Below are 72,089 nucleotides of genomic sequence, written 5' to 3'. Positions count from 1 at the left end.
GTACCTAGCCACATGCATGGTCCCTAACAGGCACCAATGAACACTTATCAAGTGAGTAAGTGAATGAATGAACCATCTGGTTGGGGAAGTAAAGTATGCAACATAAAGGGTGGGCCATGAGGCATAATAAATGCTATGGAATTCAGCATAAGGAGAGAGCATATCCAGGCATGGGGATCAAGGAAGACTTGCAACATGAGCTGACGTCAGAGGATGGAGATTCAGGGAGCAAAAATATGGAGACCGGAAATGGCTGGTGCAGACACATTATATAAGCTAGACTAGACAAGGAATTTATGTGAGCAAATAGAAGAAAATGAATTGGGAAGAATCAATCATGGCCAGATTTTGCATGATTAAATGCAGAACTTCAATCCCTTAGCCAGTGGTGGCTCTCTGTCTCTCTCTCTTAAAAATTCAAAAACCATTCTCTGAATGCATTTTATTTGTGGGCTAAAATCAGGAAGAACAAAAAAGCTAAGTTCCTTTGGTAAAGAAAGATGTGGAGGACAGGGTTCACAATCATTGGCGTGGATGCCTTTAAGAACCCCCTAAAGAATAGCTAATGTCCCATAAACATCTGTTGAAAATCAGTGCTAAAGTAACAGGCCACATTTAGTATTAGTTCAATCATTTAACCAGCCCGTCAATCATTCACTATTGAGAGCTCTCTACCACTCCACATTCTGGAGAGTTCGGGATAAAGAGCAGACTGTGTCTACTGGTGGTGGGCCCAGCATGAGAGGCAATGATATGCTCCTGAGGTCCTGAGAGGCAGCCTCCTAAGGGTTTTGAGGTTTGTTCCAAAGGCAATTCATCCCTGATAGAGGAGAGAGTTCTGTAAAAACTGTGGACCTGGCTTACCAGGTCTTTCTCTGAACTCTTCTCTCCTCCATGACCGTGTGCCAGAGCCCTGAGCAGAGGACGCAAAATGAAATACTCCATCATTAAAAAATCTCGGAGATGCTGGGGGAGGGGCCATATGGCAAACCAGTGCAAGAGGGTATCCTTTCCCCTCAAAGTGGAACAAATTCTAAAAATGGAATATGAGAGTATGTCACCCATCCGAGGAGGGAAAGGTGAGGGTTGTTGCGGACAGAGGCAGGAGAACTTATCACCTCACTTGCGTCCTGTCTTAGAAGAGACAGACAGACTGACAAATTCAAAGTAGCCCAAGGATGTTGGGGTTAATGTAGAGCATGAAATTAGCCATGATACCTGGCTTGCTAAAATGTAACACAGAGGCTGCTGGGGGCAAAGGAGGGTTTTGGAGAAGGGCATAGACCTTTGGAATGCCGGGGTCCTCATGGCCACTCTGCCTTTGGAATGCCATGGGGAGTTGCCTTCCCTGAAGCTTTCTTAGCCCAAACAGCCACACTGTGATCTAAGAGAAGAATGCGTTGTCCCCTAGGCTATGTTTAGTAGGTGATGCAAATTAGCATATCTTATCTTTCCCATAAATCCTCCCAGTTTCAGTAAGACCCCTTGTCACACATCACGTCTTGAGAGACAGTGATAAAGGATTTGTGATTATCCTGAAGGACCAATAAAAGCAGGAGCAGAGAAGAGCAAAGGGTCTTCATCTCTGAGTGTTGACCCCCATGCCTTCTCCTCTCTTTTATGGCAAAGTTTGGAGTTATCTTTTCATCCATCTATACAGGGATTGCTGGCCATTCCCAGCACAAGGATTTTCCATTTTCACCCCCGACCTTCTCACTCTCAATGCCCTGGACTCTTTCTAGCCAGGGAGCTTCACATTACTCAGAAGGGCTTCTACTGGACAGTTTTCTAAAATAAAAGACTCTTCTCCTGGTGGTTAGTCCCCTCATCTCCTGTCTCTGTTCACTGTGTTTCCCCTACATCACAACAAATCAACAGATCTGGGCTCACCAGCACTCTCAGCTTTGACTCCTGTCCTTGTGTCCTAGTCTTTCTGTCAACCCTAGGCCAGAACCACTTGTAGGATGTGCCTCTCCACAGGCACATCCTACAAGCGCTGTGCAGCCAGACACCTTGGGAATCACACAATCACAGCACACATGGCTACAAACATCTAAGGTCCCAGCTTTCGTCCAACAGCCTTTCTGATTTTCTTCAGTAACTATCAAAAAAAAAAGTGGTCAACATCCCTCAGTCCTAAGCACCTCATTCTCAGCAGACAACCCTACAGAAACCCAGGTCATCAGGCATTTTTATCAGCCAGGTCTTGGTGTTGCAACTGCCTTGACAAAAACACAACCCCTCCATTATGAGTCTGAACACAGCTAAAATAGGAGCCCTGTTCAAGCCCAAAAATGACCAAAGAGCCCCCTCTCCTGGCTAGTATGAGTGGTGCCTTTTTTCTTACCAATTACATAAAATTTACCAATTGCATAAAATTGATGAATAAACCCAATCACAGCATTACCCCCACTTCCTTACAGCATCCAATCTAGAACAAAGAGCAAAGTCCCTAAACAGTCCACCAAAGAACCTAACACAGTCCCAAACCCTGTAATAAATCCTTTCTAACATTCCCTTTCTGAGAGGCTCCACGATTCCCCAGGGGAGTGCATTCTCCCTCCAAGGAGCAATCAACCTGATCTGTTCTTTGACAGGAGGGCGCTAACATAGTAATAGGAATTACTGTTATCACTATTGTTGCGTTCTGTGCTAAGTACTTTACATGTGTTATTCATTTAATCCTTTGATGACAGTGACAATTTTGCCCACTGCGGACCTGGAAACACTAAGACTGAACAGAATTTAAAAGCTATCTGCGTCACAGATCCAGCATGATGAGTGAAGGGACATAGGAATCAAGCTCTGGAGCTCATGCTCTTCATGATTTTAGAAATAATAAACCACAAAATTAGCAAAACTAGTTTCTTCCCCACATCGTCCCCTCGAGTCTCAGAACATGAGCTGTTTTTCTTTCAATGTCAACCCCTCCTTCTGTCTGTTCTTTGACCACCTCTTCTGTCTCCTTTAACACTTGGTTCCAACAAGTTTCAATTTCCGTCTAATTCTTCAACCATCCTTTTGCCACTAGGACAATTTCTCAGTCTAAAATCGGGCATAAGCCTTGCTCATTCTAAAAACAAAACATGATGACCTCTGATGGCCCCATAGTCCTTTCATCTTTCCCGTATTCAGCCCAAATTCTGGAAACCTAGCCTCTATTTTCAAGAATAACAGAATTTAAAATTATAAAATAGGCATGCACAAATGGAATTTGGGAGAGAGAGCTTTTCTACCTTGGAGGGGTAAGGATGGGTGGGAAGGATCAAAGAAGAGTTCAAGGAAGAAATGGTATCTGGGGTAAAGTATAAAACATGGTGGGGGGGAAGATTGCCCAGCCAGAGATAAAAGAAAAGGAGTTTTAGGGTAGATGAGTGTCCCCCCCGCTAAAATTCATATGTTGAAAACTAACCCCCAATGTGATGGTATTAAGAGGTAGGGCCTCTGGGTGGCAACTAGGTCTTGAAGGTAGAGCCCTCATTAATGGGATCATATGCCCTTATAAAAGAGACCCCAGAGAGCTCCCTTGCCCCATCACCATATGAGGACACAGCAAGAAAATGGCCATCTATGAACAAGAAGTAGGCTGTCACCAGACACTGCATCTGCTGGTGGCTTGATCTTAGATTTTCCAGCCTCTGGAGCTGCGAGAAATAAATTTCTGGGGTTTATAGTCCCAACCCCACTCCCCCAGTGTCTATGATATTTTTTCATAGTAGCCGAGTGGACTAAAACAGTAAGTAAACGTAAAATTACAGAGAGAGGAAAGTCTGGCACATATTTGGAGACCTGATGAGTGGACTCATTATCTGCTGTATTAGTCAGCTCAGGCCACCATAACAAAACCCCACAAACTGGGTGGCTTAAGACGCAGAAATGTATTTCTCAGAGTTCTGGAGGCTGGAAGTCCTAGATCAAGCTGTTGACAGGCTTAATTTCTCCCTGGGCTTCTCTGCTTAGCTTGGTCACGTGCTTGCTACGTCTTCACGTGGTCTTATCTCTGTGCGTCTGCATCCCTGGTGTCTCTTTGTGTGTACAAATTTCTCCTCTGGACACCAGTCAGATTGGATTTGGAACCATCTTAAAGACCAAAAGTAATGATTTCTTTAAAGACCTTATCTCTAAGTCTAATTACATTCTGATTGCATTCTGAAGTGGATTAGGATATCAACATATGAATTTTGGAGAGATACAATTCATCCCATAACATCTGGGATAACAGGGAGCAGGAAAGATTAGGCCAGAAATGTAGATTAAGACCAGCTCACAGATACCTTGGAACATAAGAATGGGAAATTTGGGCCTCCTCTTTAAACAGTGAACTATATGAATGCCTGACGTGAGATCACCTCTTTAGTCTGTTCAAAACTGAAGGTGACACCAGCTAACTTGATTCATTACTAATAAGTTATTTATATAGGTTATAATGTCAATTTTGCAGCAACTGACTTCCCTCAAGAGAGACTTATTTTCAGATATATATATTCATATTCTTCTATTTCCATCCTCATTCTCAAACCAATCTGAAAGACCTATAGATATTTATAAGATTTTCTGAAACAAAATGTTTACATTTAGCCAATGCTTAAAAAGTTCTTGTGATTAATTCTTGTAAGCGTTAGCTCAAATGCATAAGAAAGCCGCTGATTCTATTCTAAATATAGGCCACCTGCTTTTCCCAAGGGAGTCAGTAAAGTCTGAGTGGCTGAGAAAAGCGCCTTTGGGGAGGGAGGGCTCTGGCCTTCAGAAAGGCAGAGAAGCCGTCCCTGCTCTCATCCACAAAGGCAGTTCATGCAAGATCGTCTTTCCCATCACCCAAGTCAGCACTGAGTCCAACCTTGACCTGGCTCATTCTCAATGGAGCAAAGTCAAGGACACTTACTGACTGCCAGCTATACCACAGCCTTTGAGCTGGTTTTTCTTCATATGAAGTATCTCACTTCAGTCTCTGGTTATATTTCCATTGTAGAGATAAGGAAACAAACCCAGGAAGGTGAAATGACTTATCCAGAATAATAGAATGATGAGGTGAACACTGCCTCATCCCAAAGTGCACACTCTTTGCCACACACCATGTTAAGTGAGGGTTCTCGCCCATGATCATGTAGGTCAATCTATCATCAGCCGTTTTTGGAATCCTGCCCTCTGCCCTCTGCCCTCTGCCCTCTGCAGGAGGAGGACACCAGGCTGCAGTATTGGATTGCAGGCCACCATCAAGAATTTTTTGAGGGGGCACCTGGGTGGCTCAGTCGGTTGAGCGTCTGCCTTCGGGTCAGGTCGTGATCCCAGGGTCCTGGGATCAAGCCCCACGTCAGGCTCTCTGCTCAGCGGGGAGCCTGCTTCTCCCTTTCCCTCTGCCTGCTGCTCTACCTACACGTGCTCTCTCTCTCTCTGTCAAATAAATAAATAAAATCTTAAAAAAAAGAATCTTTTTGAGAACAAACATGGACATAAAATCTCTCACCTTGCACACATACAGCAATATATTAGGGTGAACCATATGAAATTATTTTTTGGAGATCAAAATTTGTCAAAATTGGCAATTTTATATGACTCAACCGACTTGGTTATTCATGGTGATAGCCCATGAGTTAATAACTTATAACAGCTACCCTACTTCCCGTTGGAGATTTTCTAGCCTAGAAAATAATTGTACATGTCCTTTTGCCTCAGGCTCACCTAGAAAACAAGTCTTCTTCTGCCTGGGGAAAAACACCCAGTGTCATCTTCCACTGCAGGAATATACACTCCTCTGGGAAAACAGGGAAAAACCACATCTAAATGGAGCAGAAATTCAGGTATGCCTCCTCAAATTGCTATTTCTGTAATTAAAGATGAGAATATGTCTGAGAAATACTTGCAAATAACAAAGTGCTTCAGATGATGAACAATACTAACCAATGAACCACATCACAAAAGATCCCAAGGGATTATTGCACGTTCGTTGTAAGTCCAAACCCGAAACATTACTGGTAACACACTGAAGGTGACAATAAATAAGAAGTATATCTGTGGCCACTTTTATTGAAGGGGCACTGGCTTCTTTGACCGACAGTATAAGTGATTAAAATCCAAATTTGGGGGCATATGTCAACTCCCCTAATACGTGTACGTCACTAAAATTGTAATGGGCCCATGAGAATACCCTGGGGACTGTTTTCACCTTTAAGATATTTTTGAGAAGTATTTGATAAATTTCCTCTAATTTTCCTAATAAGAACATCTTTTCAAGTACTGAGAGGGGGGTTTCAAGAAGAATTTTGCAATTCTGCTTAATTAATGGCATTTGCATCTTCTTCAACCGTGATTTCCATGGCTGTGCAGGCTGGACAAGGCTTTACTTTTGCAAAAGGGAAAAAATACAGAAAAACTGGGCTGATTCAGAGCCGTGGACACAACATGTTTATTAAGCTGAGCCATAATTTTATTCACGTGCCTGAATCCGTGAGAATTCATGACAGATGAGCCCTCAAAATATTCCCTGCATTTATTTTATTCCCCGTTAGTTTCCTAGGAGAAGGTGAATTAGAAGGCCTTTGTCTGTTGCAGGGATGCCCCGAACCATAATAAATTAATAAGAAAATTTACCTTGAATGTGCAAATCCTTTTTCAATTCTTAAATCCTTTAAATCAAAGTCATTGAAGCGGTGTCCACAAATAATATTAGCTGCCCACTAATTGAATGTTTATGATGTGTCAGCCTCATTATGTATCAGTTAACTTACTTAATCCTCCCAAACTCCCCCTATACTATTGTTAGTCCTATTTTATAGATGAGAAAACGGAGTCAAGGGGTGTTTGAATTCACAAAGTCCCACATCCAAGAAGTGGTTGAACAGGATATTAAAACAGGCATTCTGATCCCTGAATCCATGTTTTTAATTTCCAAAATACTGTCCTTCCTGGGAAACTGGCTGTTGTGGCAGCCACGTCCTCACCAAATAAGGAATATTATGACAGTTTGAGGACAACAAAACATAACTGCCCCCATTTATTCCAGTAAATCGCCACCACAAAAGAAACAAAGCAAGCAAACAAACAAAAAACCTCTGCCCGCAACATTGAGCAATCCTTCTTTTGAAATGTCCTCAAGCTGTTTGTATGCTTCCTGGGAGCCAACCAAGGAGCTGAAGACCAATTAGAAAGCCACCTCATTTCCAAAGTACCCATCCTAACAGAACACTTGTCAGAGACTCAGCATTTCATCTTTTTACTCTATGAAACTGACTCTCCTTTGCAACTTTAAACTCCTGCTGGAATGGAAGTGATAGCAGATGACTTTTCTTGCCACAAATTTATGTTAATTTAGTTTTAGACCTAATTTTGTCTTTGATAACTCAATACAAACCAGTGTGACCCTTTTGATTTATGGTTATGTTAAAATAACTAATACTCAAAGTATTTACAATTCTTAGACTCTCAACCCAATGAAATTACAATAAACTTTATTAAAACATAAAAAGAATCCATGTTACATTCTGATTAGGTATTACCATTAAAAGACATAATTGAATGTTGGATTCCTTGATAAATTGATTGTGTTGTTTTAAAATAATTAAAACTGGTTTCCAATTGAGGGATCTATAGAGAAAAAAAGAACTATCTCTCATTCACCTTACTGGTCTGAGTCCTCATAGATGGAAAAATGTCTCTACACTGCATCAAAATTAATGAGATCTGTCATTTGCCCCAGATATGCCAAGATAGTCCTAAGTTTAAACCATACCAAATCTGAGCATTGTTATATATTCCCACATAACCCTGATCTTTAAAGGACATAGAATAAAATGTTTACTCTTTATACTCCCCATTCGTAGCTTTTGAAACAATTTATCTGCCAAAAGATAAACACTGCCATCTGTTGATATGAGAGAATAAAGGCATGCAAGCCTATGCACTTTTAGAACACGGCATCATTTTCTACTTTTCATTAGTGATAGCATTAATTACTTCATTAAGATCTACTTCATTAAGGTCCTGGGGCACCTGGGTGGCTCCGTGGGTTGGGTGTCCAACTCTTGGTTTCAGCTCAGGTCATGATCTCAGGGTCCCCAGATGGAGCCCCGCGTTGAGGTCCCAGGTAGATGCAGAGTCTGCTCCAGATTCTTTCTCTGTCCCTCTCCCTCCCCCACTGCTCCTCCCCTAACTCTCTCTCTCTCTCTCTCTAAAATAAACAAATAAAATCTTAAAAAAAAAATCTTACAGTCCCATGAAAATAGTAGCAAAGGTAACTTTGTCCAAAGAGATGCATTCAACATTTCCCAAAAGGTGGAAAGAATAGCAGACCTGGTCTTCATTTATAGCTTCCAGACAACTTTTCTAGGATTTCCATCTCTTGCAGTCCCATAAACTCATTTTTTAAGTTCTAGGTAATGCAAACTGAAATTCTGAACTCAAAAGGGAATTTCGGAGTAGAGAGAAACTGATGCTTTTGCCTTAATGTGCAGAATTCAAGGAGCCTTGTGAAACACACACATACACATAGACACACACACACACACACACAAACCTTTATCAATTCCTCTCCATGTGTTAAGCCAATACCCATTCTGGGGCTTTCTTATAAAAACCAGCGTGTTTCAGGGAAGAAGAAAGTGGAGGACGTGTAGTAGAAAGGGGTAAAAGAATCGAAGTTATGCCAACTCCCTGGTGGAGTCTTCCAGAGGTTATAATGAACTGGTTTCAGAGGCCTGTAAAATTCCACTGGGTTCACCCTAAAAGAGCAGGGTACTCCTAAAAGTAGCATTCCCAAATGTAGACTACTCGCATATCACCAACCCAAAGTCAGAAAGTATCAAACCAGGAATTGTTATAAGAAAATATTTTGAAGGCTTCTAAGTCTTGTAATTTCAAAAGCATCAAATACCAACTGGATCCTCCCTTTCTGGGCCAGATTTTATGTTATAATAAGAAAGTGTTTTTCCTGTCATGTTTCAAACATTTCATCCTTCAGGTTTTATTTTTTTATTTCAAAGTGTACTCCTCCAAAATATAGTCTTAGTTCTAAAAAAAGAAAAATTTCCAAACTTTCATATACTCCTTTCCCACCAAAAACCTAATCAAGTTGTTTGTAACTAGCATGGTGTCTCAGAGACAATAAGTAATTAATTGTTGAAAGACATCATCCAACTATGAATTTTTCTAAAGAACTAATACAAATATCTTTATGGCTTACGTCTTTTTCTTCATGAGGTCAATGTTTGATTCCCCTTTAAATAATATGCCTCTAAAAGACAAAAAACACGTATATTATGCTGTGAAAACCAAGAAAATTGACCCCTTACCACTTGGAAAAGATTGTGAAAACAGATTGAACATTGGGAAGTTTTTATTGAGATGGAATTCACATAACATAAAATTAGCCATTTTAATGTGAACAATCGATTAGCATTTAGTAGATTTATAGTGTTGTACAATGACCACCTCTAATTCCAAAACGTTTTTAGCACCCCAAAATAAAACTTCACCCATTGAGTGACTCCTCCCCATTTCCCTCTACTGCCCATCTCTGGCAACTGCCAATCTACATTCTGTGTCTATGGATTTACCTATTCTGGATATTTCACATAAATGGGATTACCCAATATATGACCTTTTATGTCTGGATTCTTTTACTTAGCATAATGTTTTAAACATAGATTTACCTATATGGTAGCATGTATCAGTCCTTTATTCATTTTTACAGTTGAATAATATTCCATTGTAAAGATATATCAAACCTTGTTTATCCATGCAACCGTTGGTAGACGTTGAGTTGTTGTCAATAGCGCGGACAGGAACATGAGAGTCATGGGCTTAGGTGCCATTTTTCATAATCTAGGAGTGCAACTGTTGTGTCATATGGTAATTTTATGTTTAAATTTTGAGGAATCTCAATATTGATTTTTAAATCAAGAAAAACAACAACATAGAAGATGCAGCTTGCCAATAGCAGAGATGAATGAAATTAATTTACTTAGTTGGGATAAGGGATTTCACCAGAATGAGTTCAGCTGTGGAGAGGACACTTTGATATAGTAGAATCTCTACTCCCTTTAACCATATAGGTGGACCTGGCCCATATTTAAGAATGATAAACTCATTCTTTTTTTTTTTTTTTATAAACTCATTCTAATATGAAGGAAAGGAAAGAAATATATGTGAATCATAATCTGCCGTTGGCTTATTGTATTAGTAAGTCAAAAATTACTGCCTTGGATACAAACTGCATTTAAAAATGAAGTCCTTTATAATAAATGACCATTATAGAAATATCCAGTGTCAGAAATGCAGTTACATGAATCAGAGAAAAAAACCCGTATAGTATTACCCATTAATCATATTCATTTAAATAAAACACTGATTTTATTAAACAAAATTAACTCAATTTCCTTCACATAAGGAGTATTTTTTACATTGGTTTTTGTGGTTTCTTTTGCTCTGAGTTTTCTAAACCCTTCAATATTTTTCAAATACTTTGTTTTATATATATCATTATGTTGAGATTAGATAATTTTACTAAGCAATTAAACAAATACATGTTTTAATAGAAGAGGAGCCCCCACTTCACACGCTTGTGACTTCACCTTTGTTCTCATTGTCTTGGACTGATTTCAACACCCCACCCTGCATTTGTAAAATGGGCTCCACAGTAAGAATGAGTGGGGACCCAGCCTTACTCTGTTGTTGCTGGGGCAGAAACTTGTGAGAATGAACAACTTGCCCTTACAAGTTCACACAGGCCATCCTATTACTAAGTGGAATTCCTAGGTCATTACTGCATCTACCTCTCCACTCGCCAAGTGTGAATAATAAGAATCTGAGCACTTGCTCTTTTCTACTTCCAAAAGCTTTTATTTTTAATTTTAATTTAGTATCTACAATGTTTGGAATAGACAATTCTACTCTTTAAAGATATAGTTGCTAGGAGAAGTGTGAATTTAGGATTACCAGGCCACAAGGAATTGGCACCCCGTTACTAAATAATTGCATGCAAAGTACAGGTTCAAGCTCAAACTTTTATTAATTGGGAAAAAAAACCCATTCTTCATAATGTTTATGTTTTAAAAGTTATTCAGGGGACTCAAAGGAAATCTAGACAATTAAAAAAAATACATGCTAGTACATAAAACACACACTAATCATGTTGAAAAACTCAGGCAGTACCTCATTATTTAAGACCTCTTTGAGCTATATGGAGGACATAGCCTTTCTAGGTGTGAATTCATGTCTGGCTACCCACTGGCCAGCTGATCCAGGGAAGCCATCCTCCCCCTCCTAAATTATGTGTTACCAACTCTAAATTCAGGTTCTAAAATTCCTATATCATTCCTCTTTATTAAATGAACTGAGTTAGGCAAAAGTCTTGTAAATCATAAAACCATAAAACATGCAAATGTTTGGAAAGGTTTTTTGTTTTTCTTTTCCTGTTTACTTTAGAAAGCAATCATCTAATAGAGCAAAAGGAAGCCAGGATAATTAACTAGAAGATTGTCTCAGTTTCTAGTACAGAGGTAGTGAGATTAGAGATTAGAGAATAATATGGCAATAAGACTGGATAGCGAGGATTTGTTTTTTAATTGAGAAAAGTGTTTATGATTTGATGGGCACATAGAGAAAATAAAGAGTGAAAAGACAAGATCATTACCATCAGTGGCAGGAATAGAACTGCTAAGATGTTAGGGTAAATGGAAATCATGGAAAAGGAAGTGGGAAGTTCTCTTCTGGATTTGATGAGATTAAAGAGATGACAAGATCATTAAACCAAGAAAACGTGTCAGCCATCTTGCAACTTGGAAGGACACTCAGGACAAGCCAATAAGGACAGCAAAGGGGAATGCCCCAAATCCTGGGTCCTTGGGTCATCTTGCCGCTAAATAACCAACTTTGGGACTGACTTTGTCTTAACTGTGTATTTTGCTACTTGCAGCCAAAACCATCCTACCCAAGATAACAGTGAAGTTGAATTGAACAAAAAATAAAATAATCTTGGTAAGATAACTAAAAGGATTATAGATATTTTTAGTCAGTTTACAATTCTTTGTGTTTGAGAAGGGCTATGTCCTTAAATATAGTAATTGCTTTTTCTTTTTGCTACAGATTTCCCTCCTTTGGAGACCCAATAAGGTAAATTGAAGAATAACAGCTGCAGTGGAAAGACAGAAGATAATCCACTTGTGATTTAAAAGATTACTGATGTGTTTTTAAATGGCAATGTAGAAGTTACATGTCTAGAAAGCACTGTTTAGTTCAAAAAGCATTTATTTTGTCTCTAAATCAGGCATTATGCTAAATTGTGAGCTCCTGCAGTTTTAGATATGAGTTGTTAGAAAAGATATTTCATTTTATGAGAATGATTCACTTTCCTAAAATCCTATCCTAACTCTGAATATATGAAGATGGATTAGACCATAATCATTTATACTGATGATGATCTCACATCTCAGCTCCTCTGTTTGAGAGAGAAACCTTAAAAGGACAATGCTCCAGGTTTCTTAAACTTTTATTGATAAAAACTTGAGTTATATTTCTCCCCAGGATACCTATAATACATTAAAGTGAGTTATATTTTAGCTATCATTCTGAGTAATTAATACTATGTTCCTTTCTGAGAAATGTGTTCATATATCAAATAGAGTTTTTTAAGATGACCACTAAGTTACTGATTAAAAGAATAATAGGAAATATTTATCATGCTTACAATGTGCCAGATATTCCCAATCCTCAAAACAAGAATGATTATTATCACCACTTTCTGGCTGAAGAAACGAAGGCAGTGTGGTAGGGGAACTTGCCGAACTAAGAGTTGGAATCAGAATATATATCCAGGCACCCTGACTCCAGACTCCACACGCACTTCACTTACATCCTACAACACTCCAGATGAAAATAAAGTGAGGGTATTGTCACTTCTTTTATGATCTTAAGTATCTAAACATTTATTTTTTAAGTAGCTTAAAAATACTACTGGAAGAAGTACAAACTTCCAGTTATAAAATAAGTCACAGGGATGAAAAGTACAGCATAAGGAATATAGTAAATAACATTTAATAATGCTGTATGGGGACAGATGGTGATGACACTTCTCATGATGATGACTGAGTAATGTGTAGAATTGTTGATCCATTATGTTGTTCATTTGAAACATATAACATTGTGTATCAACTATACTTCAATAATAAAAAAAAATACTACTGGATAGTTAAGCATCCAACTCTTGATTTCGGCTCAAGTCATAATCTCAGGGTCATGAGATCAAGCCCCACCTCAGGTTCCACACTGAGCATGAAGGCTGTTTAAGATTCTCTCTCTCTCTCCCTCTGCTCCTCACCTCAGCTCACACATGTGCACTCTCTTTCTCTCTCTCTCTCTCAAAAAAAAAAAAAAATACTACTGGAAACTTTAATAAGTATTCTATAAAGAAAGATTTCTTCAACACATAAAAATTAGAGGAAACTTTTCTGACTGAGGGGCATCCTACAGCTAAATAGGTCAGTGAGGTGTAGGATGACCTCCATGACCATACATTGGCTCTCTCTATTGAATGATGTAACAAAATAGCATTTCCACCTTCCCTAAAGCCATCAAACACTCAGAAAGGAAGAGTCAATGTCAACTTCTTCTTGGCTTCAGAAGAAGTAGCTAAATTTTGGCCCAGGTTTCTCTAATCCAAGCCTTGCTTGGCTTCCCCATCTCTGAACGTCCTCCTTCCAGCAGCTGCACTAAAGTTTTTGTTTGTTTTGTTTTGCTCTTGTTTTATTTTTCTTCTTGGGTGCTAGACATCCATTGATGATCTGAGGGATAATTCGCAGCCCCGACCTTCCTACTGATACATCTATACTCTTCTCCCATGATTGTTCATTTAAGTACAAAGTGTAATGGAGCAAGAATCCCTAACACGTGGTGTCTTTGGTAGATTATTTCACTTCAGTGTGACTCACCTCCTCATTTTCAGATCAGGACTGTTACCTGCTCGGAAACAGTTGCTGGGAGGGCTGCATGGATGATCCATGTCAAGTGGGTGGGCGGTGTCTGGCAGGCGACACACACTCAGCCACCCTGACGACTGTTGTTATCATTAAGAAAATGACTCCATAAGATTCTCATGAATTCTCTTGCTCTGGGTTCAGGCATCACTGGTTTTATCTTGTGCTTTATCTTTTAACAATAGTTTTTAATATACATTCCAGCACTTTTACATAGAAAAGTGTTTTTAAAAATAGTTTTTAGTATTTCAGTAGCAATTGGGTTGGTGTTTGATGATTTGCCCTGGTACCTCAGTTGTTTTCCATCCAGATTTTTTAATTCAATAGTTCGAAGGTCTATTCTGTTTAACTTTTTTCTGGAGAAAAACCTGCCTATATATTTTATACCCACTATGAATTCAGAATATATTTGCTAGTAAGTGAGATCCATTTTGCTTTCCCTATATGCTGCCCTCATCTTACTCAGTATAGGTTGTCAACTTTTTTTTCTGGGGGAAGGAGGTATAGATATACTTTTGAGTATGAGGGAAGAAAGATTAGGCTTCCAATTTTGCCTTTCTCATTCTTAGTTACACAAAGTAAAATCACTAAAGAAGTAATAGAACTTCTAGTCAAATTCCAAACTGGTGCAGCCACTATGCGGCATGGAGTTTCCTCAAAAAATTGAAAATAGAACTACCATATGATTCAGCAATTCCACTTCTGGGTATTTCCCGAAGAAAATGAAAACACTAACTGGAAAAGATATAAGTGCCCCGATGTTCATTGCAACATTATTTACAGTAGTAGCCAAGGTATGGAAACAACCTAAGTGTCCACTGATGGATGAATGGATAAGAACAATATGGTGTATAAATACAAATGAATATTGCTCAGCTATAGAGAAGAAGGAAATCTTGCCATTTGCAACAACATGAATGGACCTTGAGGGCATTTTGCTAAGCAAACTAAGTCAGACAGAGAAACACAAATACTGTATGTTCTCACTCATATGCAGAACCTGAAAAGAAAACAAAACAGAAAAAACAAAACAAAACAAAACACTGAACTCATAGATACAGAGAACAGGTTGGTGGTTTGCGGTTGCCAGAGGCAGGGCATTGGGGGGATGGGCAAAATGGGTGAAGGCTGTCAAAACATACAAACCTCCAGTTAAAAAATAAATAAGCCTTGAGCATGTCATAGACACCATGGTGACTCTAGTTAATAATACTGTATTGTATATTTGAAAGTTGCTACAAGAGTAGATTTAAAAGTTCTCATCACAAGAGAAACATACATCATATATATAGATGTACAATTCACTAAAAACTGCTTCCAAAAACTTTATTCAACAGAAATTATAATAGCCTACAAATAGAATCTTGGAGACACACTGTTAAATCACTCTGGTTTCCTTAATTACTACCATGATGCTACTAAAAATAAAAACAAAATTGAAATGACCAGTAACATTTGCCAAACATTATGCTCTTTCCTGTCATTCCCATCAAATAATATCAAGAAATGATATAACTTTATCAGTTTTAATGGTCATATCCATGAAGCTAAGGATAGTGTATAAATTATTGACTTTTGGAAAGAGAGAAAACGTGAAATATCAAAACAGCTTGCTTGCTCTCTGTGAAGCTCCAGGTCTTGATCTCCATTACTAGCAAATTTGTTCACCAACTGCCTTTTTCTTCAGTCAGCGCCATATCCTACATGTATTATCCTTGCTACCTAATAAAACAAATTTCACCAAGTTATTTTTTCTTTATTTCATTCACTAACTCTCCCTTTTTACAAGTTGATCTTCTCTGGGACATTGACGATGGTCAATGTACTCAATGTGCCCAGCTGTGGAGTCTTTGAGCTGCTCCGGCATTTGGGGGGCAAGAATTTTCTATTTTTAATGATTCCTGTCAGTCATCAATTGGGCAAGTTCATGTCCTACTCATACATGTGAGATTCATGGCATCTCAGAACTGGAGCCCTGAGAATGCAGCCTTCCCCTCTGCTCATTCCCTCTGCCCTCCCCTCAAACAGTGCAGTCAAGTGGAAAGACAGTGAATTTGAACATCACCAGATCAGGGTGATTAACTTATGAGGCGGCAACACATTCCACTTCAGAACATTTCAAAATGTCAACGGATTTTTCTCATTGTTGGTAACATGTGAAATGTGCATTCTTTTACCTCCCCACTGCTATGATAGACACTCTTCCAAAGCAGCTCTAATCAACTGCTGCCCAAGGGTGCCATTCACATTCACTCTGCCTTTGGAAATGACCACTCTGGTATGGAGCAGCGCTGGGCACTGCTGGTTCTCTGACCTTTGGGAGCCAGGCACATAACATTAATATAAGAAGTGTGCTGGTTACATGGATTGGGAGAGCCTATAAAAACTGTTCATTCCACCAAAAGACACCTCATCTTCTAAAAAAAAAAGATAAATGACCATGCTGGCCAAGTTCCTTCCATTTCGTGATTTCAGGCCCAACCTCAGGCAGCCCATGAAAACTCAAGCAGTTAATCACACCTGGGCCCGTCAAGAAAAGGGGGTAGATCCATTCAAACAAAGTGATTGTTCTGGTGATGACAAGACATAAGTGTCACCCCCCTTGTAGTAAGCTCGCCCATCCAGCAGGCCAGTATTTAGCACTTTGGTGCTTTGAGAGACACTAAATAAATCAGTAATGTCTTAACAAGCTCAGGATTGCAAATGCCAGCAGCAAAACAAGGCATAAACAATGTTCTTCCCTAAAGTCTCTTAGGATCTCCTGTGACTCCGGGAAGAGGTACCACACAGCTGGTCTAACATGAACTATGTAGACCAGAAAAGGCTGGTCCTCTGACAAAACAGCCCCAGCTTCCTTTTCCTTACTTACCATCAGCTTCCTACATGACCTTCTGGTGCCCCCATCACTGCCTCCCACCTCTTTCCTCGTCATGGGAAAGGATTTGACATTGTGCTCACATAAAATATGTGGGTTATTATGGTAGTGCCTTAAGAGTACCTACATTTTAGTGATGCTAGCAAATCATAAACTCCAGAAAGTAATCCATAATTTTAGAAATTATCCACAATTAAATAGTAAATGAGGCTTTTAGGGCAAAAAGGGAGATTATTCTCAGCACCCCTGAAGTTATATGACTAAGAAGCTACTTAATCAGCCAATATAGAAAGTCAATCTTGCACGTGGGACATTTAACTTATTAGACCAGTTAAGCAATTTTGAAATTGCTCAACACAGTAAGAATCACTGGAGTTAGGCAGATTATGTCCTCTGTGTCCCCTTAGGGCGCCCCTACCCCACACAGCTTTACCACCCCACTCCCTGCTAGGTCCTGTTTCCAGAGGCACCGCACTAACATCACACCATACTCTTGTCACTTTCCACAATCGAAGTTTATCTATTCTCAATCCAGTTCTTATAAAACATTTCTAATATAATTAATTCACAATAAATTGTTAATGGTTGAAAAATGCTCAATATGGGTTCTCTTCCCCCAAATATTAAGGTGTTAGCAGGGGGCATCCAAGGAGAAAACAACTTAGCTCAAAGAATAAATCTCTCATGGGCTGGAAGTCCAACAGTGCAGAACTTGTGTCCTAGCCTGTTTTAGTTATAATACTTACTGACAACTGAATATTAACCATTCGGTGGGCACTGCCTGGGGAGAGGTGGTAACCAGTAAGGCAGGTTACTGAATTCTTTGTTAAGAGCAACTAAAATTCAAAATTCAACAAAGCCTTATAGTCAAAGCTCACCCTTGTGGTCCCACATGCAACTAAAATTAAATCACGGGTGTGGGAAGCATGGGCATGCACCAGGGACCCTGCAAGAGGGGGCAGGGAGAGCAGTAAAATCCTTTTGGTATTCAGCTTGGAAACTCTAATAGCCAATTGAAAAAGAAAACCAAGTCTATGTGTTTCTCTCTCCCATACCTGTAATGATTATGTTGCCTTTATAGTTGAAAGCACATGAAAAGATCTCATCCGTGTGCCCCTCGAGAATCTGGAGGCATTGACCAGTCTGAGCATCCCAGATTCTAGCTGTTTTGTCAGCGCTGCCAGTCAGAAGATGATTCCCTTGGGGGTTGAAAGAAATCTACAAGAGAGAAAGGAAAATGACAGGTTTGTGTGATTTGATTTCTGATACATTTTTAATCGGCAAAAGGGGGACATGACTAAGCACCTGTCATCTTCCTTGCTTGACATTTATTCTTACATAGAACAGTTCCTTCCTGGGGGGGGGGGGGGAATTGCAGGGACTAATACATGAAAATTAAAGTCTAGACAGAAAAGTATAACTGGCCACCCCACCCCCACCCCACAGTTCTAAGGATAAAGACCAAAGCTCCCTTCTAATTCGAGTATTCCCCACCTAGCTTCTTTCCAAAGACTCAAGATGCAAGTCTCTCCATACAAACAAAGAGACAGCCCTGGTGTGGATAAGAACACAAGTCAGGTTGCTTCACACCCAAGCCTCCATATTATCCCTATAACCCAACTTTCTGTAATCAGAAGCATATAGATCGTCCTTCAGTCTGTGCCACAGAACAAGTGAATGTTGGGGGAACTTTCGTTTTACTGCCACTCAAAGTAAAGCACATTGTATAAATATGTCCTGAGTGCCTCCTATGTGCCAAGCGGTATCTGAGCGACTGCCAAAGGAAGTGGTTAGTTCACTATTTCTTTGGGCGCCACGCTTATAACCCTCTCTAAGTCATCGTAAGACAACGATTTGGGTCACAACCTCTCTAACTGAAGGTTTGATGAGGACAAGGATCAAGAACATGGCTTTTTTTGTCCCTGTGTCCCCAGTACAATGCCTAGCACAAGGAAAGCTCTCAAAATGCATTTGCTGATCCATTTGTCTGTTAAAGGGCATCTCGGCTCTTTCCACAGTTTGGCTATTGTGAACATTGCCGCTATGAACATTGGGGTGCATACGGCCCTTTTTTCACTACATCTGTGTCTTTGGGGTAAATACCCAGTAGTGCAGTTGCTGGGTCATAGGGTAGCTCTATTTTTAATTTTTTGAGGCACCATCACACTGTTTTCCAAAGTGGCTGTACCAACTTGCATTCCCACCAACAGTGTAAGAGGTTTCCCCTTTCTCCACAACATCTCCAACATTTGTTGTTTCTTGCCTTGTCAATTTTTGCCATTCTAACTGGTGTAAGGTGGTATCTCAATGTGGTTTTGATTTGGATTTTCCTGGTGGCTAATGATGATGAACATTTTTTCATGTGTCTGTTAGCCATTTGTATGTCCTCTTTTGAGACGTGTCTGTTCATGTCTTCTGCCCATTTTTTGACTTGATGCCCTTCAACAGATGAATGGATAAAGAAGATGTGGTCCATGTATACAATGGAATATTACTCGCCATCAGAAAGGATGAATACCCAACTTTTACATTAACATGGATGGGACTGTAGGAGATTATGCTAAGTGAAATAAGTCAAGCAGAGAAAGTAAATTATCATATGGTTTCACTTATTTGTGGAACATAAGGAATAGTATGGAGGGCATTAAGAGAAGAAAGGGAAAAATGAAGGGGGGGAAATCGGAGAGGGAGACGAACCATGAGAGACTATGGACTCCGAGAAACAAACTGAAGGTTTTAGAGGGCAGAGGGGTGGGGGGATGGGTTAGCCTGGTGGTGGGTATTGAGGAGGGCACATTATGCATGGAGCACTGGGTGTTATGCACAAACAATGAATCATGGAACACTACATCAAAAACTAATGATGTACTGTATGATGACTAACATAACATAATAAAAAAAGGGAAAAAAAAGCATTTGCTGAATGAATGAATGAATACCTTAACTTTGTATACCATAGAAACGCCATTGCTGAATGGCAATTCAATAAGTAGTGTATTGCATAAACCTAAAATGCAATATAGAGTGTGAGAACTCTTTATATACACAAAAACATGTGTGCTTGTTGAGTGGGCCACATCATGCATATCAATGGTTATCAGACCAGTCACTCAGCAACATGGCCTGGGCTCTCTTCCTAAGCTGTCTCCCACATCCACACTTCCCTATCTCCCTTCCTGCCAGGCCCTAATGCCTCCTAGCCTATGGAAGAGATGTGTTCTGTGTGGCCTCAGAGACCAATCTTGAAGGGCAGGGGCTCCTGGCCACTGGCAGCAGGTGCAGAGGAGGGAGGGGGAGGGAGAGTACAACAGGAGGACGTTCCAGGGTCCAGGGGCAACATTCCAGGACCTGAAGCCATCAAACTGATCCTTTAAAAGGAAGGAGCAAATCTGATCTCAGGTATGAGATGAAGGAACTGGGCTGAGCTGGGTGGGAGCTGAGAGTCACCAAGTCCCGGCGTTTCCAGAGTTCTTGGAGGACACAGCTAAACCTCAGATCACTGATTGGAAGGCTCTGCTCTGTGAATCAGCTTGTGGGAGGAGCTTAGACAAAATCGTAAGCTACAGCCTTGAAGTTTCAAAGTAGGTCATTTTAAACTCTGTTAAGTGTTAAATATTTCCAGGAAATACTTTCTCAATTGCATCTAATTTATGAAACACTTGATACTTGCTGCACAGCATGTTTTTTGCATAAAATATACTTGTGTGTCTGCTAGGACTAGGAAAAGCACTTTGTAAGTTTCTTAAATAGCTTTAATAGGTATTTTCAGCGAACTCAATCTTTTGCTGATGGCTGAGAAAAAATGCTGTTTTATACTTTTTAAAAGGTTTTAGGAATCTTTTATTACGCTAAGTTTGAGGTCACACTTAAAAATATAGTTTTTAGGTAGCTGATTTCTAGAAAGAGTGAGATAATTGGACAAGCCCTAGTGCCAACAGACCTATTTAGACTAAGCATGCTATGTTTTTAAAACTAAATAAATTGCTCCAGATGAGAAAGCAACTCACCTTCGAAATTTCGCCTTCATGGCCTTCCAATTTGGTAATGCATTTTCTTGTGGCTGCACTGAAAACTCTTGCTGTTCCTTTTTGAAAGAGTGGAAACACATATGAATGCGTCCGAAATACAGAACTTTGAGCCATGTGCCCTGAATTATGGAATATCTATTCCTCTGTCATACAGGCTCTGTGCTGCTTGTCTTCTTGCCTGTGGTGAGAGCCACCACCTAAAACTGCAAATGTAAGCTGGCGCCACTGCAGGAGAAGAGGGGAAGCAGGATGCCCCTCTAGCCCCGAGCTTCTTAGAAGAAATGATGGGTTCCAAGGTAGAAAAGGTGGGGGGGGAGGAATCCACAAAGAAAAAGTTTGTAACGGGAAAAGGGAGAATCAAAACAAGTTTTGAGAGGCGGGCGATGAAATAAGCAGCCAGACCAGCATCACACACCAAATAGGAGTCTAAGGTTACAGAAGGTTTGAGAGGCCTTCCTGAAATGGAGCAACAGCCACTACTCGCTGGGCAAAGAACAGGCACCAGGGAAGCCTTTCTACAGAAAGAGCTGGTAGAATGGTTTGTTCCCTGTTGTATCCCCAGGGCCCAGAAGTGCCAAGCTCCCAGTAGACACTCAATAAGTGGATGCTGGATGGATGGATGGATGGATGGATGGATGGATGGATGGATGGATGGATGGAGTGGATGGGTGGATGGATGAATGGATGGGTTGTTGGGTGGATGGATGGATGGATGGGTGGGTGGGTGGGTGGATGGATGGATGGATGGATGGATGGATGGAAGGAAAGGTGGATGGATGGGTGGGTGGAAGGAAGGAAGAAATGGTATAGACATTTCCTTAGAATTAAGGAATGGAGGAGTTAAATAAATGTAGAAGGAGAAAAACAGCAGTAGTAAAATTGTTGTCAGAGAAAAAGTTAACATTTTTCTGGCCGGATGAAGGCTGCTCTCTTATTGCAATTACAAAATTACATAGAGGCAAAATTGGTAACGATAAGAGAATTTTGGTTACTTAATTTTCATTCAGAGAAGAGCAAAACATCTTAGTAAATTTTTTACTTGCCCTTCTGACAATGTCAACTTTAGGAAGAAATAGATGAAAATTGCTATTTTACAATTAATATGACTAAAAATATAAACCTTGCTAGTCGGACATTTCAAAAGCCTTAAAGTGACCAATGTGTTTTAAGATTGTGTTAATAGGGCGCCTGGGTAGCTCAGTAAGTTAAACGTCTGCCTTTGGCTCAAGTCATGATCCCAGGGTCCTAGGATCGAGCCCCACATCAGGCTCCCTGCTCTGTGGGGGTCTGCTTTTCCCTCTTCCTCTGCCCCTCCCCCCTGCTTATGCTCTCTCTCTCTCTCTCAAATAAATAAATAAAATCTTTTTTTTTAAAGAATGTGTTAATATTGGGGTGCCTGGGTGGCTCAGTCAGTTGAGTGTCCAACTCTTGGTTTCGGCTCAGGGTCGTGAGATCAAGCCCCATATTGGGCTCTGTGCTCAGCAGGAAGTCTGGTTGGGATTCTCTCCCTCTGCCCCTCCCACCTTCACTTGCTCTCTTTCTCTCTCTCTCAAAAAAAATAAATGAATCTTTAAAAAAAAGAATGTGTTAATAGAACAAAAATGAATATCCTGCCTACAGTAATTCTCTAAATTTCTCAAAAGCATTTTTAAGCTTCAGAAAACACAGAAATAATATCGCCTAAAACTATATTTTTAAAAGATAGAAATATGAATAAGACACCAAAAAATAATGCAGCCTTGAGAGTGATTCAAATGAGGAAGTAAAAGGTGATAAATGGGAAGAAACAGATGTCATTTCACAGCTTCAACTAACCCCTGTTGAATGCATCCAGTTTTAAGTAGGGAATGAGAAGCAAGAAGCAGAGTTAAGTAAACAAGATGTCTCCAAACATCAAGACTTCTTAGAAGATGCAGAGTGAGAAGAGGTTTACAAAACATACAAAAGGAAAAAAAAAAGTTTTTTTGAAGTAATGTCTTTTTTTTTTTAAGATTTTATTTATATATTTGAGAGAGCGAGAATGAGAGAGAGAGAGAGTACATGACGGGGGGAGGGTTAGAGGGAGAAGCAGGCTCCTCGCTGAGCAGGGATCCCAATGCGGGACTTGATCCAGGGACTCCAGGATCATGACCTGAGCTGAAGGCAGTCGCTTAACCAACTGAGCCACCCAGGCGCCCCTGAAGTAATGTCTTATTGATCAAGGAAAGAATGGAATCACTGCTAGGGGACATATAAGATGATAGAGAAAACAAAAGAATTATTGAACTTGCAGTTAATTCTCATCCATCTCTCAGCATCCTGATCCCCAGACCCTGCTTGTTTCTCCACCCATAGTGCTGACAAACTCCTAACATTCTTTATAATCTAACATCCTCTATATTCTAACATTCTATGGAAAACACATATATGTTATTCTTCATTGTCTCCCCCTCCAAAATATAGCTCCACGAGGGAAGGAATTCCTCTCTCTTTTGTTCATTGATATATCCCATGTTCCTAAAACAAATCCTGGCACAAAGTAGCTTCCCTATTCTTGTTGAATGGATTTTTTTTTTTATATAAGTGAGAATGATATTTAAAATAAAAAGGGTAGATTAATTACCATTGAGGGATGATTTTAAAAAGCTAAGCTCTGTAAGAAGATGAAAAAGAACATAGTTACTTTGAAAGATAGAGTTCTCCAAATTCAGGGTGTTTATATTCCAGGATATAGAAAGAACTTTATGTATGATCAAAGAAGCACCTTTGAAAAGTCCTAGTGAGTAAGGGAACAGCATGCAAATGTAATTTTGAAAAGGAAGACAAAGGTGGAATAAAGACTGTTATTAAAATGAATCACAGGCAAAATTCTACAACTGATTATAACACAAAGGATATGTGACTACTTAACAGTATGTTAGTCACAAGGAACAAATCAAAGAACAAGTCATGTCTGAAAAAAGCATCCCATTTTTGCTAGAATTTCTTAAATGGCTGTTAAGTTTACATGGACATGATGTAGCGTCACATAGGGTCGGTCACTAAAGGAATTAGACATAATGAAACATCATGTGTGATTATCAAAGAGATGACTTAGACACAGTGTAGGCTTAAGTGTGCTGACATGGTGATGACATAATCATAGTACAGCATGATATGCATTCATGGGGAGGTGACACAGATATAATATAGTGTCACAGGTGGTCATCACGGAGATGATGTAGACATAGTGGAGCATGGTGTGTGGTTGTCAAGGAGATGAAAACACACAGTGTAGCATCATACATGACATCAAACAGATAACGGAGATGTTGTGTAGAATCATCTGTGGACTACAGGAAGACGGCACATACCCAGTGTAGCAACATAATGGATCATCAACCGATGACACAGATATATTGTAGCACCATATAAGGCCATCATGGATATGACACATACTATATCATCACACATCGTCATCTGGGAGATGATGCAAAATAGTGTAGCACTCCACATGGTTATCAAGGAGATGACCTAAACATAGTATAGCATATACAGCATATATCCCTAAGAGGTTGTCAAAGACATGACTAATGGTACAGCATGATGTATTTATCGAAACATTCAGTAGTAATGACATACCATGACGCACACTTAAATTTGATACAGAGTGTGGCATCATATGTATTTGTCAAGGATATGATACAGACATCATGAAGCATCATTCACTGTCATCAGGGAGCTTATCCATAGTACCGCGTCATCCATGGCTATCAGGACAGTGGGAAGTCGCAATGTAGCATCATATAGAGCAGGTTAAAAGATGATACATAATGTAGCATGATATGTGGTTGTCAGAAAGATGATCTATAGCATAGACTCACATATGATTACCAAAGACATGATGCAGACATGTCATATCCTGGGATTTGCAAGGAGAGAAGCCTTTAGGCAGAAAATGCAAACATCTCTATGTCAGACATGGTGTTATGCACCAAACCGTGTCCCCCACAAAACTCCTATGTTGAATTCCTAACCCCGAGTACCTTAGAAGTTGACTTACTTGGAGTTTGAGCCTTTAAAGAAGAAATAGATTAACATGAGGTCATTAGAGTGGGCCTTAACCCAAAATAGCTGGTGCCCTTATAAGAAGAAGACATGAGGATACAGACACATGCAGAGGGAAGACCACATGAAGACACAGGGAGAAAACTGTCAGCTGCCGGCCTCAGAAGAAACCAAGGCTGCCAACACATTGATCTCAAACTTATAACCTCCAGAATTGTGAGAAAAGAAATTCCTGTTGTTTAAGCTACTCAGTCTGTCGTATTCTGCTATGGCAGCCCTGACAAACGAATACAGTTATACAAGAGATGATGCAGTCACACGATAGCATTACATGAGCTTACCACAGACATACTGTAGCATCATACATGGTGGACCAGATGGCACAGATACTCACAGCATCATACATGATTGTCAGGGGACTACCCATAATAGAGCATCATACAGGATTATTAGAAAAATACGCAAACATAGCATATAGCTTCATCCGTTGTCAGAGACACGATGAGACATAGTATAACTTCATAGATGGTTGTCAAGGAGATGACCCAGAAATAGTGTAGCATCACTTTGGTTGTCAGGCGAATGATGCAAATGTAGCATGGTGACATACATTATCAGGGAGATGACACATAGTGTAGTGTCATACATGGACATCAGGGTGATGACACAGACATAATCTGCGTCATATGTGGATATAATGGACTTGACACAGACATATTGTAATGCCATAGGTGCTTATCAGGAATATGAGACATATAGATTTCAGCATAAAAATAAGAAAATAACACAGAAATAATGTATCATCATACTGTTTTCCAAATGGCACAGACACGGTGCAGTGATTATCATGGACGTGATACAGAAATCATCTAGTCCATCCTATCGCATCTTACAGGGTTGTTTAAAGGGAGGAGATAGTAGTAGTAGAGCATCACACACACTTTTGTCTTGGAGGTTTCACATAACAGCATAGTTTTCTAGGATATGATGCATATATTATGTAGCCTCATATGTGGTAATTGAGGAAACTCTCATAGTAGAGCATCACACATGATTTTCAAGAAGAGGATCTAGATGTCGTTGTGAAGAACATGATACAGACATAGTATAACACCATACATGTTTTTAAGGAGATAACACAGAAATAGCATAGCATCTTAATGATTGTCAGGGAGATGATGTGGTTATCAGAATATGATATAAGGTATAGCATCATGAACGGTTGCCAGAGAGAGGAGGCAATCAGAGCATAGCATCATCAATGGAGGTCAGTGAAGTGACACACTGTAACATCACATAACCTCATTAATTGTGGGCACAGAGAGCATAACATAGGAGCCTACCATGGAGATAACACACATGATAACCTCACACATAGCACTCAAGGAGATGACATTAAAGGATAGTGTGATAAGCAGACTTCAAAGATATAGTCTTATATCTTAACGTGGAATCATGAAGTTTTGTAAATGAAGGGATCCAGACATAGAAGACCTTGAAGACGTGTTTGTCAAGGTGATGAGGTAGAAATATTACAGCATCACACATAAATTTCTAGGAAATGGTGAAGGTATGGTAGAGTATCATACATGGTTATAAAGGATTAGATGAAAATATAGTGTAGCATCATACATGATTTTAAGGAGAATGACAAGGACTGTAAATTAAAACATAGCAGTCAGGTATATGATATAGACACAACGTAGCATCATACATGGTCATTAAAGGGATAACATAGACTTAGCACAGCTCCATACATGATCATTAGGTGGATGACACAGGGGTGGTGTAGAATTATCTGCAGTCTTCAGGAAGAGGACATGCAGTGTAGTGTAGCATCATACTTTATTATCAAGGTGATGACTCATAGAACAGCACCACACATGGTTGGGTGATGGCATGAGATGACATACTTCGTATAACATTACATATGCGTGCCAAGGAGATGGTGTAGATGGAGCATCCCATGTGGTTGTCAAGGAGATGATGCAGACACAGTATCACATGTGGTGGTCATGGATATGATATAATGACGGGGGGGCCAGTGAATGAGGCAGAAGTTGTGTAGCCTCTTACATGCTTGTCAGGAATACATAGTTATCATGAGGATGACCTGTTGTTTACTATCATAAATTATCATCCAGGACATAGTGTATATGTAGTATACCACTACAGATGGTTGTCAATGAGATGATACAGACATCACATAGCATTATATGGGGTTTTCAGTGAAATATCACAGATACAGTGTAGCATCACATATATTTGTCATCAAGATGAGTTCTAGTATCATGGCACACATGGTTATCAAGGAGATGATGCTGACATAGTACACATCATATGCAACAATCAAGGAGATGATATAGGTAGAGTGTAATATCATACATGGTTTTTAAGAAAATTCGAGTATGGTGTATTATCATGAATGGTCATCAGGATGATGATGATACATAATGCAGTATCTTGCTTGGTGACCCAGAGATGGAGTAGATATAGCATGTAACATGTGTCCTGGAGGGATGAGGTGGGCATAACAGAATAGCACACATGGCCAACAGGGAAATGACATAGATGCCTTGTAGCATCATCTGTGGTCTTCAATGAACTGAGGCACGCGTAGTGTACTACCAGCCCACAGTTACCAGTAAGATGCTGCAGACCCAGGGTAGAATCCTAAGTGGTAAGCAAGAACATGATGTACAGCATAGCATCACATATGTTCATCACAAAGATGTGTTACATGCAGCACACATGGTATAAAGGAGATAATGCAGATTTATTATAGCTCCATGGATGGTGGTCAGGTTGATGAGGTTGATGTGGTATAGCATAATGCATGATTAGGGCGATGACCCAGAATATACCATTATATGTAGTCACCCAGGGGATGTGAAGATGCGAAGGCCCAGTATAACATCAGATGTGGTTGTCAAGGAGATGACGCAGACATTATAACCTGTGGTTACCAAGGATGTGATACTGACAGAGAGTAATGACCAACATCACAGAGATGAGGCAGATGTAGTTTCTCTCACAGCTGGTCATCAGGTAGATGACCTACAGTGTAGAATTATACATGTTTATCAAACAACTTAAATATATGAACAGATGACCTACCATCGGCTGAAGCAGTTGCAATAAGTTTTCCAGTGTAATCAAAACAGCTGTCTAGTATTTCGTCATCGTGGCCTGTTAGCGTTGCCACACATTTTCCATTTGTGGCATCCCACAGCTACAACAGAAAAAGAAGGTGACTATGACTTCCTGTCTGAAGTGCCAAAATCGGAAGAAGTAGGCCTTATGACATACTTATGGCTAGCTGAATAACTGTGCCAAGATCATGTGTACAATTTTCACATGCTCCATTAAGTTTACATGGATTCATGACAAGAGACCACAGTCAACCGTCTCACAAGGCACACTTTCGACAAAGAGAAGACCAGAGACAGACATTTAGAATGGATAGTGCAAATCTGCCACTATATTAGGCAAGATCTCAAAGTGCACGCTTCACTGATTGGAGTGAAAATGTCCTCTTTTCATAAAAAGGTCATCGAATGATAAGGAGCTTGATCTGAAACTATAATGCTAGAGAATGAAAAGTGCATTAAGGTTGTAATACATCGGGTATGTAATCAGATATAAATTCCAGAGCCTAAGCTCTTAGCAACAGAAATTTAAAGGCAGGGAAATATTGTATTGAGCCTCCTTGAGATTCACTCTAATCAAAGTTTAACAAATGAACAGAGAGACATTAAAGAAAAATAACATGTCTTTTAAAATAAGATGTTGTGGGCGCCTGGGTGGCTCAGTTGGTTAAGCGACTGCCTTCGGCTCAGGTCATGATCCTGGAGTCCCGGGATCGAGTTCCACATCAGGCTCCCTGCTCAGCAGGGAGTCTGCTTCTCCCTCTGACCCTCCTTCCTCTCATGCTCTCTGTCTCTCATTGTCTCTCTCACAAATAATAAAATCTTAAAAAAAATAAAAAAATAAAATAAAATAAAATAAAAATAAAAAATAAAATAAGATGTTGTAATACATTTGATTCAATTAACATGGTTTCACTCTATCATAATTCTTTTAAACCTGGGGGATCAAAAACTTAACATTTAAAAATACCAATTATTTATAAATTAACATCCTAATTTTACAGCCCCTTTGAGATGAGGTAATGTTGCAAAGACTGTCCAACACAGTAAAAAGTGCACACAGGAGAACTGTAAAGCAAAGATATTTCTTGAGCTCACCATGCAGGTTTTGTCCATAGAGCCAGTTAATATCAGAGAGCAATCCCAGTTGAATAGAGCACTGCTAATTTCAGCACAATGCCCGATTAAGGTATACACCTTCCTACAAAATGGAAAGGATTCACACTGGTGAAAGACGCCTTGTTTCAGCATATGTGCACAAATAATTATGTCAAGCCCGTGGGTGTGAGAGTCAAAATTTTGTTTTTTACAACATAATATCTTTGATGACAAAGCAATGATAGTTGTAGTATAACTCAAAAACAGTCAACTAGACTACTAATTTCATTTCGGCAAAAATATACTTACATTTAAGAAGCACTCAAAAATAAAAACATTACTTAAGACTTCAGAAAGCCATGGGTAAAAAATAATACAGTTGGTCTGACATTCTGGAAGTATTCTTATACCAGACCAGTGGACCCCTTGGTAGTTCAGAAACTACCCATCAAGTGTCTGAAGGGCCCTTCCTTCTCCCTCATTTCTTGGTGTATCCATCTTGTAGTAACTCCTGGTACTTAGCCCCTCTATCAAGATGCAGGCAAGTCCAAGGTAGAGCTTTCCAACGCAAATAGTCTAATTTAGTTAACTTCTTAGCAACTAGAACCCAAAATAATTAGGAAGGAAATTGAAGTTGTTGGACTAAATTTAATTTGGAAAATTAGCCATAATTTTATTTACTCATGATATCCATGCCTGCCATAATGACAAGCCATTGAAATTTGATTACACAGTACATGGAACAAATAATAGCCATACACCCAGGCTATTGTTAACATTCTCCTTTTATGTTTCTGTGTGGCTCAGAATTCCAAGATAACACACATTTTTTTCTGGATCAGAAATATCATTAAATAATGAATTAATTTATTTTCGGTGCATCCTATTCCTATAGAGTCCAAAGCACAGTTAGTAGATACGAGATTGAACTAGTGAACAGCAAAGACAGTCTTCTTAACCCTCTGATCCAAATTAAAAAATCCTTAAAGACGGAAAATACCTTCCGGTATCAGCTTCCCACACTGCAACGGTATGATCAAAAGATCCCGTGATGATTCTGTTTCCCAAGGTGTTAAAGGACAAAGAGATGATTTCAGCTGAATGTCCCTAGAAAGAGAGTGGATATCATCATGCATTACCTGCATAAAAACAATCTCTACAAATGCACAGTGTCACAGTTTAAAAGAAAATGCGAGAAAAGGAAAAACTCTATAGGGAAAAAAGAGATTAGTAGTTGGCTGGGGGTGGTAATAGGGAGAGACTGCAAGTGGGCACAGGTATCTTTTTGGGGAAATTTTGAATACTAGAGTTTGGTGAAGGTTGCACAATTTCATAAATTTACTAAAAGTTGAATTATACACTAAATCAAGTCCATTTAACTTAGTAAAACTAAATAAAACTGGGTTTTGTTTGTTTGTTTCAGTGGATAGGAAGAGGACATGATTTCGGAAATCAGAGGGCTTCTTTCACATTGTCTTGAAAATAATTTTAAAAAGGCTGTATGCAAAAAAGAAAAAAAAAAAAAAAAAGGCTGGCGCACCTGAGTGGTTCAGTCTGTTAAGGTTAAGTGTCTGACTCTTGGTCTTGGCTTAGGTTATAATCTCAGGGTTCTGAGATCCAGCCCTGCAGAGGGGGTCCCCGCTCAGCAGGGAGTCAGCTTGTCTCTCTCTCTCTCTGCCCCTCCTCTTCTTGTCCTCTCTTTGTCTGTCTCTCTCTCTAAAATAAATAAATAAGTCTTTTATTTAAAAAAAAAAAAAAGGCTGTAGGCTTTATGGGTTAACAATAGGTGATAGGCAAGTTTGTGAAATAAAGTTAACTTTAAAAAAGGATATTCTTATGATAATTTTTTTTAAAGATTTTATTTATTTGAGAGAGAGAGAGCACAAGAGCTGGGTGGGGAGGGGCAGAGAGAGAGGGAGAAGCAGGCTCCCCGCTGTGCAGGAAGACCAACACACAGGACTCCATCCCAGGACCCTGAGATCATAACCTGAGCCAAAAGCACCCCCTAACCAACCAAGCCACCCAGGCGCCCCTCTTACAATGATTTAACATTAAATAGGTTAAGAAATATCTGGCCTTTGGTCTGACTTTCACTTGGTCCCTATCTAGGGCCGATGCATCAAACATTCTGAGGCAATGGGAGGAAGCCCCTCTCTGCAGCGGACTCTGCTTGCAGTATATCCCTTGTTTCCCAAATTATTTTGGCAAATTAACATTACTTTTTTCAATAGTGAAAGTGTTCATTTGCACATCAAATTTCTGGTTGATTCTAAATGGCAAACATTAAATGTAGCTGAACATGAAAATTCCAAACACGCAAGACAAATGTGTCGTCTGGCGACAGACAGGTGTATCTGTGCCGAGGGAGAGACATCCTTTCCAAGAGCATTAGGCATCTGTCTAAAAGACGAGGTAGTGAAGAGGCAGTGACCCACAGAAATGATGAGAACAAAGATCAAAAGAGTATACTTATATTAATAAAGGTTGGCACTCTGAATTCAGAAAATCCCTTGGTGTTTGTTAAAAAGAGTGCTTTTTCTCTCTTTCTAGTCCTTTTTTTTTTTTTACTGTCTTAGGAAAAGCTCTCCTAGGAAAGGGGTCCTAATTTGAAATCCATTTATAATTTGAAAGGACAAAAAAAAAAAAATTGGATTTCCCACCCAGCTGTTCCCACTGATTGGCCCAGAGAATCCCCCTATGTGTGTCCAGTTGTTTGGGCTGGGGTGGGAAGAAGCAGAAAGAGCAGGTGGGAGGAAGGTGCTGGGCGCGTGGTAGGGACAGACAGAGACCCCCATGGAGATATACCACCAACTCTTGCTCTCTGGGCAGTGCCCTTTAGCCTTTTTCCTCCTGCCACTTATCCCAGGAGGCTTCTGAGACCGGTGGGTAGTGGAGGAGAGTGTTAACGGTTATCGTTTTAAGGAATCTTCTGGCAAGTTTCTCCAATTCTGCCTCTTCCAGAAAGTGCTAGCCTCCGCCTACTTGGCTTTAAGCCAGATGGATGGCACTAGGATTTAAGCTGTCCGTGGTATGGCTTACAGAAGGAAGCTAGTCAAAATAAAAAAGCCCATGTGGCCTCCTCAGCTCCCCCATCAAAGTCTTTAGGAATAGCCAGCAAACCAACTGGGACAACTCTTTTCACTGCAGTCTGAAAACCAATAGCTCAAAAATATCTTCTGACGTAGAACTCATTTTGTAATAAGAATATGAATAAAAACAAACTCAAATAATAGGCTTATGCTAAGCAATGGCTAGGGAAAATGCAAAACCCTCGAAGCTGGTGACATTATGCACATACTGTTAAAGTGAACACTTCCTCTCCATTCTGAATGTCCCACAGTTTGGCTGTTGTGTCCATGCTCCCAGTAGCCACCAATGTGCTTTGAGGATTGAATGATAAACACACCTGAATTGCAGGAAAGAGAAGAAATTTTAGAAAGATAAGAGTTTTGAATTGTTAATTTTGTATAGAAAAGCTTCAAGATGCAACCACCTTAGGTTCAGCCTAATTCTCTGCAGTGAGATACCAGGGTGGCATTTGGGTGGCCTGCTTTCTGCAGGTTGAATCCTGAAGCAAGAGGCTGCTTTGATCTAGACCACAGAAGAGCAAGAATAAAAGCAAACCCATCTCCTTTGAGATTCATGCTCTCTGGCTCCCATCTTCCTTGTTGTTAACCTCACAGTCCTTTCCATCCTGCTCCATCACCTGCCCAGGACTTTGGCTATTGGCTCACGGTCTCAATTCCATGTCCTAGCTGGCCTTCGTGTGAGCTGTCAATCCAGTAGCCCAGACCCATGACCCTAGACAACCTTTCATAATCACTTCTGTGGCCACACCCTGGACCTCAACGTCACATTTTCTAGAAAATTCACTACCCATACATCCATCTCTTGGTACAATTTCCCAATGCTTCCACTTTCATCCTTGCCAAGCCACCCCCAGGATATCTTCCATCTCACTGAGACCCCTGCCTTTTCCTGGCACCCCATCCTCATTCAACTGACACCCTGGAAGCATCATTCCTGCCAGCCTCCTCAATACCTTACTCCTTGTCTTTTCCCAGCACCATCCATAAGACTCCTAATAACTGTATCAAGCTGGCATTTCACGCACTCATTGGCCCTCCCTCACCACTCAGCTTAAGAAAACCACCTAGCAGATTACAGGTGTCGCTCATTCGGGCCTTCTGTCCTCAGCTGTGTCCTCAGCACCATTCTCTCCCTACTTGAACGTGCCTCTGGCCCTGTACATTCTCCCTTTCCCCACTCTTGCCCCCAGTCTGTCCTCATCCCTACCCCACAGATAACCTGGCCTCCTACTACTTCCCGGAGAAAACACCTATGGGGGGGACCTTGTTCACCTGGCCCTCACTTCCTTTCCCTTCAGTGTCAGGTGCAGAGGGATCCCTTTGCCCTCCTGAGACACCCTCCTCCCTGCACTCCTAGAGGAGACGTGCCCACTAATTTTTCCCTCCGTCTAGACTGGATGCCTCCTAGTGGCCTATAAATAGGCTTGAGCTCTTCCTACATAAAAATAAATCCTCCCTTGACTCTATGTACTCTTTTTTAGCTACCTTTTTTTCCTTTCACAACCAAATTCCTTGGAAAAATAGTGTGCCATCATCACTGCTTGCCCATGTTTGCCCATCCCCCACTACTTCAACTGCTGGAACCACTCTGGTTAAATAATCCAAAGGCTCTCTTGGTCACTCCATTTAACCTCCCTGATGCCTGCAGTGTTGACTCCTTTGTTCTCCATATTTTCTTCCTTTTTTTTTTTTTTTAAAGATTTTTTAATTTTTTTGACAGAGAGAGAGTGCGAATTTGAGTAGGGGGGAGAGGCAGAGGGAGAAACAGGTTCCCCATGGAGCAGGGAGCCCGACGTGGGGCTCCATCCCAGGACCCTGGAATCATGACCTGAGCCGAAGGCAGACGCCTAATGACTGAGCTACCCAGGCACCCTATTCTCTTCCTTCTTGATAACTTTGACAGTGCTCTGCTTTTTTTCTTTTACCTCCTATCTCTTGTTTGTATCTTTTGGAGAATTCTTCTCTTCTCCAGCTGCTCAAGATGCCATCACACTTCTCCCCATACTGACCCTTTTCCTTTCAGAAATTGCAATTCTCAGTGGTTCCCACGGCCACCCCGATGCCCGTGACTCAGGCACCCACGTCTCCTTCCCCGACCTTGTGCTTGGTTCAGCCCCAAAGGGCCTCTGTGTGGACATCACACAGGCAGCTTGGATCAATCTAAGACATGCAAGTCATATGACCACAAACCGGCTCATCTTTTTATATAAAGAACTGGTGAATGGCCCTGCCATTGTCTGAAGTCAGGGAATCACCCTGGGGCCCCTTTTCTCCTTCACACCTCACAGCTGCCTGGTAACCCCATCCTACTCCTCCACTCCAGCCTCTCTCGCATTCTCTTCACCTGCCTCACGACAGTCCTCTGTCATCTTTGCTTGGACTGCAACAAGATGGCCAGCTGGCCCCTACTTCTGATCTTACATCACGCTGCCACAAGAAGGATCTCCCCAAAGAGTAAAAATGACCATGCTACCTCCCACCTAAAAAGTCTCAACAGCACGGTGTTATCCACAGGATAAAGTCCAAACTCCTTAGCACAGCATATGAATCAATACTGTGGCCTTGCCAGCCTTCCCCACTTCGATCATGCTCACCACGTGATATGGCTTTGAATGGGGTGCAGGGGCACAAGACATGGTGCCTTTAACCCAGGCAGCGGGACAGCACCAGGGATCCTTAGCCAGCACCTCTGACCATGGGCAGCAGGCAGCCCCCCGCCGCAAGTGTGTTGCCCAGCCCTTTTGACCTACTCTGTGCATGTCATCATGGGGGAATGTTGGCAAGTGCTGCTTTGGCCCATGGAGTCATCTGAGTCTGAAAGCACCCACCCCGGTTGCACACCTCCTCTGGGCATTGACCAGTGCAGCTCTCACTGCCGGGAGAATGTGCTATCTACCTGCACAGTCTTTCCTTAACACCCCCCTCCTTTGGAGGGTGACCACACTAAACCCCCCACCAACTCCTAGCACCCTACAACCCATCTCTGAACTTATTTACTGATGCCTCTACTCCCTCCACTGAACTACAAAATCCCTGCAGGACAAGAACCATGTGTGATTCTATCTGGTATGCCAAGCACACAGTCCAGCGCTCGACACATAGTCAATATTTAGTAAATACCTATTGGATTGATGTTGTTGACATCAAAGTCTTCCTCGGAACTACATATAAAGAAAACTTTTACAAAATTCCAAGGGAGTGTGAGAATGAGGATTATGTCTTTCTTACAACTTTGGACAAGTAACTTACTCTCTCTATACCCTGGCATCTTCAACTGTAAAATGGGGCAATATCTAGCTCCCAGGGTTGTGATGAGGTGCAACTAAGCTAATATATGTAAAGGGCTTATATATTAGCACAAAGCTGTCTTTTGTGCATATTGAATGCCATTTAATGGGTCAGTTATAATTTTGCAGTGCAGTATCCCCCAGTGGCTAGCAAAATATTAAACATAGCATGAGCCCTTATTGGATAAATACACCATGAATCCAAAAGATAAATATAAATAAATTTTACTCCTAAAATAAGCAGGCTGGTTATTTTTAAAAGCTATCATTTGTCCCATAGGGAGACAATTATCTCACTAATTGTTATAAGATGTAACACAGAATTGGCCAAGGGCAAGGTCTTCCCAATAGCAAAAGCTATTTAGAGTATCAAACTATTTATGCAAATTTGAGTTCTAATGATATCCAGAAAACAACCAGCCTAAATATTTCACATGATATAAAAAAGTTACTTTAAAAGCTATTCTAAGAACCTTATTCTTAGAATAAAGGATTCATCATCAGTCCTTTAAAAGCAAGTCACTGAAAAAGAAAAGGTGAGGTTGGATATTGTACTCAAATGTTTATCCTATTACATATCTTCTTAGTCAATGTAGGATATGGGTCTTTGACAATAACTGCAAGATATAAAAGCTCAAATAGTTTATATATTACATTAATACCTCCATGTAAAATATATACAAACTAAAAATACTGGATATAATTGTAAAATTGATCATAAAGGTAGAACCACTATTTGTATAATGGACTACTAAAAAGAAATAACAATGATGTATTGATGTAGGTCCATCAATTATAACAAATGTACAGGTTTGGTGGGGGATGTTGATAATGGGACATGTATGGGGCAGGGCAGGGAGTATTTGGGAAATCACTATACCTTCCACTAAGTTTTGCTGTGAATCTAAAACTGCTCTAAAAAATAAAATCTATTAAAAAGAGAGAGAAAGAGAAAAGGAAGGAAGGAAGGAAAGGAAAGGAAAGGAAAGGAAAGGAAAGGAAAGGAAAGGAAAGGAAAGGAAAGGAAAGGAAAGAAAGAGAGTAACATAAAAATATAATAAAATAAATATACTCACTATTTCTGCTGTATGACCTCTAAAGGTATGGTAACATTTTCCCGTTTCTGCACTCCATAGTTTACAAGTCTTATCAAAGGACCCAGTGGCAATTTTGTCACTAAGATTTAAAAAAAAAAAATGTGGATTTTGAAAACAAATTCAAGCACAGTATATGATACACTGATTAAGACAAGAGATATTAATACATGGGTCTATCTACTCAGGAATTTACTTTGTTTTTAAAACAATAAGCAATCTGACATTTGTTTCAGTGGACAACAAAATTAAGGTCTAATTTTTCAATAGTATCAGTTTAAATGTTTAATTTTAAATATTTTACATTAAAGGTAAAATTTATGTTTGGGATTACAATAAGTTTTTAAATTAGCACAGTGAATATGGTACACAATTCAGTTTAGAAAATTCTTATCAAATGGAAATGAATAATGTGTGAGCTGCAAGGACACAGAAAAATTCTATTAGTAGGGCTAGGATAATGTTGAATTGAAAAGAAGAATGAAAAGATATAAATCCTATTAACCATATGGCTAGATAAGGTTTTGAGAACTTAGTGTCTCCTTGGGAAAATAATGCCAATATTACTCTAAAGCTAAGGTCCTTGAACAAGAGGGAGTGTCTAGAGAGGAAATACGGTAAAGACTAGTCCCTTTCAAACAAGAGGCTTCCAGTGTATACCGTAGAGCAGAGTTACAGTCAACATCCAACAGATTAGAGTAGGTTGGCCTGTTTAACCTTTGACCATGGAACTAAATCTTTTCCTTTACCGTTGACCCCTGTCTTTTACAGCAAGTCATCAAAGTGTTCACTAAACTGGGTCATCAATTACAGTGCAAGTTCATTGTTCAAAAGTGTGAAAGGTCTTAAGACCCCAAATACATATCATAAAGCAAATTCTATATGCTTGGTACAGTTGCAGAATTGATAATTTGTCCAAAATAACCCTGATGCCCTGTATCTCTCCTTTCTTCTCAGGCCACCCACATAGTGTTTCTGTGGTCTCTGATACTAAAGGGAGTGAGGTCCTTTCTGTCCATGCTCCGGGGACAGTTTGTTTTGGAGAATACCCACCCAACCCACCTAGAGCTTCCTAACACTCAAGACTGGTTATCAACCCAAAGTCTGCACTGGCTCTCTCTCCATCCAGTCTAGGCATTCCTCATCAGCTGCTGATGTCCACCAACTTCTGCCCAGACATGCTGAGAGCCCTGTGTGCTCTTTATTTACTCCTTCCCTCCATCTCCCAACCCTCTTGCCTCTCAAACATATTGTCTCAGGTTCCTGCTGTTTCTCGATTAATTCCTGTTTGATCACACACTGCTGTCTATATCCATATGCCACTACATGATAAAAGATATTACTGATTACATCTTTTTTTAGAATTACTTTATTGAATCAAAGCTTACTCCTGACCTAATGTATAGAACACACAAACACTAAACTGGCTGAAGTTCATCTCTCTCTCTCTCCCTCTCCTCTCTCTCTCTTATTTCTCTCTCTCTCTCACACACACACACACACACACACACACACACACACACACATTCCCTCTCATTCTTTGGTGGCTATCTTGAACTCATTCTGCTGAAACCCCAATGCCCCAAAATGCCATGGAAAAATGCTGCTTTAATCCATACATAAGTCATCAGACTATGTAATTGGACAAGCAAGTTTTTCATCAGGGGGTCTTGGTAGAATCCAATAAAAGGGCCAAAAGGTGAAGCATTTTTTACCTCTTTATCCCCCAAAAAACTATGTTCTCAGATAGGCATGCAAAAATATCATATCTTTTAAGTGGACTTTATAGGATATGGTATTATATTATAAAGAATATACTTTTAAAGTCCTTTAAATAACATTGCAATTAAAGTAGAAATTATACTAGAAGTAAAACATTATAATTTATAATGTCAATAAAATCTTTCTCTCCCACAGGTTGGTGCGATAAGGTATTATAAAAATTATCATTGTCTACAATGTAAAACTGCATATATCACAGTTAAATTTTTGGTAATGCAATTGGAATATTTAATCATTTTAATTTACCAATTAAGTTTGACTGTGCCATCACAATTACTGTGTTTTAAAAGTGTGTTACATTTTAAAGTGATATAATGACATTAGCAACCCACATATCAAGTTTTTAATATTTATGGTATAAAATTTCAACTCTTAAGTGCATCAAATTTTTATAAAATTCCCTTTATTGCTCCTACCACTATCCTACACTGCTTTCATCTTCTCCTGAATCTGTCACTTTATCTGCCTCCAACTAATCTCCTTGCCTCCTGTTTCATCCCACTCCAAACCCTCTGGTCCCTTGTCTCTGCCAGAACAGCCCTCCTGAAACAGCACTTTCACTGAGACCCTCTTTTGTTCACAAAGCTTTCATCCACAACTCGGTCCTCCAGAACAGAGTTCGAACTACACAGAATGTTCTGATCTTGCCCTCTTTTGTTTCTCACCAGGAAATGTCCACTAGGGAGCTGGGGGTGCTGGGTGAGCCAGATGAAGTCCCACCTAACCTCCAGAGCTACAGGGTGCCCTCACCTAGGATGTCCTCCCCTTCCATTTGTTTCATTTGTTGAGGAAGATGTCTTCCATCTTCCACGCTTCTGCTTGAACCCCATATCATCCTCAAAGTCTCTACCAGGAGAAATCACATGGATCTTTCTCCTTGCAGCAAACCATTGCTGTTTTGTTCTAGTCATCATAATACCTTATATTTATTGAAACAGCTTGGCAAATGGAAAAAGTCAAAGTGAGCCATCAAGAAAAAAGACACACATTAAAATTTTTTACTCAAATATGCAAGGCCAAGGCCTTTTCTTTGGCTAACCAGAGCTCGTTATTTGTCTTCCAGAAATCATATCCAACCTCTACCACTTCCAGTTCTTTTCTTAAAAATGGAATGAGAACATAAACATACTAGCAGAACAATCTGAATACAAAGGTTTTATAAATGTTTCAATGTGTTTTCTAATTTTTACATTGATCTCATCTGCAACTTCATTTAGTAGTAATTTTTTCAAAGATTTGCCTTATCTACGTTTTCACAAAAAAACAACAGCTTTATTTTCACACTCATATTTCATTAGTTTAAGCAATACTCAATTAAATTCTATAATTACAATTGAAAGCACATCCAACATAAGCAGACTGATGGACAAACACAACTAACTCTTGGTAAGTTTATGCCTAACCAGTGGGACAAGAAGCTGGGCATACCAGTGGGTGGCCCAGTGGGTGGCCCAGTTGCTTCAAGCATTCAGGGAGCAGAAGGATAGCTAGAGAACTAACTTAATCTGTTGAATCAGTTAACTAGAGGTTGGTTGAAAAATGCAATTATATTTTGTACTGTTAATGTAGCATGTTACTATACACATTTTTTCCTGCTAAAGGACTGTAAATTAACTTCTAAACAAGGTAGACCATGTTATGTGGGTATGTCACAGTCTCCAGAAACCATTGCTATAAACATCAGTAGGAACCCCCAAGGGAAGGAGCTCAGCTCTGCTTGAACTTGGACTCTCGCTCTCCTCTTTACTACTGTGTGATCCCGGGAAGGGTACTTGAACTTTATATACTTTATATGAGAACAGTAATACCTGTCCCAAAACTCCTTTAAGCACCGAAGAAGGTATTGAGAAGGCTTTCAAAGCACACATCAGGCACTTGACAAATTTTAGGTCTTTTTTTTGTTTCCTCCCCCAATAAACAGAGGGAGAAAAGAATAAACAAATTAATGGATTAATAAGGAATAAGTGAGTGAGTGAATGTCTTTGTACCCGTAAGGATTGTTGAATGCTATGGCATAGACCACATTCCTGTGGCCCTCCAGGGTGTGAAGCTCTTCTCCAGATGCAGTGTCCCAGACTTTACATGTCCGATCATAGCTTCCTGTGATAAAGCTAACACAAGGAATATACATGAATCACAAAGTGACAATAGCAGTGTGTTAATAAAGACCTCATTTTTTTTTACCCTCATGATTGTAAGCCCATTTATCTTGCTTTTTACAATGGAAACTGTGGATGCAGAACAGTTAAATTGGGAACAATATCCAAATCCTTTGATTAGAAACTTTCCAATTTATCCCTAACCCAAAAAGGAGTCACTAAATAAAATAGAGTAATACTGCCAATAATCATTCTTATAATATAAATAATTAATAGTTAAAGCGTTAATCAGTAACATTTTCTGAAACTCTAACATACCTCGATAAACAGCATCATTCTTCCCATTGGTCAGACCATAAAATCTTAGCACCATCCCTCCTCTCTTTCCCTCACATCCCACACACAATCTATTAGTAAATTCTGTTAGCTCAATCTCAAAATACACCCCTAGGGTGGCCACTTCTCATCAGCGTCCATCGCTTGCCTCAACAAATGAAACCATCTTATAATGAGTCTTGGCTCACACATGGCCCTTATAAGTCTATTTTCCACCCTGAAATTGGAGTTATTTTTCAGCCTTCCTCAGATGGCTTCCTAGCAATCTAGAGGAAGATCCAAACTTCTGCTCATGGCCCACAAGGCTTGCAACACTGGCTGTCTCTGGGACTTCAACTTTACCCCAAAGCACACCCTGTGCCGCCACATTGACCTCTTTGCTAGTCTCTGAGAAACTCATTTTTGTTTTCCTTTATTATACATGCTAGTCCTTCCACCCGTCTGGTTTACTGCCATTGCAAACCTGGAACATGACTGGCACACTAGTAAGTGTTGGATGAATATTTGCTTAAGATTTGCAATCCTTTTACATGACTATTCTACTACAGGAATAATTAGTATGTTGGCCTCTCAAATTTTAAAGTAAAATAATAGTATCTTAGTTATTCCTTAACTATTCCACTAGGAAAGATACTTGCCCAACACAGGGGGAAAAAATGCACAAAATTAGAAAGTCAGTCTCTATGTCAAGTGGGAAGGATAAAAGTTGAGCACAACTCCTGACATTGAAACCCAGATAAACGAAAGGGTCGACAAGGCAGTGTGTCTTTGATTCTTCTCTAAGCATTTCCTCTTAGCTTCTTCAGGGATGTAAATTGGTACAGTCATGATGGAAGACAGGATGGTGGTTCCAAAAAAAATTAAAAATAGAACTACCCTATGATCCAGCAATCTCACTTCTGGGTGCATACCCAAAAAGTGAAATCAGAATCTCATAGAGATATCTGCACTCCCATGTTCTTTGCAGCATTGTTCACAGTAGCCAAGATATGCAAACAACATAAATGTCCATCAAGGAATGAATGGAATATTATTCAGCCATGAGAAAGAAGGAAATGCTGCCATTTGCAACAACGTGAATGAACCTGGAGGACATTATGCTAAGTGAAATAATCCAGCCACAGAAAGACAAATATTGTCTGATCTCACTTATATGTGGAGTCTAAAAAAAAAGAAAGTCAAATTCATAGAAGCAGAGAGTAGAACAGTCGTCACCAGGGACTGGGGAGTGGGACAAATGGAGAGACGTTGGTCAAGGAGTATAACATTGCAGTTATGCAGGATGAGTAAGTCTAGACACACAATGCAGAGGCACGATGACTGTAGTTAATAATACTGGATTGAATACTGGAAATATGCTGAAAGAATGCATTTCAAGTGCTTTCTTCACACAAGGAGTGGTAACTGTGAGGAGGTAATATGTTAATTAGCTCAACTGTAACATTTACTTTACTGTGTATATGTATTTCAAATCTTGTCACCTTAAATATATACAAGTTTAATTTAAAAAAAGAAATTTTTATTCCTTGGTTGTTAAAAATTAGAAATAAAGAATAGAAATGGAAATATAGAAATAAAGAGGTGGAGCACAGAGGATTCTCAGGGCAGAGAAACTGCTCTGTGTGATGTCTTAATAGTGGATCCCTGTCATTATACATTTGTCAACCCTTAGAATGTACGAAAGTTAAGGGTGACCCTTAATGTAAACTACGAACTTCGAGTGATAATGATGTGTCTGTCAATGTAGGGCCATGAAAGAGGGAATCTGAGGGTGTGTGGAGACGAGGTGTACATGGCAAATCTCTGTACCTTCTGCTTAATTCTGCTATAAACCTAAAACCACTATAAAAAATAAAGTCTAATAATTTTTTAATAAATTCTTTTCATTTAAAAATTTTAAAATTTTAGGGGCACCTGGGTGGCTCAGGTGGTTAAGCACCTGCCTTTGGCTCAGGTCATGATCCTGGGGTCCTAGGACTGATCCCTGCATCAGGCTCCCTGCTTTGGGAAGAGTCTGCCTATCCCTCTCCTTCTGCCCCTCCCCACCCCTGCCCTGCTCGTGCTCTCTCGCGCGCGCACGCTCTCTCCCTCTCTCTCTCAAATAAATAAAATCTTTAAATAAATTAAAATTTTAAATAACTAAATTTGAGAACCTTACCATGAGCCTGATTTATTAAGTGCAACATTAGTCAATGGCAGTATATGTGCTCTGAGAACCTTCAATGAAAGAAAACACAATTTTGTTTTAAACTGAAAAAAATTAAGTTTAACTCATTAATTTTAACTTCAGACTAATGAAGACATTCAAGTTTGTCTTAATTATAAATAAATGGACAATAGTCACTATCTGAACAAATGGAAAAAAAATACATTGTGCCTTCTACCATTAAGACCAATAAGACATTTGATAGTTACAAATAACTGCAAAAACATAATTAGATCTGTGCTTTCCATGAATTTGCTTTTAAGATAATGTACTGCTATTAAATAAGATATCAAATAGCACTAATCTCTAATATTTTCTTTTAAGTACTGCACAAGGTTTTGTACATATGCATGAATAGTATATAGAGGAAATATGCCAAATATGTTTTAAATATAGATTTTACAATTAGTTATTACTTTTGGAATCTTAAAGCTCCTCTAGGGTCAGGGTATATCTTATCTTACTTATCTTTCTACATTGTCAAACACATGGTGGATGCTAAATATTTATCGAATGAACATACATAAATTGGATAGTCTGTTTATAGATAGAGTGGTGAGGGTGGGACAGTCTCAGTTATTTCTACTGCAGGAGTATAATTATTAATAGTGTCCCCTTTCACTATCAAAAATGTTCCCTCTGGAGGATAAATTACAAGGTCAGGTGATGTATAGAGTTCATATTTGAAGTTAAATAGTGCCACCTGCTGGAACAAAGAGATACCATAAGAATAATTCTTCAACTTTCAATAATACATTGAAGGGATGACTACAAAAGATTGAATATCTTGTATCAGATAGAATATGTCAAGTATATAAATAACAATTACATTTTCTTATAATTTTATTTAAATCATAAGAAGAAAATCAGTGTAATATGGAACAATACTAGAATAAACCACTAAATATTGTTAAATAATTAGGAAAAACTACAACTGTCCTGAATAAGTGACAATATTTGTGATATTTTTACTTATAGCAAAAGCTATAGAGAAAAATAGGTACATTTATACCGCATTAAAATTATTATATAAGTCATGTCAATAAATAATTTACTGAAATATAGTTTAGTTCACCTGGAAGCAGAAAATATTAAATATTGGTATACCATGAAATACAACTTCTTAATATTACTCCAACTGAAAAGAATTTTAAGTTTTCAATAACTTAAAACTACCTTAATGGTCATCCCTTAAATTTAACATTGTAAAGAACAGCCAAACTTACTACAAATCTCTCTTTAACTCCTCAAGAAATAAATGTTAGAATTTCATTCAGTCAGTCAACAAACAGATACTTGTTGAGACTTAGTCTTAGCAAATATATGTGAGGCATAGAGATAAAGAGGAAATATAATCTGTATTTTGTCTCAGATTGATAGGAAACAACTAATTCACTGAAGTTCTAGTTTTTTTTAATGCATGCATTACCTTAAAAAGATAAAATTTGTGGTTGCTGTGCTGTCTGAGTTTATCTTGTAATCTCTGTATTAAAAGCTTTACTTGATCTGATCGTGAAGCTGTGATTAGAGGCTCTGCTTTCTGTATCTCTTCTACTAAGGCATTGACATCAGTGCTGAAATTCACAAAAAAAAAAAAGTTACTTTTTTCTACGCAAAAATTTGCATACACAGGCAATGCACGAAGAATTGCACTGCATTATGAAGGACATCTATAAAGTGTCAAAATGCCATCAGCTTTACTAAGAGATTTCTGGGGAAAAATACAAATCAATAAAGAAATCAAGCCTGCATGAAAGTGGCTCAGGTTCTTCCGAATGCACCGTCATAAACCGAGATTCTCCCATGGAAGGTGTGCAAGGATTCTGATTTGCTCACCTGAGAAGGCCAAGCGCATACTGGTTCTTCATGAGCTCTTTATTTTCTTCCTGTTGCTTTTGTCTCTTTAGTGAACATATACAGAATGTTCCTGGTACCACTATACTTTGAATCTTATATACACTCTCTTGTTTAATCCTGTAACAACCCACCAATTTAATGCTTTTATCATAATTATTTCAGAGATGAAGAAACTCAGGTTTGAAAAGGTTAAGTTTTAAATATTTTTTAGGGAATGAGAAAGCACCTAACCAAAAATGGACATTCAAAGAATGATGATGATTAATATTTCGTATGGACTATAACATCATTTTCCAAAAAAAAAAAAAAAAAAGCTGCTCTGAAAAGTACAGTCAAGGTTTCCCCCAATACTCAAATAATCTATAGCAATGCTGATCAATTTTGCTAGTCCAGGATAATAATTGTTCAAGAAAAAGAATAATGTCTATAAGCCACAAAGCAGCCAAAATAGGTCATTTTGCAAAAAACATGTCACAAACATGTATCAAAGATGCACTGTCCATCCCCTCCCTCAAGAACAGACTCATGGCCCCGCTGGGATGGGGGGTGGGGTTGCCTAGGCAGCTGACAGCCTCCAGCAGCAGCTCCTTAAGGATCCACCTCAGCATCAGATCCCGGAGCCCCGGGCAGGCCCTCCTCCAGTAGCCCTCAGCCCAGGGCTGAACAAGTGCACGGTGCAAGATCCTGGCCATTTCTGCCCCCAGAGGGACTCTCACCAGTGAGCTTTATCCAGAGCTCCCTGTGGGTTGGCAGAGACTTGTCACATCTGCATCATCATGGTCAATGGCTCTTCATGCCGAACTCTGCTTTGCTTCCTGTCACAGATGTCACTTCTCAATAACCTGTCACCCACCTACCTCTCCTACTTCTGTCTCAACAGCTGCTTCCCAGAAATGCAAACTCAGATAAGCATGCCTCTCCTCTTCTAAATGAACAGTTCCTGAGCTCCAGTCCTTACAAGGCACTGAGCTAGAAGACTATTCATCCCACTAACTTTTACCCTACTGTTGCTTAGGCCCTGGGAAGGTAAAAGTTACAGTCCCAGCTCTCAAGAAATACAATCTATCGGGATAGGAATGAATATCTAGACCAGAAATGAATCAGAGACAGTTTATAATGATGACTTTGATAAATTCCAAGAGAGTCAGTTGTCAAAGGACTCACAGTTTCCTAAGAATTAAGAAGATGATAAAGCCTCTTGGAAAGGTTACCAACCACTGTTATAAATCAAAACAGATTCCCCAGCAAGATCTAAATTCACCAGATATTTAATCTGTACATCCCAACCCTGTGGTGTTCTAATTTCCCATTTCCAATACGGTAACTCCAGTATGTCTCATATCATGCAAATGTTTTTATATGCAGAATTCTTCCAGATTCTTGAGCAGAACCAAAAGTAACATCCATACATTTTTCTACTTGACATTTATATACCACATAGCATGACTACAGCATCCTAAGGATCTACACTTTTTAAAATATAAAATCTGTGTTTTTCTGCATTTCTAGCTGGAAGTTATTCTCTCATATAAACATTAATCTGTGCCACTCATATGATGTTCTTTCTGGTACAAGTTGTTTCTCAAACTAGACAACGCATTCACTGAGGTAGGGATCAAGATTCCTTATAGCCTCTCATTGATTCTAAGCTAGAGCTTTGCATGTAGAAGGTGCAAATAACATCTTTACGGACTCAATAAATGAATGTCTAACAAAGGAACTGTCTACATGCTGGCATAATCAGTAATATGTGCCCGTTACAAAAATAACTGAAATCTTGACTTGATCTTAGACCTTGTCTTACCTGAAAATAGATAAAACAATGACTTGTAGATGAAATTCAATGCCATTATCTTTGCCACCATTTTTTTTTATTAAAAAATAAACAATTGAGTACCTTCTGTGTGTGGTCACTTGGAACAAGAAGAGGACTCAACGTAAACCATCACCATCCGAGCCACACCCTGTCCTCACCCTCAGACAAGTTCCAGAGCCCTCGAGTGGCCGCAGCTCTGACGAGCCATGAGGCTGCTGGGGCTCATTTTAAAACTAGAGAGCAGCTCATTTACTATTTAACTATGGTTATGTGAGACGTGCCTTTGTTCCCCTCCCCGATAATCATGACAAAGGAGAAGGACAGTTACAATGGAAAATCACTTATTTCACTGGATCAACAACTCTGAAACACGTATCGTGGTATTTTTGTCCTATTTTAAAATTTTCTCTCACTCAAAATATCTTTACCTTATCTGAACATGGGCTTCTGCAGGATAATCACTAATCTGATTCTGTCTCTTGAAGTGGAGTTTTGCCTAGGATTTCTTTCTGGTTTGTTTGTTTGTTTGTTTGTTTGTTTTGAGTTTTGCATAGGATTCCCTAAAGGGAATGAATTCTGGGCAGTATGATCTCACAAGAGGATTTCCTAACTCTGCCCCATGACAATTAATGAGGAGGATGGAATGCAGTCAGCCCTGTGTGATGTTTATCTCCCAGGAAAGTAACAGCCTTAGTAGTATTCTTAAAATTCCAATAACCAGTATTCCTCAAAAATGTTAAGGTCGTCAAAAAGAAGGGAAGTCTGAGAGATCCTCTTCACCGCGAGGACCCTGAGGAGACTGGATAATGAAATGTAATGTGGTATCTTGGAAGAGAAAAAGATAATTAGGCAAAAAACAAGAAACATTGAATAAGACATGGTCGTTAGTTAGTAAGAATGTATCAGTACCTGTTCACTAATTCGGACCAATGTACCACACGAATCTACGATGTTAATGATGGGGGATGCAGGGCATGGGGCATATGAGACCTCCTATATTCACAACTTTCTAAAACTATTCTAAACTAAAATGTTAAAAACAACAACAATAACTGGTCTATTTAGGACCAAAAAAACGGCAGACTGATGATCCTTTTCCCATCTCCCCCTCACCCAGCAAGATGCTCAAGCAGAACTCACTGAAGCAAGCAGGAAATAATACAGCACAGGACACTGTTGTAGCAAAGTATTGTCTGAGTTCATGCAGCTCATCCACACATCACCCTGTGTCAGCGTTTTCCAGTAAAAAATCTGGATATGAAACCCAGGTTGCATTGCGTAGCTATTTTACCTGGAACTGAGGTTGAGCAAATCTATGGATTTGGTTTTCAATTCTCCACTCTTTTCATATTCCAACATAATTCCTATAAAAATAAGCAAACATGTTATAAAACACTTAGGATGACAACCAATGTCAAAAGCTAATCTACTTTGCCATAATTTTTTTCATTTATTTTTTAATTTTTTTAATTTCTTGGCATACACAGTGATGTCTGATTCTAAAACAAGACTGTGTGACCTCACTTTTCCCTAGTCCTTCCTCTAAATAAAGCTACATACCCTTGAAATTATTCAACAGGCAATGCTAAAATAACTGAAGGTTGGGTAGAGGGTAAACTGGCTAGAGTTCTCAGGACTTGAGCAATGACAGTGTGGTGAGTTCCCTGGGTTTTTTTTACCTCCCATATACCCCTAAACTGGAAACCAGAGCGACTTGCAGCCTGGAACCACCAAAAAGCATAAACAACAAAAAACAAGCAACAGCAAAGCTTGCTTTCTGTGGCCAAAGGACCAGGCAAAGAGAAGTCAGACAAAGAACTAATGGGGAGCCAGAAGCCCTGCTCCACAACTGGGGCTCCTTAGGCAGTCTGATCCCCCAGTGGAAGGAAGCTCTGGGCTGTCCCAGTCCCCCTGCAAAATTGGGCCCCAGCAGTAATCGGATCTGCCTGCAGCAGCCTGGCAACAAAGACCCAGGCCTCCTCAAGACCCTCAGCTAGGACCCCAGGGGGCCATCTAATCTGTCTACAGCAGCCACAGGGAAGTCCCAGGATCACTCAGTCCCCATTCCTCACCCAAGCCATTGGTGGGCAGCCTCATCCACCCGCAAAAGGGGCAGCAATGAAGTCCTGGGATATCCCAGACCCCACTCCACAATCAGGCACCGAAGCAGTGTCTTCCTGCCTTTCAACCAGTGGTGTCACCAGGCCTAGAGTCTTATCCCCCGTGGCCCCTCCCCCCAGAAGGTCACTCAGTGAGAGCAGGCATACTGGGAAGTACCTTCCACTTTGCAGGTGGCACCAGCTGGAACTGAGCAGGAGACTTAACAGCATCAGAAAAATGAGGCAGACCAGAATAGCATTGCAAGCGCTCATGAAACTAAGCTGCCACTGGAACTAAAGCCCACAATGTAGACCAGAACCTCTATGCTAAATCTAAACATGGTGACAGGCCTGTCAAAGTAAATTCAGATAGGATCAAGAGTCTCCTAACATAAGAACCAAAATGTCCAGGATACAATAAACAGGAAAAGACAATCAATAGATCAAAATACCTAGTATACAATAAAAAAATCACCCATCACCCCAAGAACCAGAGAAAGATAATCAACAAACACAGATATGGTGGTGAATCAGATGCTGGAATTATGTGACAAGGATTTTAAAGGGAATGTCAAAAATACTTTGGCAACCATTCACAAATTCACTTGAAACAAATGAAAAAATAAAAAAGTCTCAGAAAAATAAAAGCTTTTTAAACAAACTAAAAGGGAATTATAGAACTGGAAAGTTCAATGGGCAAAATGAAAAACTTGTTGAGTAGGCTCAGTAGAAGAATGGAGATGACAAAGGATAGAATCAGTGAACTTGAAGACAGATCAATAGAATATATTCATTCTGAAAAACAGAGAGATAATTTACTGGGGGAAAAAAAAAAACCTGAACAGAGCCTCTTACCCACTTTATTGTACTACCTCTATAAATATGGGCCATCGGATCTCAAAAGTTTGGCCTTAAGACCACTTTACACTCTTTAAATTATTAAGGACACCAAAGAGTTTTTGTTTTTGTAATATTTTACGTATTAAAGTCGAGAAATTTTTAAATTATTTATTAAACTTTTAAAATAACAATAATAAAGTCATAGCATGCTAATGTAAATAACATATTTTATAGAAATAACCAAGAAGAGTAGCATCATTTTACACTTTTGCAAATTTCTTTGATATCTGGCTGAATGAAAGACAGCTGGATTCTCATCTCTGCTTCTGCATTCAAATTGTTCCTACACAGTGTTTCAGATGAAATATATGGAAAAAATATCTGGTCATACACAGATATGTAGTTGGAAAATGAGAAATTATTTTAATTGCATTTCCAAGTAATCATGGATAATCTTCTTTAATACTATATTAAAGCTTAACAAGTGGTGGGGCGCCTGGGTGGCTCAGTCATTGAGCATCTGCCTTCGGCTCAGGTCATGATCCTAGGGTCCTGGGATCGAGTCCCACGTTGGGATCCCTGCTCGGAGGGAGGCCTGCTTCTCCCTCTCCCATTCCCCCTGCTTGTGTTCCCTCTCTTGCTGTGTCTCTGTAGATAAATAAATAAATAAATAAATAAATAAATAAATAAATAAATAAATAAATAAAATCTTTAAAAAAAGATAATAAATAAGATAAATAATATAAAAAATAAGATAAATAAAATCTTTTTTAAAAAAAGCTTAACAAGTGGTAATTCATAAAGATTGGTTGCAATATAGAATCTGAAACCACATCACTTAACTCTTCATACTCTGTTACATTAAAATCCATTGGTGTATCTCACACTCAAAGGATCTTTTATTCATGTATGGTTTATACATCATGCACCAGACATCCGAAAATTATTCGTTTACTGAGTTATGCACACCTTCTAAATGTTGGCATATATCATCATACAATATCCCCCCAAAAATCACATTTGTTAATGTCACTACCAATATCTATCATCAGAAAACTCTTTCAGTGTCAGTAAGCTGCCCAGCTCATGACAGTAGATACAAGTTTTCTGACATTCTAATTTTTGCTTGAAAGCTCGAATTCTATCACTGGCAAGAAATGCTGACAGTTTGGCTTGAAAGTTCCAGGCTCACTTTGCTCGTTTCCAAACAAAATGTCTTCCAAATGTCCAAGTCTGAAAGCCACATTTGTTTTTCAGTCTTTCACATAAAACGGGTGTTTCATGAAGAAAATGGCTGGTTCATCTCTCAGCTCACATGACCACACAAGTGTTTTCCTCAAAACAACTATCCAACATCACTGTGCAGCAGAAGGGCTTAATGAGAACTTTCTATTTCATCAGCCAGAATGCAAGTACTCTTAGGTCAGTATTTGACTACATTAGTAAGTTTTACTGCTTCATCAAGGGCATTCCTAAGTGAAACTGAGGGTGTTTCTTCCTATCAGCAATTTGTGTCAGTGAGCAATACAATGACCACTATGAAAGTTTGTTGCTGCCGCCTGATGTGGAGCAAGTTTCCAGAGATTTCACTTCCCAGGGCTTTTGTAACCAGTAGTGCAAATGTCAACACCATGAAAAATCCAAATGGTATCTGCTATTATGGAAAGAGATTTGGCCTTGAGGCCCCACTGAAAAGACACAAGAGCCCCCAAGGGTCCTCCTACAATTTGAGAATCACTGCCTTAACTCCATAAATTTGATATAACAGATGTGATTCCAGAAGCCTTTTAGATCAAGAGAAAATAAGAAATTCCATCCAAAACACTGTATTTACTTTCCAAAGCACTGAACCATTGAGATAGAATGTGGCTGAGTTGAAAAGGCATGCACATGGCATCAAACAGATCCAGGTTTGAGTTCCAGCTCAAGTCCTAACTTATTTCATGGTAAGTTACAGTAATCTCTTTAAATCTCAGTCTTCTCATTTGTAGATAATATCTTCATTTTGCTAGTTGAAATAATATGTATATGAAGCACCTGGCATCTAGAAACTCATTAAGTAGTTCTTATTATCTAATGAGTAATCAAATATTGCCTTGTGACACATAGTCACCTTGTATTACATAAATTGCCTCTATGCCTTCTCTCCCCAGTGAGATTTTAACATCTTTGAAACCATATGCTTCTTTATACTCCCAGGAAGATCCTCCTAGGAATGAGTCATGATGATTTATGCACAGTAAGCCCATGATTTAGCCAACTTCAAGTACAAACAACACTGTCAAATGGATTTACACCTTCCCCTCTCTGGCTTTCATTTCTCCCTCAGTGGTGCCTGTCCCTCCCCGTTGTCTTTATGATCTTTCTGTTTTCTGTCCTCTCCACATCTGACTCACTAGACTATGCACTCCTGGGCCTGTCTTCTCTTTATCCCTGGTGTCTACCATGAAATTTGGTGCACAGGAACTGTTCAAACAGTGCTTGTTGAATACAAGCTAACCGATAGATGACTGGATGAGTGTCCCCAAATTGCTTAATGCAATTGACAGTCCTTATCTTTATGGCACATGGACTTTCAGAGATGATCAACACCATGACCAACTCCCTCCTTCTTCAAATACAATTCTCCATAGGTTTTTATGAAATCTGTCTTTTTTCTCTACTTTGTTACTTTTCATTCTCCTTTACTGATTCCTCCTCTTAGACCTGACCTTTAAATAGTGATTTAGGTTAGGGTTCGGGTCTAGGAACTCTCTCTTTACATTTTTTTCTCTGTATAAATTCGCCCATACCCACACCTTTGATTACCATCAGTATGCCAACAATTACCAGTTGTAATCTCCCATCTAGACCTCTGAGTTCCAGACATGTGGATATCTCACCTGTACCTCAAACAAGTCCAGGATCTTCCCCCTCAATCCTACTTCTCCTACAGAGTTTGTTTCCCAGTGTCAGACATCACCACTCACCCAACTGCACAGTTACAATCCTGGGAGGAATTCATCTCAACACAATCGCACTGCATGGGTTTGGCACAACCTAAGTAGGTGAACCCAAGCAGCTGTTGTGTCATGAAGTATAACATTTTAGAATTGAAAAATCATTCTAGAAGGAAAGATGGCAGAGGAGTAGGGGACCCTATTTTTCAACTGGTCCCTGGAATTGAGCTGGATATCTACAAGACCACTCTGAGCACCCACGAAATGAGCCTGAGATGTAAGAAGATCTGGATCTCTACAAGCAGAATATCGCAGGCAGGTGGTTTTGAGGTACGAAGCAGGGAGCCCTGATTCCGCGGGCAGATATCAGAGGATAAACGGCAGCGGAAGGGAGCCTGTCCGTGGGGATCCTACACCACCGGTGAGGGACAGCCTCACACGCTGGGGACGGGGCACAGACTCGGAGACCAGTAGCGGCAGGGAAAGGAATTTAGAGCAGCCCCCGGGGCAGAAACCCGGAGCGGTGGGGTCACGCAGGTGAACTGGGAACAGCTGGCAGTTTTAGAAGCACAAAGGGCAGAGATGTGCCCCAACCTGGAGGCAGGACTGGGGGTGCTGCGGAGGGGCGCACAACCCAGGCCGCTGCAGTTTATAGCAGCATGGACAGAAATGGAGACAGTGTGGCCTGGAGAGCCCACTGAAGAACAGACTGCGATCTCTCTGCTCTGAGCCAGAGGACTGGAAATGGTCTCTTCTGCTCTGACTCACAGAAGAGACGCAGAAAGCCACCAGGGAAAGCCACCAGAGAACAAAAGCCCCAAAAACTGATTCCCGCTGAGCCCATACCCCGCCATGGGGGGGCAGGGCAACTCCGCCCAAACAAGGTTGCCTGAGTACCAGCGCAGCAGACCCCTCCCCCCAGAGGACAGGCTGGGAAAACAAGAGGCCAGCAACCCTAAGGTCCCAAGAAAACAGGTGCATCTTGCTTGGGTTCTGGTCAATAATTTGGACTCTATACATTCCCTCAAACACCCATCAACAGAATGAGTAGGAGGAACCCCCAAAATAGAAAAGACTCAGAGATTATGACTTATGCTGCAGATTTACAAATGGATGCAGATATAACCAAGATGTTGGAGATGGAATTCAGGCTAGCAATTGTGAAGACAATGGCTAGAATGGAGAAATCAATTAATGGCAACATAGAGTCTCTAAGGGCAGAAATGAAAGCTGAATTGGCAGAACTTAAAAATGCTATCAACGAGATCCAATCCAATCTAGATAATCTAACAGCTAGGGTAAGTGAGACAGAAGAATGAATAAGCGACCTGGAAGACAATATAATAGATAAAAAGGAAAAAGAGGACACCAGGGAAAAACAACTCAGAGTCCATGAAAATAGAATCAGAGAAATAAGTGACACCATGAAGCGTTCCAATGTCAGAATATTTGGAATCCCGGAGGGAGTGGAGAGAGAGGACTAGAAGGTGTATTTGAGCAAATTGTAGCTGGGACTTCCCTAATCTGCGGAATGAAACAGACATTCCCGTCCTAGAGGCAGAGAGGACCCCTCCCAAGATCAAGGAAAAAGGCCAGCACCGCGGCATGTAATAGTAAAACTTGTAAATCTTAGAACCAAGGAAACCATCTTAAGGGCAGTTAGGGTGAAGAGATTCCTTACATACAGAGGGAGGAAAATCAGAATAACGTCAGACCTATCCACAGAGACCTGGCAAGCCAGAAAGGGCTGGCAAGACATATTCAGGGTACTAAATGAGAAGAACATGCAGCCAAGAATACTTTATCTGGCAAGGCTGTCATTTAGAATGGATGGAGAGATGCAGAGCTTCCACGACCGGCAGAAACTGAAAGAATATGTGACCACTAATCCAGCCCTGCAAGAAATATTAAGGGGGGTTCTATAAAAGGAGAAAGACCCTAAGAGTGATATACAACAGAAATTTACAGGGACAATCTCTAAAAACAACATCTTCACAGGCAACATGATGACAATTAAGTCACATCTTTCAATAATCACTCTCAACGTGAATGGCCTAAATGCCCCCATAAAATGGCACAGGGTTGCAGATTGGATAAAAAGACAGGACCCATCCATATGCTGCCTACAAGAGACTCATTTTGAACCTAAAGATACATCCAGACTGAAAGTGAAGGGATGGAGATCCATCTTCCATGCCAGCGGATCTCAAAAGAAAGCTGAGGTAGCAATTCTTATATCAGACAAATTAGATTTTAAACTAAAGTCTGTAATTAGAGACACAGAAGGACACTATATCATTCTTAAAGGGTCTATCCAACAAGAAGATCTAACAATTGTAAATATCTATGCACCCAACATGGGAGCAGCCATCTACATAAGCCAACTGTTAACCAAAATAAAGAGTCATATTGATAATAATATGCTAATTGTAGGAGACCTCAATACTCCACTCTCAGCAATGGACAGATCATCTAAGCAGAAAATCAACAAGGAAACAAGAGCTTTGAATGATACACTGGACCAGATGGACCTCATAGATATTTACAGAACATTCCACCCTAAAACAACAGAATACTCATTCTTCTCAAGTGCACATGGAACTTTCTCCAGAATAGACCACATACTGGGTCACAAATCAGGTCTCAACTGATACCAAAAGACTGAGATTATGCCCTGCATATTCTCAGAACACAGTGCTTTAAAACTGGAACTCAATCACAAGAAAAAATTTGGCAGAAATTCAAACACTTGGAAGCTAAAGACCACTCTGCTCAAGAATGTTTGGGTCAACCAGGAAATCAAAGAAGAACTTAAACAATTCATGGAAATCAATGAGAACGAAAACACATCGGTCCAAAACCTATGGGATACTGCAGAGGCGGTCCTAAGGGGGAAATACATAGCCATCCAAGCCTCACTCAAAAAATAGAAAAATCCTGAATTCACCAACTAACTCTACACCTTAAAGAATTAGAGAAAAAGCAAGAAACGATGCCTAAGCCATGCATTAAAAGAGAAATAATTAAAATTAGAGCAGAAATCAATGAATTAGAAACCAGAAACACAGTAGATCAGATCAAAGAAACTAGAAGTTGGTTCTTTGAAAGAATTAATAAGATCGATAAACCACTGGCCAGACTTATCCAAAAGAAAAGAGAAAGGACCCAAATTAATAAAATTATGAATGAAAGGGGAGAGATCACAACTAACACCAAGGAAATAGAAACAAGTATTAGAAATTATTATCAACAACTATATTCCAATAAACTGAGCAATCTGGATGAAATGGAGGCCTTCCTGGAATCCTATAAGCTGCCGAGACGGAACCAGGAAGAAATTGACAACGTGAATAGGCCAATAACCAGTAACAAGATTGAAGCAGTGATCAAAAACCTCCCAAAAAACAAGAGTCCAGGGCCTGATGGATTCCCTAGGGAATTCTACCAAACATTCAAAGTAGAAATAATACCTATTCTACTGAAGCTGTTTCAAAAAATAGAAAGAGAAGGAAAACTTCTAAACTCATTCTGTGAGGCCAGCATTACCTTAATCCCCAAACCAGGCAAAGACCCCATCAAAAAGGAGAATTTCAGACTCCAGATTCCAAAATCCTCAACAAAATCCTAGCTAATAGGATCCAACAAGACATTAAAAGGATCATCCACCACGACCAAGTGGGATTTATCCCCGGGATGCAAGGGTGGTTCAACATTCACAAATCAATCAATGTGATAGAACACGTTAATAAGAGGAGGGAGAAGAACCATATGGTCCTCTCAGTTGATGCAGAAAAAGCATTTGACAAAACATAACATCCTTTCCTGATTAAAACTCTTCAGAGTATAGGGATAGAGGGAACATTCCTCAAATTCATAAAATCTATCTATGAAAAACCCACAGCGAATATCACCCTCAATGGGGAAAAGCTGAGAGCCTTTCCCTTAAGATCAGGAACATGTCAAGGATGCCCACTCTCACCACTATTGTTCAACATAGTACTAGAAGTCCTAGCAACAGCAATCAGACAACAAAAAGAAATAAAAGGTGTTCAAATTGGCAAAGAAGAAGTCAAACTCTCTCTTTTTGCAGACAACATGATACTTTATGTGGAAAACCCAAAAGACTCCACCCCCACATTACTAGAACTCACCCAGCAATTCAATAATGTGGCAGGATACAAAATCAATGCACAGAAATCAGTTGCTTTCTTATACACTAACAATGCAACTATGGAAAGAGAAATTAGAGAAACAATTCCATTTACAATAGCACCAAAAACCATAAGATACCTCGGAATAAACCTAACCAAAGAGGTAAAGGATCTATACTCTAGGAACTACAGAACACTCATGAAAGAAATTGAAGAAGACACAAAAAGATGGAAAAATATTCCATTCCATGCTCATGGATCGGAAGAATAAACATTGTTAAAAAGGTCTATGCTACCCAGAGCAATCTATACCTTCAATGCCATCCCAATCAAAATTCCAATGACATTTTTCAAAGTGCTGGAACAAGCAATCCTAAAATTTGTATGGAATCAGAAAAGACCCCGAATCGCCAAGGAAATGTTGAAAAAGAAAAACAAAGCTGGGGCATCACGTTGCCCGATTTCAAGCTATATTACAAAGCCGTGATCACCAAGACAGCATGGTACTGGCACAAAAACAGACATATAGACCAATGGAACAGAATAGAGAACCCAGATATGGACCCTCAACTCTATGGTCAAATAATCTTTGACAAAGCAGGAAAAAACATGCAATGGAAAAAAGACAGCCTCTTCAATAAATGGTGCTGGGAAAATTGGACAGCTATATACAGAAGAATGAAACTCGACCATTCTCTAACACCATTCACAAAGATAAACTCAAAATGGATGAAAGACCTCAATGTGAGCCAGGAATCCATCAAAATCCTAGAGGAGAACATAGGCAGTAACCTCTTTGACATCACCCACAGCAACTTCTTTCAAGATACATCTCCAAAAGCTAGTGAAACAAAAGCAAAAATGAACTTTTGGCACTTCATTAAGATAAAAAGCTTCTGCACAGCAAAGGAAACAGTCAACACAACAAAGAGGCAACCCACAGAATGGGAGAAGATATTTGCAAATACACTACAGATACAAGGCTGGTATCCAAGATCTATAAAGAACTTCTTGGGCGCCTGGGTGGCTCAGTTGGTTAAGCGACTGCCTTCGGCTCAGGTCATGATCCTGGAGTCCCTGGATCGAGTCCTGCATCGGGCTCCCTGCTCGGCAGGGAGCCTGCTTCTGCCTCTGACCCTCCCCCCTCTCATGTTCTCTCTCTCATTCTCTCTGTCTCAAATAAATAAATAAATAATCTTTAAAAAAAAAAAAGAACTTCTTAAACTCAACACCCAAAAAACAAATAATCAAGTCAAAAAGTGGGCAGAAGATATGAAAAGACACTTCTCTGAAGAAGACATACAAATGGCTAACAGACACACGAAAAAATGTTCATCATCATTAGCCATCAGGGAAATCCAAATCAAAACCACATTGAGATACCACCTTACACCAGTTAGAATGGCAAAAATGGACAGGGAAAGAAACAACAAATGTTGGAGAAGTTGTGGAGAAAGGGGAACCCTCTTACACTGTTGGTGGGAATGCAGGTTGGTACAGCCACTTTGGAAAACAGTGTGGAGGTTCCTCAAAAATTTAAAAATAGAGCTACCCTATGACCCAGCAATTGCACTTCTGGGTATTTACCCCAAAGACACAGATGTAGTGAAAAGAAGGGCCATATGCACCCCAGTGTTCATAGCAGCAATGTCCGCAATAGCCAAACTGTGGAAAGAGCCGAGATGCCCTTCAACAGACGAATGGATAAAGAAGATGTGGTCCATATATACAATGGAGTATTACTCAACCATCAGACAGGATGAATACTCAACTTTTACATCAACATGGATGGGACTGGAGGAGATTATGCTAAGTGAAATAAGTCAAGCAGAGAAAGTCAATTATCATATGGTTTCACTTATTTGTGGAACATAAGGAATAGCCTGGAGGACGTTAGGAGAAGGAAGGGGAAAATGAAGGGGGGGAATTGGAGGGAGAGATGAACCATGAGAGACTATGGACTCTGAGAAACAAACAGGGTTTTAGAGGGGAGGGGGCATGGGGGATTGGTTAGCCCGGTGATGGGTATTAAGGAGGGCACGTACTGCATGGAGCACTGGGTGTTATACAAAAACAATGGATCGTGGATCACCACATCAAAAACTAATGATGTACTGTATGGTGACTAACATAACGTAATAAAATTAAAAAAAAAAAAAAAAAGAAAAATCATTCCATATGCTTTTAATGACCAGAACACCAGGACACAGCAGGGAAACAACTCTAACTAAAAGGCTAGTTTGGGATAGTTCTATTTTGTTTCTTTTCCCCAAGAAGTGACCTTTTCATATCAAAGACTTGAAACCAGACTTACAGTCTAAGAAGCAAACTTACAAAGAAAAAAGAAAGGATCAGTGGAGAGCCAGCCATTGTAAATACTGTTATTTTCTTAGAGTAAAAATCGGCTTCTTGTTCCACATTAACCTTTTCAATAAAATATGGATGTTATAACATTGTAAAAATCTTCTCAAAAACCTATTTATATGTTGCGTGTCCTAGAAAGGATTTAAGTGGGTTTAGAAAAAATAAATAGAATACAAAAAGCTAAGATCAGAAGTAGATAGGGGTGCCTGGGTGGCTCAGTCGTTAAGCGTATGCCTTCGGCTCAGGTCATGATCCCAGGGTCCTGGGATCGAGCCCTGCATCGGGCTCCCTGCTCCGTGGGAAGCCTGCTTCTCCCTCTCCCACTCCCCCTGCTTGCGTTCCCTCTCTCGCTGTGTCTCTTTCTGTCAAATAAATAAATAAAATCTTAAAAAAAAAAAAAGAAGTAAATAAGAATTAGATACACTGACAAGGGAAGATTCAAGTAAAGGAAAGATCACATCTATAATTGCATTGAACACCTAAATATAAAATTAACAAGAAATGTGCAAGGCCTAGCTGTAGTATTGAACAAAAAGGAAAATTGTGATAAATGGAGACACACATTTCTAGATGGGAAAGTGTAATATTATAAACACGTCAAATCAATCTATGAATTAAACTAATTATAATGACTTTATTTTTTGGAATTTGAAAATTCACCATATATTACAACAAACTCTAAAACAATAAAGTGTGATTCTGAAACAAAATTAGATATAAAATCAATATAATAGAATCACCTACATATGGGAGTTTAAAACTAAACTGAAGGTAATATTTTAAATTAATGGGGAAAGAATAAATTATGCAATAAATAATGATGTAATAATCAGTTGGATTTTGGAAAAATTCATAAAACTGGATTGCTACTACACAATATACAAAAATATATTCTAGATTGATTAGAGATTTTAATATTAAAAACAAAATATAGAACAGTCAAAATAATAGAACATATTTACATCTTAGTGTAGGTAATTGGCTTTTTAAGCATGATGTGAAACCTAACACCTAAAAAAGAAAAAAAATGATGCATTTGTCTGAAATAAGTTTGAAGCTTCTACACAGAAGATTTCACAAAGTTAAAGAAAAACGATAATCAGCAAAAAATCATATTCAACTATAAATACAAAGCTTAAAGAACTTAATATAAAGAAGTCTAAAAAATGATTTTTAAAGAGAAAATGGACAAAAGGCAAGAACGGTCAGTTTGCAAACAGAGAGGGACAATGGTCAATAAACAGACTGAAATAAAATGTTCCCAACTCCATTAAAAAGAAATACAAAATACAACAAGAGATATAATCTTTACTCATCAGAATAGCAAAGATGGCAAAGACTGATAATACTAAATATTAGCTAAGTTGAGGAAATGGGCATTCTCACTATTGGTAGATATGTCAGGCGGCTCCATTCAAAGAACCATCACACCCTCAGTGCGTTGAGCATGATCTTAGCTATCCCTTTATGTATTTTTTAGAATTTTGCTAAAAGTAAATACTACTCTTATGATAGAAAAAAAAAAGTAAGAGAAAAATTAGAACATGGAGAAAAAGGAAGAAAAATTATAACGATTAACATTATTAGCATATAAACTCCTGAAGATCAAGATCAAGATCCCCATAAGGTTATTTAAAAATTCAGATATCATGCAAAGTTTCTATCAGCTTAAGGCATCACTATAATTAAGGACTGCTTCTTTCCTGTTCTGTAATTTTAAGTATTTTGCATCATGTATGAGTACTCAATATGCACTGTTTATTCTTGAGGAAAGTAGGCATTCAATATAGTTGAGTAAATAAATGATGTAAACAATGAGTAAATAATATAATCCTAATCTGTAACTCAGAGAAAGGTTGGAAAGAATTAGCACTTGACAGCCCACACACCATAATTTAATATCCTAAGGAAATGCACTAAATAATTTTGGCAAATTCACAAAATACTGCATTCTTTTTTTTCACTACTATCTTGTTTCTTATAAAATAAAAAATGTTAAAAGTCTTTAAAGTTGACTACTAAATTAGTTGGGTTACTATACAAATGGACCTAGAAAACAAAGTGCAAAATCTGAAACCTGTGCATTGGACTGTTCCACTGTTACAAAACATCAAGGTCAAATGCTCACCCTTCCCATGACCACTGAGCTGCAGTATGAGCCACAGGCTGGGTCATGCACAGTGAAGAATACAAGAAGAAAATAGACAAAGATGCTCCCAGGAGCACATGTTGTTCTTCAGGGATTGCTTCCCATAGTATCTTAATGTTCTCCATCTGCCCCTGGTTGTGAAATTTTGTGCATTAGGCATGATTCCCAAAAACACTTAAGTAAGAAACTGTCCCCCCCCAAAATTCTGCAATGTACTAAGATTCAAAAGATGTGGGTATTCCTCACTCCGATCACATTCAACCAACAGAGACCTTTAAAGTGCTCAGAATATTAACTAGTCTAATTAATGTTTATTATCTCCTTCTCGTGGCCCAAAAAACTAGGGGCCTACACACAAGAAGTAAAAGACAAAGACAGTCATGCCTGAGTCAGTTGAAAAGCACGTATGCAACACCCACTCTTCACAAAGTGAAGAGCTTATGAATTAATGAATGAGATAAAAAGAGAATGCCCATGCTCAATTAGCCATATTACTGCTATGTACCTTTAGGAGGGAGAGGGACAATTCCATGGATGCCAACAATGGAATGCTCCTGACATATATGTTACTCAAAAGAAAGTAGGAGGACTGAAATCTCTGGATTAAGAGATTAAACAAAATTGCAGAAGGGATAAACGTAACACAAGAATGATTCAGTGGTGAGTGATTTCTTTCCTACTTGATAATGTTATTTCAACGCCCACCTGCTATTCAGTAGTACCTTGGAAACGTGCATATAATGTATGGCTCACCAAAGACTGGAATTCAGAAATTAAGTGTCTAACATGCTAAGTGATATGACTTCATTATAAGATAATCATTAAGGCAATAGTTGCAAGTGTAAGTCTAAAGCCTTATTGAATGTGACATGGTTGTTGGAACCCTGGACTTTCAGAGCTGGAGAGAATCTTATCAATCATCTGTCTGACCTATTCCTATTTCAGGAGGAGCTCGAGGCATTCTACTCAACACACATCATCTCATTAAACTCATTCATTTATTCAACAAATATGTGAATGCCTCTTTATTGACCAGTCTCTAACTACTCTAAGTGCTAGAGATGCGGTAGTAAACAAAATAGACAAAGTCCAGGACCTCATGAAGATTTTATTCTAAGTCGGGTGACTAAGCAAAATAAGTAAAATTGTGGTGCATTGAACTGAGGTAATGCTAGGAAAAAAACAAAGCAGCGGAGGATGCTATGAAATATCTTGAGGAGAAGTTGGAAATTGTAGAAATTCTAGAAAGGGAGGCTTCAATTTACTCACTTTACTTACTTTTAAGGACAGAGCCAAAAATACGTGAGAATGCTGGCTATGCAGATGTCCAGGGAAGATTATTCCAAGCAAAAAGAGTAGCAAGTGCAGAGACCCTGAGTGGGGGCATACCCAGCCCATCCATGGAACACCAAGAAGAGTAGTGTTGCTGGAGGGGAAGCAGGGTGAAGTCAAAGGCAAAAGCAGGGAAGGTCCTGTAGGGCCTTGGAGATTAAGGCCTTGGAGATCATGGCCCTTTTATTTTAAGTAAAATGCAAAGCCATTGGAGAGCTCAAGCATAAGAGTGACATGATCAGATTTATGTTCTAGCACTCATCCTGCTGCTGTGATGAAAATATACAGAAGTGGGGCAAGGGTGGAAGCTTTAGCAATAGAAAGCATGGTAGCCATTGCTGTGGGGTAAAACTGCTGAATCCTGTATATATTTTAAAGGTGAGTTGGCAGGATTTGTTACTGGACCAAATGTGGAGTATGTAAGATGGGAGAAAAGGATGAGTCCAAGGTTTTGGCTCAGGCAGATGGAGGAATGGAGCTGCCATTCACAGAGGAGAGAGACCATAGGATGCCCCGTATGAGATGCACATTGCACATCCAAATGAACAATCAGACAGGCCGTGAGGTAGGTTCTCAGGACTACTCCCTCAGGTTATTAAACCTGGAGAATGGATGAGATCACCTAACTGATGAGTATAGATAGAGCAGTCCAAGGACAGAGCTCCAACATTAAGATCAGAAGGAAGAGAAGTCAACAAGATGGATGAAGAAGGAGTGACAATAAAGCAGGATTAAAAACCAGTGTGTCCTGGGAGCCAAGGGACGAAGTATTCAAATGCATCAAATGTTGCTGTCAGATCAGGAAAGGAAGGACAGAGAGGCGGCCAGTGGGCTGAGTGATGTTGGAGGTCACTGAGGATCTTGAAGAGCGCAGTTTCAGTGGGGCCATGAGGGTGAAAACAGGATAGGAGTGAGTCCAAGACAGAAGACAGAAGAGAAACGGGGACACTGTTCTTCCAAGGACGTTTGCTCTGAAGGGAAAGAGATAAATGGGAGAGCAGCTGCAAAGGGTCAGTAGACGGGCAAGATGGGTGTTATTATCACCATGTGACTTGATGATCAAAACACCTCAATGGATAGAAACAAATTGACCAAGTTACAAAATTTGTACATGGTGAGAGCCAGTTATTATGGACCCAGAGCTCATCTTCCTAACCTACACTCCACAGCAAAGGGATGAATGAAAGCAAGTCATTCACATATCAGTCAATGGGAACCAGCACGAGCCTACACCAAGCACAGCCAAAGTAAAGTTGTGAATGCTTCCAGAGAACAAGCTATTTACAATTTCCTATGTGCTACCTCTCACATCTAGAGCCTTTTCATGTTATCTTAACTGTAATTCTAAGAGGGAGAAAATGAGTTATAATTTTACTACAAATGTTCACTTCACACTGGTGAGAGTTGCTGCCAGGCTTACCCATGCAGGGAAGCCCAAACTTCTCATCTGGCAAGGATATTTGGTCATCTACTGCTTTGTGGCAAGTTTTGCAGACTTTGGGGTGCCTGGGTGGCTCAGTCGTTAAGCGTCTGCCTTCGGCTCAGGTCATAATCCCAGGGTCCTGGGATTGAGCCCCACATCGGGCTCCCTGCTCCGCAGAAAGTCTTGCTTCTCCCTTTCCCGACCCCCTGCTTGTGTTCCCTCTCTTGCTTTAAATATATATATATTTAAAATTTTTTAAAAGTTTTGCAGACTTTTTTATTTTATATTCTTATTTTTATTTATTTTTAAAAGATTTTTAAAATTTATTTGAGAGACAGAGCACAAGCAGGGTGAGCGGCAAGCAGAGGGAGAGGGAGAAGCAAGGCTCCCCACTGAGCAGGGAGCCCCACGAGGGGCTCCATCCCAGGACCCTGGGACCATGACCTGAGCCCAAGGCAGACACTTAACCCACTGAGCCACCCAGGCGCCCCTACTCTTATTTTTAAAGTGAGTTCTGAATTGGACCCAAGAGTTCTGCCCTTATTTCTGTACCTAATGAGCTGGGTGACCAGCAGGCTTCACTCATTCTTCAAAGGTGACCAAGTCCTCACCTGTGAAACAAGACAACTAGACAAGTTTGTCCCACTCTAAAACTATAGCGTTCTGTCGCGTATTTTGAAATTCCTTAACTCATTGGAATCAAGGACTGTGACCTTCTAGCTGGAAGCCCCGGGGCACAGAGCGCCTGGTGGCCCTCAAAAAACGTGTGGGTCGGGGCGCCTGGGTGGCTCAGTCGTTAAGCGTCTGCCTTCGGCTCAGGTCATGATCCCGGGGTCCTGGGATCGAGCCCCGCATCGGGCTCCCTGCTCGGCGGGAAGCCTGCTTCTCCCTCTCCCGCTCCCCCCGCTTGTGTTCCCTCTCTCGCTGTCTCTCTCTCTCTCTGTCAAATAAATAAATAAAAATCTTAAAAAAAAAAAAAAAAAAAGATGGGCACCTGGGTGACTCAGTCATTGAGCGTCTGCCTTCGGCTCAGGTCATGGTCCCAGGGTCCTGGGATCGAGCCCCGCATCGGGCTCCCTGCTCGGCGGGAAGCCTGCTTCTCCCTCTCCCGCTCCCCCCGCTTGTGTTCCCTCTCTCGCTGTCTCTCTCTCTCTCTGTCAAATAAATAAATAAAAATCTTAAAAAAAAAAAAAAAAAAAGATGGGCACCTGGGTGACTCAGTCATTGAGCGTCTGCCTTTGGCTCAGGTCATGATCCCAGGGTCCTGGGATCGAGCCCCGCATCGGGCTCCCTGCTCTGCGGGAAGCCTGCTTCTCCCTCTCCCGCTCCCCCTGCTTGTGTCCCCTCTCTCGCTGTGTCTCTGTCAAATAAATAAATAAAATCTTTTAAAAAAAAAAACAAAAACGTGTGGGTCAACTGATATGTGTGGTCTGGAATGCCGACACTCAGTTAATATACTTTGTTGCATATGCATTTTCCTTTTCATACTCAACGCACCTCGACGTGATCACTCTGCTATGTTTAAAATAAAGAGCAACGAGCTCCTCGTCAGCGCCGTCCCTTCCGGAAACCAGTCTCTTGGGACATCACTGATCACCGCCCCTCCCTCCCCATCTGCCACATTCCTAAGCAGCCAGAAAGGTATTATAACTCAGCAACGTCAACGTTTAAAGAACGCTTTTAAAAATCACTTTGAATGTTTCGAGCAACAGCGTCCAGCAACCGAAGGAGCGAGAGGAGTGGGGGGCCCCTGTTGGGACTCGCCCGGCCACCTGCCCCCCACATGGATCACCCACGAGGGGACCCCGCCGTCCCCTCGAGTCCCCGCACCCTCCGCCGCCGCGGAGCCTCCCAGAGCCAGAGCCCAGGACCGCACGCCAGCACGGAGGCGGCCTGGCCGGTACCTGGCGGGTAATACCGGAGCAGGAGGCTCTTAAGCTTCATTTTCTCCTTTCCAGGCCCCCGGGCAACGCTCTTCGTAGCCATGGAAACGGCCAAACAGCTGCGGGTCTTCGGCGCGCATGCGCGAGCTTCCGGGACGCGGAGCTGGGCGCGCAGGCTTCCGGGGTGCGGTCTGCGGCGCGGGCGGCCCCGGGCGGGTTGGGGGGCGTCGGCCCGGCGAGGCGCGGCCGGGGGCCCGCCCTGCCCCCGCGGGAGCCCGCACCTGCCTGCTTGTTCCCTGGGGCGGACGGGGGCTCCAGGGCGCGTGGCTGAAGACAGCGTTGCCTCCCTCGCTCCCTCCGCACCTTCGGTGCCTGGGCCGCGCAGGGACGGGGTGGCGGGGGCCTCGCGTCCCCAGTCAGGGTGACCGCACAAGGGGCGAGGCGCGGCCGGGCAGGGCGAGGCGCGGGCCGCGCCCACTGTGGCCCATTGAGTTCCCAAGGAGGAGAGACGGGAGAAAAATCCCCTCCGGGCCTGCATTCCCTGCCTCTCCTCCAGGCCTGTCCCTGTCCCCACAGAAGAATTGGGACCAAGCGGCTACATTTCCTGACGCTGTGCGGTACGCTGCGCTTGGCGCCTTATACCCCTGTGGCTGTAGAGACGACCAGAGGTTTGAGATGTGCACCATTTCCCCCCCCCGCCCCCCCGCGGATGGGACCCCCAGAATCAGAGAAAGTGAGACAGCCCGCCCCTGCCCAGCTAGCGAGCCGCGGAGGCGGGATGGGAAGGCAGGTGTGTCAGAAGCCTGTCCCCTGGGGCCCACGCGGCACTGTCCACCCAGGTTTAAGGCTCTCCGGACCTTTCTGTGGCCTGTTTCTTGCCGGAATCGGTTCTTCGCCTGCCCAGTCCGGTTCCCACGAGGAAGACCGGGCGGCCGGGAAGAATCAGCGGGGCCAGACTGTCCATTTCCTTTGAGGACTTTGGCCTAAATGCCAAGGTCGGAATTTCCCCGAAGGTAAGCGCTTCGTCTGCGGCCTGCACAACTGTGGGCCACGTCCACTCATCGCTTCCATGCCCCTGCACCTAAAAGTTTCCCTTGAGTTCTTACAGTTTCTCCAAATCGACTCACTTATTGTACTTCACGCTTTTAAATGGGAACTTGAAAGAAAATTATTGTTAATCCTGTAAATTAGAGTTTTACCCAATTTTCAATGAGGAGCAACAGGTAACTGTAAAAATAAACATGATTTTTAAAATGCTATTGAATGAACTTATACTATTGCCTACCAGAGACTATGAACCTAAGGCCTTCCCTTTCTTAAAATATATATATGAAAAATCAACTATTTGAAATTTTCAAGACCTCCTAGCACCCAACTGAGCCTTTCTACTTCATGTACTCAGAAGGTTGGAGAAATCACTGAAATGGGAGAGCCTCTGCTACCGTGTGAAACAATTAAGCCTAATACAAACGGGAAGACACAAAAATCATAGCATCCCACACTTGGGAAACAGAAAAACAGATGAAATCTAAGATTCCTCCTAGCTCAAAGTCTCCCCTAATCATTAAGACTCTGGAAGAAGTTTAAGTGGGGAAGGGCAAAGAGGTCATCTATAGAAACAAGGAAGTCTTGGGGCTCCTGAGTGGCTCAGTCAGGTAAATGTTGGACTCTTGGTTTCCCCTCAGGTCATGATCTCGGAGTCATGGGACTGAGCCCCACCTTGTGCTCCTGCTCATCATGAAGTAGGCTTGATATTCTCTCCCTCTCCTTCTGCCCCTCCCCCAGCTCTCTCTCTCTCTCAAATAAATAAAATCTTAAAAAAAAAGAAAGAAATAGGGCGCCTGGGTGGCTCAGTTGGTTAAGCGACTGCCTTCAGCTCAGGTCATGATCCTGGAGTCCCGGGATCGAGTCCCGCATCGGGCTTCCTGCTCAGCAGGGAGTCTGCTTCTCCCTCTGACCCTCCTCCCTCTCATGCTCTCTGTCTCTCATTCTCTCTCTCAAATAAATAAATAAAATCTTTAAAAAAAAAAAAAAAGAAAGAAGGAAGGCTTTAGTAGATTTTGTTCACCCATTTACTGTTTATGCTTGTGACATTTTAAATGAGGCCTTTGAAAAAATAGTAACCTTACAATGGAGAAATCCAGTAGACACCATTTAACCATTGGAATCGAAGTTAACATCCCCAATGTACGGACAAACTGACATTCATACACCTCCGAATACAATCCAATGACAAGAACACAGCAATTCTCTGGAATTCCTGCCTGCAAAGCATTACCTGTCTCTAATCATGAGGAAACATGAGGACAACCCAAATTAAAGAAATTGTACAAAATAACTGTCAAGGTCAAGAAAAAAAAAAAAAACAATGAAAACTGCTTCAGATTAAAGGACACTAAAGACATAGAACAATTAAATGCACTGAGTGATCCTGAACCAGGAAGAAAATTAGCTGTAAAGGACATGATTGGGACAATTGGATGAGACATTGTGGTTTAGATTATATTGATATTATATCAATATTAAGTTTCCTGATTTTGGTCATTGCACTGTGGTTATATAAGACAATGTCCTTGTTCTTAGAAAAAAAATACACTTATTTATTTAGAGATAAAGGGGTATTTTATCTGCAATAACTCTCAAATGGTTTTGAAAATTTTGTTTATGTGTAGGGGTGTGTGTGTGTGTGCGCGCGCACGCGTGCGTTTGGCTACGTGGATGAATAAGAAACAATAAAGCCACTGAGAAAAAAAAATGTTGAATCCAGCTAGGCAAAGGGCTCCTTTTGAGAAGTTCCTTGTCCTACTCTTGCAACTTCTCCAAAAGTTTGAAATTACTACAAAATAAAAAGTGGCCTTTGCTTTCCACAGAACAAGCCAGGCTTCAGAATGTTCCAGGATATAGATAACAACCACAGAACCATCTGGCTCCACTTTTGTTAAGAGAGCCCCAAGTTCAAGTTCACTCCCTGCTTCACCCCTAATTTCACCTCCACCTTCCTCTAGTTATGAGACCAAGAGCCTCCACCACTGTTACCTATCTATCCTCCACCACTCCCTCCATTTCCAGGAGTTCCTGAAATTCCTAAGTGGCTCTTGTCTTTCTGTTCCAGGTAAAGGATTTCTCCTACTCCCTTGAACCAAACTTTAACAGGGTGTCCTTCTGCTTATTAAAAAAAGAATTCCAGCTCTGCAGCTTTTGACATCCTTCCCTTGGCTCAAAGAGTTTAAGCCAAGTTCTCCCACATAAGTTAGAGAACTGCCTCACCACCTCCACATCACATCCAGAGCCCTCTTTACAGACTCTGGGGCACAGGTCCTTGGTGTTGAAGTCCCGTCTTCCCACAGCTCATGCCCACCAGGGGTCAGCAGCCCTCACCTCTGTCTTCACTTGAGAGTCATTTTTCCAGATGTGGATAAATCCAGACACCCTGACTGTCCCAAAGTTCTCTCACAGTTTCTCCCTAACATCTAGGTACTCTTTGCTGATAGGATTCCTAGTGTACTGACTTGACAGCCCAGAATCCTGTCACAAGTACCCAGTGTAAATCCCCCCACCCCCCTTTTTGGGAGGCAGTAGGCTTGTATGCAAATGAAGTGGTGATCCAAAGAGAAGCAAGCGAAGTTCATGAGTGTGGGCAGATTTCTCTTTTGGCCTTGGCTTACGTTGAGGTTAAAGCTATGCTTAATTGACTCAGCATTTACTCATTCCTGGAAGGTGCTGCATGAATCTCTCAACCTGAGTAAATGTCTGTTTCATGCTAACTCACCCCCAGTGCAGAGCCATTAGCCATAAATGATGTACAGAAATCTACAAAAACAAAACTCCTACATTGCCCGGGTGGTGGGTGCTCATCTCAGTGTCTGGCAGACTTGGTATGACTTCCTCACAGGACTACTCTAGAGACCTTTCTAAAAGTTGTATCATACTTTTTCATCAATTCCTGCCATCCTGTGTTGATTTGACCATTGACCCACTAAAGGAACAATCGGCAATCATAATGGATTTGTATATATAAAAGTGACATTTGACTCTGGGTTTCTTCCTGCTGACACCTGCCTTGAACAATCAGAAACTTAAAAAAAAAAAAAAAAAAAAAAAAAGATCAGTAGCATTAACTTTACTCCCCCAAACTAATCCTGTCTGGTGGACTGAAGCCACGCTGGGTTTCCGTTATCAGTGTGCCCTGGGCCAGCAGCATCAGACTCACCTGGGAACTTGCTAGAAATGTAAATTCTTGCCCCACCCTACCGCCTACAGGATCAGAAATGCTGGTAGCAAATACCCAACAATCCATGTTTGAACAAGTTTTCTGGTGATTCTGGTGAATAATAAAGTTTGAAAACCACTCAGTATATATGGTATAATATGTTACAATGGCTTGGCCAGGACTGAGTGAAGGTGGACACTCTCCCCCTAGCATCGGGCCTTTTATGTATCCTGAAGTCTTCCCTGATCATCAGGGACAGTAAGCTGCTCGCTCAGCCATATCCAAGGATATGAAGAGAACCCAGAAACAGTGTGGGAAGACAGTGGAATTCTCTACATAATTGGGTTTCGGAGTCTCCAATGCGCTGAGAGACACCAGTGGATATCAGAGTGTGAAGGAAGGCTGGGGGTGGAGGAATGTCTACAAGTGGGAGAGAGAAAGAAGGAGGGGAAGAAGGACCGACGGAGGGAGGCAGGAGTCAGCCTGGAGGATCTGGGTCAGCACTGAGGCGAGACCGATGGGCAGGAATGTGGTTCCAGCAGGATATGGTGGTTCCCATTTGACCCAGTTCCTCCTGGAAAGAGCCATGACATCAATGGGAGACTATAATCACTAGTTTGGGGGGCACCCATTGAAAGCAGTACGTAGAAAAGAGAGGTACAGTTGCCTTCTGGAAAGAATGTACAGAGAATGAGATCTGAATGTTCAGAGACCGGCAGGAGAGGTCAGCTGTGCCTCCCAGGTCATGGAATCCCAGTACAGCAACCCCAGAGGAGCTGCATCCAGGCTTTTGAACCTTCTTCCCATTTCTGCCTCCACATCACTGAAGGACCTGTGGAGTACCTGATCTCATCTGGGACCAGAAAACCAGCGGCGCCAGGGGCCACTAATTGATTCACTAAGTATATATAGAGGGCCTACCAGTGCTAGGCATGCTTCAGATACAAAGGACCTAATTCTGAAAACAGTAACTTGGGGAAAGTCATTCCTAGAAAGGATCAGATTTCAGGTGAGTTTGAAACGATTGTGTTTATGGAGTGGGGGGCATGTCCCTAAGTAGGACTGCATTTACAATCAATGAGGGACTGCTCCTGGGACAAGCAGGCCACATGAACACGGCTGGTCCACAGGAGCTTCTGCCACTAAGAGCAGCATGCCTGACCCGAGACCTCGCTCTGCCATCTACCAGACGTGTGCTCTTAGGCAAGGTCCCTAACCCCTAAGGCTTCAGTTTCCTCATCAGAAAGATAAGGATGATCCCAGCATCAAGTTAATGGGGTTGTTATCTCTGAGTCTGGCTTGTTCAGAAACATTCTGTAAGTATCAAGGTTGGTGATGACAGTGATAAACATTTATTTTCCTAAGGTTGTTTGTTTGAAATTGGGGAAGGGTGTGTGCATATGGCTCCCATTCAAATTGATCATATAGATCAACAATTACCCTGATAACCCCATACAGGCAATTTGGAGTCCTTTGTATGATACCTGACAGTAGATACACTTTTCTAGTTATGTTTGTATTAGTATAATTAGTATAAATATTAAAACGAATTTACATTCTTTAAGACATAACTACTTTGTAGATCCAAATAGCCTTGTCTTCTTAAACAAATGGACTGTGAGGACTTAGAAGGGGGAAGAGGGTTATAGATCTTAACAACTCTAGAGATTGTCCAGAGAAGAATAAAGGTGTGTAAGGACTTGAGAATGTTCGAACGAGGGGAGCTGCCGCGGGCATCACAGCACCTTCCGTGCCCGGCACACAGTGGGTCCTCCATTAGTGTTTGATGCTCAAGAGTTTGGAGGATCCATTTGGAAGAGGAAGTAACTGATTATGTGCAGGTAGAGGGCAGGGTTGAGAGAGCCGGATCCCCAGAGACAGATTTCAGCTCAATGCAAAGAACTTTGTCCCCGTGTGTCCAGTAATGGGCTAGGCTGTCGCAAAAAGTACTGAGGATTTCCCAGCACGGGAAGTGTTTTAGCTGAAGCAGTTT

At 40.6% G+C, this 72,089-nt stretch overlaps 1 protein-coding gene across 1 annotated transcript; it reads right to left on the bottom strand.

The window, feature by feature from the left end:
- Positions 1-14,840: 14,840 nt before the first annotated feature.
- Positions 14,841-66,082, bottom strand: DAW1 (dynein assembly factor with WD repeats 1). Its single transcript, XM_045867327.2, has 13 exons — positions 65,908-66,082; positions 47,998-48,070; positions 44,463-44,607; positions 42,986-43,044; positions 40,381-40,503; positions 36,593-36,692; positions 32,439-32,546; positions 30,141-30,247; positions 29,141-29,243; positions 28,011-28,125; positions 20,847-20,923; positions 17,895-18,057; positions 14,841-15,686 (listed from the first exon to the last, which is right to left on the bottom strand). Exons 1-13 carry the CDS (start codon positions 65,987-65,989, stop codon positions 15,652-15,654), a joined length of 1,290 nt encoding a protein of 429 aa, XP_045723283.2. The 5' UTR covers positions 65,990-66,082; the 3' UTR covers positions 14,841-15,651.
- Between the last annotated feature and the right edge of the window lie 6,007 nt (positions 66,083-72,089).

Source organism: Mirounga angustirostris, unplaced genomic scaffold (assembly GCF_029215605.1).
Source record: "Mirounga angustirostris isolate CCGP_5_RB_7025 unplaced genomic scaffold, mMirAng1.0.hap1 SCAF_3, whole genome shotgun sequence".
Classification (NCBI taxonomy): Eukaryota; Metazoa; Chordata; class Mammalia; order Carnivora; family Phocidae; genus Mirounga; species Mirounga angustirostris.
The sequence above is the reverse complement of the archived record's forward strand: the minus strand, read 5'-3'. Positions and strand labels throughout refer to the sequence as shown.

Excerpts from the sequence above, each read along its gene's own strand:
- DAW1 (XM_045867327.2), bottom strand. The coding sequence starts at position 65,989 with ATGGCTACGAAGAGCGTTGCCCGGGGGCCTGGAAAGGAGAAAATGAAG. Across the intron at positions 40,504-42,985 it reads CTTAATAAATCAGGCTCATG|CTTTATCACAGGAAGCTATG; the intron begins GTAAGGTTCTCA and ends TCCTTGTGTTAG. Across the intron at positions 18,058-20,846 it reads ATGAAGGCGAAATTTCGAAG|ATTTCTTTCAACCCCCAAGG; the intron begins GTGAGTTGCTTT and ends TCTCTCTTGTAG.